This window comes from Cucumis sativus, chromosome 3 (assembly GCF_000004075.3).
Source record: "Cucumis sativus cultivar 9930 chromosome 3, Cucumber_9930_V3, whole genome shotgun sequence".
In the NCBI taxonomy this organism is placed as follows: Eukaryota; Viridiplantae; Streptophyta; class Magnoliopsida; order Cucurbitales; family Cucurbitaceae; genus Cucumis; species Cucumis sativus.
In genome coordinates this window covers 19,292,679-19,364,767 of record NC_026657.2, presented here as the reverse complement: position 1 = coordinate 19,364,767, position 72,089 = coordinate 19,292,679, and the positions used below count along the sequence as shown (strand labels likewise).

Sequence of the window (72,089 nt, the reverse complement as noted above, 5' to 3'; positions counted from 1 at the left end):
GTAGAGAAGCCCAGAAAACAAAGGAAGTGGGGACCTACTATTATGTTTGATGTGACTCGAGTTAGAAGTCAAGGTGAGAGGAAAGTAGTGGAATATAATCAAGATGGTGTACCCATTAGTGAAAATGGGGCGAAGCTAAACTCTTTTATCGGATCGTGTGTACATTACCACATCCCCATTCACTATCCATCATGGAATTATGTGCCTACTGAATTGAAGGACAAGATTTATACCATAGTTGAGGTAAAATTGCTTATAGTTTTTGTACAAGTTTATTTCGATTGACAATGTGACACTTACCGATATTCAATCTCAGGCTGCATTTATAATTGATAGTAGATCTAGAAAGAGCGTTCTTAAGACTGTAGGGACAACATTCCGTCAATTCAACCATTTGTTGACGAAGAAGCATATCTTGTCGTTTAGGAATGAACCTGAACTTTTGAGACAACCCCCAAATATGTATTCTTACATTATCCAAGGAAACGGGGAAGAATTTGTTAGATCCAGACTTTATCCACATTTTAAGGTATCAATGCATTTATTTAGATATTTAGATTGTAAATATTTTGTTCATAAACTTTATAAAAACCCAATACAATGTTATATTTGTGAGGACAAAAGGAAATTTCAACAAGAGAGAAGAAAAAAGAATAAGTGTAACCATCGTCTTTCAAGAAAAGGTTATGCTAATCTTCGAGAGGAATTGGTAAGAAGTAGTTTATGTTTGAATTAGTCTTAAAAGCTTCTTAAGCAATCTAATGCATTGTATATACTGAAATGCAGAAAAATAATCCTTTAGAAGAAGGTGATCTTGATCGAGAAAGCATGTGGAAAAAGGCTTGGGTAGATAAGAAGGGAGAATTTGAGAATGAAGAAGTTCGAGAAATTGTGAATCGTATAGTAAGACATTACAATTTTTCATTTTGTAATGTTTTTAAGTTTTATCAATTAAAGCTTTACTGCTTTTTTACATTTGTAGGATGAGATCTCAAGGATTTATGTTGATAAAGAGCCATCTCCAAATGATGTATTGGTACAAGCTTTGGGTATAGACGAGCGCAGTGGATGTGTACGTGGAGTTGGTGGGTCACCCCAACTGCGTACTTCCATACAACAAAACGCTCAATGAAATGAAGTGAGGACATTGAGAAACTTAGCTAATTCCTCATTGAGTACAAGTTTTCCTACTGCTTGCCCAAGTGCAAGCGAAATGGTAGGTTTACTTGGATGATCCAAGGTCAAACATAGGGAATTGATTCAAGATATTAGTTCTAAGAATTACTTATCATCTAGCCAATATAAAAGAATTGATTAAATAAAGTATAAAAGAATCAAAATAAGGATTGAAGCTACTTATATATGTCGAGAGAATCTATAAAGGGCAATGAATGGATGCGAGATGGAATTGCAGAATCACTTGTATGCGAGAAAAAGGTGAAGGAATGTCTACATTAGACGGTTAAGCAATGCGAGAGCTTTGATGCGATATAACTTGCCTAACCAACTCATGTTTAAGGCGAGCTTCTCTTGAAGTATTTAGACACCACACTTGCTCATCTTTGAGGATGCAAATGACAGTGCTCTATTAGGCAAGATATATCTAGAAGAATTCATTTATAATACTTATAGAACTTCACGATTAAGAACAGCAACCTCTTGGCGCCTAATGTTTACACTTGTTCACCTTTTGGAACACAAGTGATGGAAGTTATCTCACAAAGTGGAGTTTGTTTCCAAAGTACTCCTTTTTGTGTGCATTAGCCTTATCCTTTCTACTTGCCCTCTCGGATAGTAGGAGATATACAATGGCCAAGCGATGAACATAGCTCAACTAACACGACAAGAATTATAAGTTAAACTTTTTATCAACAACTTATCACAAATCTAACCACTAAGAACACATTGACAAGTGAGAAGTCAAGAAATGATGGATTGAAAACGTGTAAACATGTAACATATGTATAGAGAATCTAGGCCTCAGGCCATTGTACAATATGATCAACATAGGAAAGGAAAGAGAATGGAAAATATTACAAGTTAAGGGACAATGGGAGTATGGATTCTTTCCTACTCATGAGTCAAGCTCTCACTTTTGCAACTGATCGGTGAAGAAGAAGAAATCGTTTATAGACGACAAAAAGGCTATTCCTTTTTGCTACTCTCTAGGAATTGACCTACCCAAGCCTTTGGCCCAAACAGGCGTCCAGCTGGCCCATGCAAGCCCCTTAGTTGGCTCATGTAGGCTTCTCTTTCTCTTGGTAGGGATGAAGTTTTTTTTATAGGCACCTTTCGATGAGAAATTTTTGTTCCTCTAAGATTTTCAACACCAATTGTAGCTTTATGAAGTCACATCAACTCTGACTACCATTCTTGTCCTTTAGTGAGCCTTCCTCACGTGATGACATGGTTTCTCGCTTGGAGATGTTATTCGATAGGTGAGATCCCATCGTGTGGCCTTTGCGCGAGATGTCCTCTACGATTTATTCATTTCTTCCTATCCACTTATCCTGCATTTAGACATGGTAATCACATAAAACAGGCATGATACTTATGTAAGATGTATTTCTAAATACTTATGTATTTCTAAATACTTATGTATTTACAACATAAGTTACTCATTCTAATCATTTTCTTACTCACCTTTCAAGCCCAAAATACTTAAAGTTAAAAGATGAATTATATCTAATCTTTTCGACTAAATCAAAGGCAACTTAACATAAATTAAGACGAGCAACCTTTTGGTGTCTTCGAGGAATACATTGGCATTTTTTATATGTATATCAAGAATAAGTTCGACGATAAGATCGTATTGCTCAATCTTTTTGCAGCCTGTTTAGCTAAATCCAAGTTACCACGTGCCTAGTGACAACAGTCAACACTTTGCCTTTTCTCTCGAATAAGACAAAGCATTAATGGTCGCATTTAACTAAACAAGACAAATAACACAGACAACCAGATTCTTTAATATTAATTACGCCTTACAGAACTCATATAATCAATTAAACATAAATGAGATGGCATGGTAAGGAAACGAGAGAATGAAATTAGAAATGCATCATTATCATAATTAAAACTTTAGGCTTTTCAGCCGTAGAATAGTCATTACAATAACAAAGAAAGCATAAAATGTAATACACAAAAATGAGGCAAGCTGCAGAGTATGATTTCTCATACTCGTTGGCTCTAGTTTTATCCTTTTACACTGAGGGGAAGCGATATTAGGATCACTCTCTCTCTGTTCTAAGCTCTCACCTAAAATGAAGGAAAGTATGAAGGTTTAAAGCTTGCTCTCCAGTGATGAAAATTTCACATCCTTGTCTTTGAAGATGAAACTGCTATTTACAAACGAGATATGATGGGACATGACATAGTATGAGCTTCATTTAATTCTCAAATAAAGCTGCTACGCGTTGCAGACATCATGTTCGTCCTTCTAACATTTGTACCAACTATTTTTGTCGACTAGTGCTTTAAAACGTCTAGCTTCATTCTGTTGATTGCCTTCTTGGTCGCATTGTCTCCTCGCTTGATGTTTCGTCAACAGGTTACTCTTCTACTTGTTGTCCGAAAAGCCTAAATAAAGACATGCAAAAGGCGATAAACAAGGATACAACTCTTTTGTAATCATAACATGCAACCTAATCAATTTATCTATTTTTATGTGTTTTCTTCCTTTTTTATGCGTTAGGACTTCATTATTCTACCTAAAAGACTACAATAACTTGTATTTTCACAAGTTATCAAGCTCTTCCTTCAATTTCTTGGAAATAAGGAGTCAATCAAAGATCTAAAGGAAGCACATTCAGGTGACTATGGAGTACATCAATCGAGAGCAAAGTTCAATTTAAGTTGAGAAGAATGGGCCACTATTGGCCTAAAATGATCTAAGATTCAATGGAGTATGCAAAGAAGTATGAGGCTTATCAATACCATGCAAACTTCATAAACCAACCTCTAGAGCCTCTACATCCAACTGTGGCTTTTTGACCGTTCAAGACTTGGGGACTCAATCTAGTTGACCTCATTACACCAAAATTATCAGCATGACATTCTTATATCCTTGTAGCAACAGACTATTTCTCAAAGTGCTTTGAGGCCATTCCCTTGAGAGAGTCCAAGAAAAAAAAATGTAGCAAACTTTATTCGAACCCACATCATCCATCGATACGATATTCCTCATTGAATCATGACGAATAATGGAAGGCAATGCTCCAAAAGATATAGGCAAATTGTGTGAAAATTTCAAGTTCAAGCAATATAAGTCATCTATGTACAACGTAGCATCGAATGGTTAGCAGAAGCATGCAACAAAACGTTGTGCAATCTTCTAAAAACATTGTCTGAAAGTCAAGAGGGATTGGCAAGAAAAGATCAGTGAAGCATCATGAGCTTATTGAACAACTCATCGCACTTCTACAAGGGTACACCATATTCACTTGTTTATGGCGTAAAGGTTGTCATTCCCCTTAAAAAAGAAATTCTTTCACTAACAATCATAGTGCATGGTGATTTGCTAAAAGACAAAAGTGGTAGTTGGAGTTGATTTGACGTGGAATGGGTACTTTCTGTGCTGAAAATTGCACATTATAGGACAATTGTGCAGCAAAAAATGATTATTTTACCACAAAAATATGCCTATAAATATCTCCAACTTTACAATGTAAGAACTCTCTTCAAGGGGCTAGTGGAAAGGAAGTTTTATAACCCTTTCTCGTCTGTAGAAGCCTTCTTATCTTCACCTCTTCTCCGATCAACTTCTGAGTGAGAGCTTAAAGAGAGATTAGAGAGAGAAGCTCATAAAACATTCCCTCAACTTCTAAAAGAGCCAAGAAATGCATAGCAATGCATTCTGCAGCTCGACAACATACCTTACTTTCTATTTTTTTATCTTTTAATGTATTGTTTGAATGTTATTATTCTCATGGACTAGAGCCTGCATTAATCAATATAATACATATTTATTCACTGTCATTCTCTCATCTCTTTGCTATTTATCATCTTGTTGAAGTGTTATAAGTATTTTAAGTATATGTTATGTGCTTGATAAGGGATCTTTAATTATAAGACTAATCGTGTTTAACCTAAGCTTAATCTCAACACTTGATTCTCTTCAATAGAAGGAATTAAGAAATAGTCACCAACTATTCGAGAGAATAAGTAGCAAAGATCTCACTAAATACAGTTTGGAAATAAACTCCATTCTAGCGTTTTGCCTCCATCATTTGTGTCACTAAAGAAAAATATTTAGGCATCGAAAGAGTTCTTTCCTTATTTAGAGAGTAAATGTGATGCTTATAAGTAAGAAAACCTAGATATATATTGTGTGATTTATCTTCATCATTTGTGTCCTAAAGAGATAACAAATGTGGTGTTTAGGCATCAAAAGGTTGCTCGCCTAAATTAGAAGATGGTTAAGTGATATTTATCGCATCAAGGCATCTCGCATGGCTTAAATTACCAAGAATGCTAGACTTGCCTACACTTTTCTTTGATACAAGTAAATTCACATTCCATGACCATTCCATTCTATCTCATCTTCTAAAAATACCTAGTGTAAATAATAGAATTAGAATGCATTTACATTTATATAGTATAGACTTGTACAACTTGACTTAAAAGTAGATGTTATAGCTAAAATTGATAAAGAATTTCCTATGTTCGACCCTAGCTAACCCATAATACCTCTTGTTTCGCTTACACTTGGATAAGCAAGAGAAAAATTTGTACTTAACGCAGACTCATAAGAAGTAGCTACGTATGGTTAGAATGTGTACCTTTTATAGTATGATCCTCGCCTAGAGACAAAGTTAGGACCTTTTATCGTATAACCATGTTTCCTCATATAGCCTAGTGCAGATATCAAACCTTGAATGAGAAATCAATGAAATTATTATTAAACAGATGAGAGGCGCGGTAACTAAATCTCGTGTCCCATCTTGCATGCGAGTTATGAAGAGAAGAAAATCAAACCAAAAACACAAGCCAATGTTTGAAGGTACTCGTGTCCTCTAATACATGGTTGTCATCAAGTCACAAAGTCTTCACAAAACCTTTCGCTTCCTTTAGCTGAGTATCCTTCGTTGATTTGATTAAAATTGAGGAGTGAATTTGATTATGGTTCTCAACACCTTTGAAGTAACCATCCACAAGCTCCTTCAAAAGGATAATGTTGTTTCAGCTGGTCACGATTGCATTAAAGTTCTTATTCATCTTTGATTCAAGACTTCCTACTCGGTTATGGTAGTTTGTCATTGGAGATCAGAAATTAAGTTGTCCACACAAAAATGGGAAATCTCAAAAGTTGCGATTTGCTTCATTCCTTCCACCCGTTGAAGGGACCCTTGATGACAAGAGGACTAGTTGATACAGTAGTTGCACCTACAGATATCTTAGAGTTCTCATTATGAGTAACTGTAATGTCATGGTCTTCTGGGCTTGCCATCGACTTTGAGGTTCCTCCAATGTGTAAGACACAATCACCTAAAGGAGACTACAAAACAATGTTAACAATAAAAAAAACGAAAGTGTGAGTAAAGAGGTATGTCAAGTAATGTAAAAAAATAATTGATGAAAAGAAACCATTGGGGAAGTGATGTAAAAAAACTGTGCTATGTCGAAAACTTCATTAGGAAATTTTTCATCGTCAATAGATTGTTTTTCAGGCCTCTTGGATCTCTTCCAATGACGATCATCGTTGTTGCTTTGACTTTCTTCAATATACTTAAAAGGGCGCTTGCCAGTTATTAATGTATGGATCACCTTACCCACTTTATTAGTACTACTATAATGCCCTGATCGGATACAACCAACGTGATAAAGGCCATGCAATAAGGATAATGAGTGAATAGACTTCTGTTGACAAAACTTGTTTTATTAAAGGATCATGCAATGAAAAGACCTCTACACGAAGAGAGTTTCGCAGCGGAAAAATGGACATGTTGAGCTACTTTACCTAAACTCAGTTATATGACCTAGATGTTAGTAGGTCGGCGATTGATTGGACCCAACCACCCAATCTGAATTCAAAATAAGGGGTTGACGAAGGCACATGGCATTTTGAGATTGAACCACTTCCCGCCGTCAGCAAGAGAAATCATTCTAACATGGAAAAACTCGTCGAAGAGACATATAAATGGAGGAATACATGTCATTTGAAGCAGTTTTTACCTTGAATTTGTTAGGAAGGAACTGGAGAAGTATCCAAGGACTCAAGACGAGGAACAAGCTTATTTCTAACAAGGATTTCGATAAGTGTAAGGGAGACTTTTGACCAAGGAAGATAGGCTAGGAGCTAGTCAATGGTGTGTGAGTGGTTCTTCTTATTAAAAAGAATTTCCCAAATGTGTTGAAATCCTTAAACCTATTTCTATGAAAACCATGATGATGTGAAGTTCCTCTTACTTTCAAATTTTCCAAATGTGATATGTGAATGAACTGAAAAACAAGAATGAGGAAATAAACTACTTATATGGATTAGTGTGTGAACTTCCAATGGAAAGAAATGATTTGAAAGCCAATTCTTCTGAAGTTTATATGGTAAATATGTCATAACATGTGATATGTGACCTATGTTATTATGATGTTGGCATCATTTGGAAGATGGAAATGCTTATGTGATGTTAGAAAGTTAAAATGAGACTATCTATGGACCCTATGTGATACAACGCCTTATCCTTGTTGTGTAGTATAGGATAAGATGCTCTATTATTACTTTGTGATCTAGAATAGAATCTTATTCATGTCGTGTGATCTGAGTAGGATGTCTCATACTTGTCGTGTGATATGGTATGGGATTCCTATTTGCTTATTGTGTGATCTAGCATTGGAAGACGTGTTTTACGTGAGAGAAATGATGTTAGTAGCCAACGTTTTAAGATTTCTCCACATGGTTATAACTTGGCAAAAGAGTGTTGTAAACGCTTGAGCCAAGGAGATGGTACACAAAACATAATTGGATATGCAAGATGAATCTGTTAAATAAACATCTAGTGATATGTGAAAGACATATGACATGATAAACTTGAAATAGTTTACTTACACTTTACTATAACATCTGTTTTGGTAAATGATTGTGTGGCGATGAAGCAAACTTGATTTATTTAAAGTGCTTGATAAAAGATTCCACTCACTAGGTGTTTTTGTCTAACCTTTAAAATGTTTGTTTTTTATCCCTCCCCAAGGTAGCGAAGGACATCTTGTGTTGAACTTGTTGTTTTGATCCCCTATCGTGCCTTCTTTAATCACATCATTTTGACAGTGGTCACTGTTATAGCATGTAGAAGCTAGGTGAGAAAAGTCAAGTCGTTGTTTTGAGTCTGTATTTCATTTCTTTTGAAACACTTGTGTCCTAAGAACCAAATGTACATGTACACTTTCGATTTGTTTATCAATGAAGTTTTCTTGTTTCATTCAAGTTCAATTATGCATTTAAATTTTGTGCTATCTCGTAGGGAGATATGCGTTAAGTGACTAGGAAACACACCTTCACTAGGTCACATGAAGTGGCATTTGTAGCAGTGCGTGAAAACTTCGTCTATCAGGGAGTTTAGATTTTGCAGGAGAGGTCGGATCATCTGCCAAGCATTTTGTACCCTCCTCAGTTTTCCCCACATATTGTTCTTCAAATCTAGAGGAGCATATCCTCTTACTCCCACACCCAAAATCATTCTCAATTTTCTTGATAGTTCTGGGTTTTACATAAGGGGGAGTGGAGAGATCTATCAAATGTTGCACTCCTTGAAGGTAATCTTCATGTTTTTGCAAGCCCCTAAACCCCTGTAGTCCGAAGTAGCATGAGTGTGTAGGTTAAAGGCATGTGTAGGAAGATATACTTTGGAAGTGTGTTCTCGTGGGTGCAGATCATCCAATATATAATATCATACATTAGTGATAAAACTCAAGTTGCTGACTAAAGCGGCAAGGACTATAAGGTTCAATAACTATGGAGGATCCACCTCATTAGGATAGAAAGCAAGATCGAATGCTTATAAAGAATGAAGCATTCCAATGAATTAATTTTCCATCATCCTTTAAGAGTTCATCTTTATTCTTTGATTGAAGGCATGCATGCCATGACGCATATTTTCCGTTGTGAATATGTGTGCGAACCTCTAGATTATTATAGTTTTTGGCCCCATCTTCATAGGAAAAATCAACCATGATTGGACCTCTAAGACTCGTAGGGCCTTATAATGAGTGTTAAAGTAAAGTGCAAGTCATCCATGAACATAATGTAGGGGAAACATGCATTTGAATAACCAAGAGATGAAGTATAAATAATAATAATAAAGGTTATTCCTTTGAAGTGTGACAATTCTAGTTTATGTAAAGAAATAGGAAAAAATGGGCATAAAGTTAAAAATAGACAAATATTTAAAAAAGGGTAAAAAAAAAGAAGAGAACATAATTTATTCTTTTTTCATACCTTCCTTTGTCAATTTCTTTTCATGGTTGATGCTAAAAGAATGATCAAGATGTGACTTTATTTATAGGGGCAACAAATCCAAAATTCATTTTTAATAAAAAAAAATATCCAATTATCTTATGTTATCTTAAAAGATTTTTTTTAGGATAAATCTCAATTTCACACTTGAGATAATTAAAATCTCTAAATCGTTCAAAATTTAGATTTTATCTCCAGTTTTAAATTAAATTTGGTTACACCACAAATTTAATATCAAATTTCACCCCACAATTCAAATTTCAAGTTAAATTATCTTATATATATGACCTTTATTTTTATCTAAAATTTAAATTGGAGTTATAATTCCAACTTTTAACCGAAGATTGAGAACTCTTATTTATCAGAAATTTAAAATTGGTTATGTTTCAAATTTTTATGCATCCTCACAAACTAAATTTATGATAAAACCTTTAAATTGTCTCAAATTAAAGTTTGACTATATTTCAACCCTTATTCCAAATTTAAATAAAATTAATGTACTAAATTTATAATTTAATTATTTTGGTTATGTCAAATTAAGTCAAAAATCAAAAAAGAAATTGCTCGCATGTTCACTTCAACTTTATCTTTTTTTTAGATTCATCCACCTATATACGTGCATAAATCTCGAAAACGGAACATTTGTTGAATGAGAAATTTTGGACGAATCACAAATTGTCACGTCATTTACCAAATTAATGACGAAAAAATACAAATAATTGAATTTGAGGCTAATTAAAAGTGGACATGTGTCGCAAATTAAAATTGAAGACATAAATTGGCCAATTCTAATGGCACATGTTTTTATTACAAATTAATTTTGGTTAAAATAAATATTATTTATTTTGGCTAAGGTCCAATTAAACAAAAAAAAAAAAAAAAAGCTTCATTTAGTTTAAATGCTAAATATGATTCAAACACATGTGATTGAGCTGAGCCTAATCTATGGACCAATCAAGCCCAAGCTCATGGAACCCACCAGAGAACTAAATAAATAGAGGAGTTCTCTTAATTTGAGACATAATAAAATGAGTTGACAAGAAAAATGACAAATTAAGAGGCTTACTTTGGGAAAATAACAAATTTATTTTTAAATTGTTAGAATAACAAAACTGAAAAATCTGGAAAATAAATAAATGGAACAATGTCTCAAGTGTCCCTAACCAATTCAAAAACAGTTCTAAATGCAATTGTTTATCTAAAAACCAAATACCATGTAATTAAATAAGACATTCTTGTTGAATTTGTGCATGTTTAGCTATTCAAAGCCAAAAAGAATCCAGCTTCACTATCTTCCACTTTCATAGATTCCACCAAATCTTCAAAGTCTTCAATCATTTGCAGAAAAGATTGGAGCTTCAAGCTTCGTTCTCCTCGAAACCTTCAAAGTCTTCATACATTCAGTGCAAATCAAATAATTTTCTTCTTATCAACCATCTTCTTCATCAAATTGATTACAACCATCTTCTTCATCAGACCAATTATAGATTCTTTTTCTTTTCACGCAAAGGTGAGCTTCTTCAACGGATTTTCTTCTTCGCTCGTTTAAATTACAACAACAATATATCAACTTGAATTTTAGAAAAGATACAATGTATGTCACAAAACCCCAACAACAACAAAGTCACTAAAATCCGACGACTGACGGTGGCTGGAAGTTTTGGCATAATCGATGAACGAATGCATACGAAGGAGACCGGCGCGGCTGGGCATGCGACGCGCGAAGGAACAAGCGGCGCAAAGGCGCTTGGCTTCAGATGAAGTAAACATGCGACTAGCGGCGTGTAACGGAGGAGATGCTTCCTTGCGGCTTACTTCTTGATCAACATAATGGAGGAGATGGCTACAAAGATGGAGATCCTGACTGGACGAAGAACACTCGAACGGAGATGGAGGTGTCAGCGGCGGCTAGGGTTTGGTGAGAGTGAAGAAGATGATGATGAATAGTAATAATAATATTATTAAATTATTATTTTCCCTTAAATATTTTCCTTTTCTTTTTTTTCTTCTTTTCTAATTTAAATAAAACAAATCCTTTCTTCTCAATTAATTCCTTCCAAAAATAAAATATTTATTTTTTATAAATATTTTAGAATATAAATAATTCAAAAATGTTAAATTTATGTTTGCTATTATTTTGGAGATATAAAGATAATCTTAGCATGATTTTAGGGATGATAAAATTTTAAATTCAAATTATTATTAATCATAATTATTTTTATAAATTTTTAAATCAATTTTAATATTTTGACGGTTTCAAATCAAAATTTAAAATCAATTTTTAAATAACAATTATGGAAAATAGATAAAGTATATTAACAAGATAATTCTAAAACTTTGAAATTATGTTTGACATTATTTTAGGAAATCAATCAAGTACCACGATTATGGGGAAGATCAAAATTTTCTTAGAATAATCATATATACATTAAATGCATAATAGTTATAGGGGTAAGATACAATTTTAATTTTAACAACCACAACTAAATAAATTGTTAATTACTTGATTTGAAACCTACAAACAAGAAAATCTGGAATAAATTGCAGGCTTAAATCTAGGGGATGTTGATTCAATCAAACTCATTTCGAAAATAAATATTTTACACAACTGAATGATTTGCAAATACAATGTATTTGTGATTCTGGGTTACATTCCACCATTTTAACCTACACATGTACACTATATCTATCAGATAAGAATTTTCCTCTATACAAGTAAAATCGGCTAAAAAATATAAAAAAAATAAAATTCTTGTATTTATATTTGACATAATTTTAGGGAATGATCTAGAATTTAAATTCAAATTGTTATTAAAACTATATCATGTATTTTTTAATAAATTGTAAAAAATAACATGTTTAGTTAAGATTTACCAAATTTGAATGTTATTTACAAAATACAATGAATTTGTGTTATTTTCAATATCATGTCTCGTTTTTTTGACCTATTAAAATAAATTGTATTTGAAATATGTGAAATCAAGATGTAGTATTATTACCTACATCTTGATGACCAAATTTTTTATCTTTTTTTGTGTGTCACAAATCTGTTGATTGGAATATGTTTGTATAATAGATGACTATAAGATTTTAAAGATTGTGGATCACAATTATGATGTATTTGAGACTCTTGCTAGATGAAAATAAATGTAGATATTAACGTAATTTAAAAACACGTTTCAAAATAATTATTCCTACCATTGACACAATAAAACAATTTTTTTAAAAATAAAAATCAATCAATTAGCACGATTTTAAGGGAAAATAAAATTTTAAATTCATTTTGTTATGAGCAATACGTATTGGAGGTATTTAAATAAAAAATTTTAATTCAATAATTTTATAAATATTTTGGTATATAAATAATCTAAAAATGTTAAATTTATGTTTGCCATTATTTTAGGGATATCAATCCAATAACACGATTTTAGGAGAATTTAAAATCAATTTTTAAATGGTAGTAAACAATATCCATAGAAAATGTTCCTAATTTAAGGATAATTACATAACAAGATTGCATTGTTCGTTGTGTTACAATTTATTCTCTAAAATAATGCTTAACAATTTATTATTATTAATATGGTCAATCCAAATATGGAATAATTGCTATAAGCATAATTATAAGGAAGATACACTTTTTATATGAAGTTGTTATTATATAAAATGCATAATTTTATGTAAAATATATTATTTTAAATTCAAATTTTTGAATATTCCAAGGAAACCTACAATGAAGCGATAATCTGTTATAAATTTAAGGCATGAATCTAGAACTTAGTTAAATGAGATCAATAGATAAAATAAATATTTATTTAATATTATTATAAAATTGAATGATGTCCAAATACACCGTAATCATAACTATGTGTTATGTTTTATAGTTTTACGGTTCACAAATACATTGTAATTAAGAAAAACGATATCCATTCTATCAAAGGTAAAATCAATTGAAAAATTCTCAAAAAATATATACCTTTTACAATTTTGCTAAAAATCAAATTATTATTTAAATTTGCTATTTTTCAAACTTCACCCTATCATTTTGTCATTCTCACAAATTTCTCTAATAAAATTTGGGGTTAGACTAAAGAGAAAACTGTAAAAATGACAAAATAATTGATAACAAATTCGAAAATAGCAAATTTGTTTTAAAAAATTGATTTATAGCAAAACTGCCTGATATAGTCATTTTTTTATTTTATTTTTTAGCCGATTTTACCCCTATATAAAAAAAATCTTTTATCATAGATATGGTGTATTTGTATAGATGAAAATGATATATAATATAATCCAGAATCACATATACGGTGTATTTGCAAACAATCAATTTTATAAAAATATTAAATAAATATTTATTTTCAAGATTTATGCCTGCAATTCATAGCAGATTTTCGAATTTGTAGGCTTCAAATCAACTAATTAACAATTTATTTATATAATTCATAATATATATACTAGTAGTTATTTAATTTTTTTATGTCAATAAAATGATAAATAATATAATTTCTTCGTCGTACATTTCATATGGTTTGGTTAATATTTAGTAGCATTATATTATATCATACATAATACACATTTTTTATATTTATAATTCAATGTCTATAAATATTTATTTATTATTTGAATTTGAATGTTTAGTCGAAAGATATCCAAAATTTGAATTTAGAATGCTATCTTCCACTAAAATCGTACATTTGATATAACAACTTCATATTAAATTTGTTATTTCACCTATAATTATACATTTAACAATCATTTTCTTAAAATTTTTCATTTAACATAATAATAAATTGAAATTAAAATTTCCATAAAATGGTTCATTTAATGATCATTCCATAAAATGATTTTATAGTATAATTACGATGCATTTAACATTCATGTGATTATTTTAAGAAATTTTTTATCATCCATAAACATCGTTACGCAGGAAATGCATCATATTTGAATAGTGAACTCAAATCTCAAGATTCACATCATAACATGAATGTATAAGATTTGTTGAAATTTAACACAGTTAAATACAATATTCATTATATGAATAAGTTGGAATATGCAACTAACTACAATGTAAATCTAATTATACAAATAAAATGTATTTTAATTGATTTACAAGAATACCGGACACATTGTGACGCTCCAAAATTTAGGTTTTTTTCTTAACATAATTATCATATTAATAAGGGTAAAGATTCACATGAAGATAAAAAAAAAAAGAGACAAAATATCACGTATTCATGAATATAGAATTTGGAAACAATATTCAACTTTGCTAAATCTTAACTAAAAATGTTATTTTCATGTTGAGAAGATTGCACCAACATCTTCTAATAATATGGCTATAGTTTCTATTAGATTTTTGGATTATTGCTATTGAAATCAATTAATTAACAATTTATTGGTATAATTCATAATTGATATTTTTAATAACGATTTAGATTCAAATTTTAGATCATAATCTAAAATAATGACAAAGATAAATTCAACCATTTCATAATCTTTATATTTCAAACTATTTATGAAATTTTTATTAAATAATACATAATATCAAATATCTATTAATACATAGGTTTGAGATAGAATTTCTTATTATCTAATTTAATATGATTATATGGAGTAATGATAGAGTAAAAAAGTGAAATTGAGATAAAGAGAGACTTGATTTTATGATGAAATCTAGGGTTAATATCCAATATTTTTTTATTCGATTTCCATGGATTTACAAGTTCATGCAATAATAAAATTAGAAGGAAGCAAAGAAGATAGATTTTCGATGGAGAGAAATTAGAAGAATGAGAATAATTAAGCTGGTGGTGTATTAGTAGCGATAGCAAAGAAAGTGGGCATATGATTTCTAGCTATGATGACGACGGTGGCGATTGTTGAGGAAGGCGTATCGATATTCATGATTTTCAAATGTTCTTCGTAGAGAAAAGAGGAAGAGAAAGTAGGGCATTTCCAATAGGGAACAAGATAATAAAATTAATGAGGTGAGGATGAGAAGTAGAGTTAAGCCAAAGAGATAAGGTATCAGAGTATGACCATCAAGTTGTCCCTAGTTTTGTTCGATCTCGTAGCTTCTCTGTTTTGTTCTCCACCCGAGCCCATCCATTTTGCACGCCCAGATCTGAGTCGCTTTGCCCTCGTCCAAGGTAGACTTGAGTCGTCGAGTCACACTCAGTTTTCTTTGCACGTCGTCTTTTGGCTTGATTTGTGCATTGTCGTTTTCGGTGTTGCACAAATGTGATTCGGGAGAAAACTGGTAAAAAGATGAACATATGAATTTTTGAACTTTCTTTAATTTTTGCAAGCTTAATGACAAATTTTCTAATCTTTATGTTTTTTGGGGAAAAGTTTTATGTAGCATATGTTATTGTAATTACAATGTATTTAAGGTTTAGGTAAACAATTGTATTTTTCAGATTTTCATTTATTTATTTTAAAATTTTTATGTTTTGCTATTCTAAGAATTTAAAATTATTTTTGCTATTTTTGTAAAGTAAAACTAATAATTTTCTATTCTTCTTGACAACCCTAGACTAAATATATAGGCTCAATTACATGTTAGGCATAAGAATACCATTTATTAGCATATTGGGCTTCAAATTTACATAAAAGTCTAGTTCAAATGACCAAAAACTATCCATCATTATCATTAATATTATTTAAAAAAAATAAAAAATGAGAAGACACTATTAAGAAAATTACACAAAAGGGGATATCCGTTTTTCTTTTCAAACCACGTCCCAAAACCTTCCTTCTGCAAGCAACCTTCGCAAACTGCAAGCATATTGGAACGAAACTGACCATTGACTCGATTTCCATTTCTGTTTAAGAAAACTAGGGTTTCATCAAAGGACGATGAGCAAAATTTTCAACCATCCAATACTATTTCAATAAGTAATTTATGTTCGTTCTTCACTAAACTTCTTAGAGTATATTATGTATATTATAGAGCATTTGGTATGAAACTAAAATCGATATGTTTTCAAAACTTATTTTTGGGTTCCAAGATGATATCCATAACTACTTTTTTTTTTTTTTTTTTTTGTGAATTCAACATGCATGTGGTTTCACAATATTTTTTTTATGAATGGAAATAGTATATATGTTCAAATACTTTGGGATTTTCATATTTATGTACTAATGTATATCTACTCTTATTGTCCAAGTAGAAGATACTGTGTAGTTTAATCATGGTATTTAGGGTATATGTGTTAGTGTATTAAATTTTTTAACATATATTTTGTGGTATTTAGGAGATATAATTTGGTGTATATCTGATTTCATTATTGATATGGAGTTGATATCTTGTGTTCTGATTGGTTGAAATTGATATGGTTTGAACATTCATATTATTTGGTGTGTTTATAGTCCCCAACAATACTTCATTATATTCAAACTATGGTTGCGGCAGATGTTACTTTAATGATAACGTTGTGTTTTTTTTTTTTTTCCAGTTGGTGATATGGTTCATGAAAGGATTCATGGAGATCATTCTGATAGATGTAGGAGTTAAAGAGTATTGGGTTCTACTATGTAATCAAACAAAAATAATCCTATAGTAATCCATGATGCAGAGGTGATTATGTATTTGAATGACAATTATTTATCAAATATATAGGGTACCATATGCTTAAGTAAAACTTACTAATCATATATATTGGTATTATATGAAATAGTTCGACTTCGTTTCAATGTGTCATGGATTTTTACTTCAAAAGTGGAAGAAATCTTTGACATATCAATATTTTAAGAGACCCTCATGGATGTTTGTCGGCAATGAATTGGAAGCTCTAAAATTTAAAGTAATTAATTGTGAAGCGACCAACAAAATCAACAATGAGAGCAATGTGTTGGTCCACATTTGATGTTATTATGTGGTAACCTATTTCACATCGATATCATTTGTAATAGGCAAGTCCTTTTTCAAACATTCTATAAGACCTAAGCAAAGGTATATATCCAAATTATCTATATTAACAAAACTCTCTAACTTAGATATAAGATTATTGTGTAACTCTTGAAACGACGTTTGTTCATTGACTAAAATATCTAATACACTCTCAATAATATTGTTGTCAGAATTGTTGAAAAAACTATCACAGTATATAGAACATTGGTTATACTCTATCACAAATATATATATATATATATATATATAACTAACTACAATATACGTATATATAATATCCCCTAATATATAACAAGCAAACATGTAATCCAATCCTAAATTTATATACATTGTAAAATTATGAAAAAAAAATGTTTAGATATATGAATAACATTTAAAAGCTGAAAATCAACCAAAATTATTATTTATTGAAGTAAGAGAAAATCAATTAAAAAACCTCAATAATAATCATCATTTCAAAACAACACATATATACATATAATGAAAATTTGGCAGAATATATAACATGAAAAAATTATAAACTCACTAAATGAAGGAAATGAATGAGAAAAGAAGCCGGGTTGGACGGACAAAAGATAAGACAAAAAATGGATGGTGTTAAAGAAGTGGAGGGATCGTAGATATATTTGTTAATTAAATTCAATTAACAAATTAAAATTATATTACATAATTAATAGTTCAAATATTTCACTTTTAATATCAATAATAAATACTGTATGTTTATGGTAAATAAATAAAATGAATTTCGTATAAATTTTCTAATTTTAATTAATGATAAGGCCAAATTCATCTTAAAAATTAGCTAAATCTTATTTTTGTAAATAATTAAAAATTTAAGACATTTTATAAAATAATGTAGCTAGATTAGGTCGTTCCTCTAATTTTTTCATAAAAAATTTATTAAAAAAAAGTCTAAAATAATTCTCCCAAGAACCAGAAGACTCATTTACTCCTAAAGCTACGATCCTTTGAAGATTGAAATTTTTTTGAAGATACAAGTTTTCTTTCAAAACTTCAACTTCAAGAATATATCGTGCTTCAAAAGAAAATCAAAGGATTAAAGAATAGAGAACGAACCATATCACATCTTAATCAACATCAGCACAAGTTCAACTCCATGAAACATGTTTCTTCATAACCCTCGGATAAAAAATCATTTACAATAATTTTTTAAAAATTTAATATAGCTTAGTCTTTTGAAAATTTATTTATTTATTATCCTTTAGCTTTTAAAAATGGACAATAAATGTGATGAATAGGTGTCTCAAGTTTTAGTTTTGGGTTAAATAGACCCTAGGGTGAAATATAAAAGAATAAATATTATTTATTGATCTAATTGATATAACATTAAATTTTATGTATACTAATTAAGACTCTAAATTTTTTAATTTTGAGGTTGGAACATACATAAACAATAAATTAGAGATGATGCTAATACATAAAATATAGAAAAACTGTATCGAATGACAAAAATATTTAGAAAAAAACAACATATGACAAATATTTTTTCGTACTATAAATATAACAAAATTAGTGATATCATACGGTCATAAGACGGTAACCATACGGCTATGAAACGATAATAATAAGGATATCAGTGATTCATCACCCTTAAATTTACTTAAATTTATTATTTTTGTAAATTTAGAAAATATTATGATATGAACTTTATTATCATACTTTTCATTGTTGTTATTTTTACGTAATTAAATGTTTAAGACTTAATATTAGGCCTTTTTTTAGTGTAGATAAAAATATATTTAAAAGTTTAGAAAGTGAACTAATAATTTAGACTATAGATATTTAAAAAATTGATACTTATTAGAAAATCATAAATTAAGTTGCATAGATTTAAGGTAAGATTTAAGGTAAGAAATTCAATACTCCAACAGAAAAAGCAAATAAACAAATAGATGTTTAATCAAAGAAATTCCTTACTGTTTGTTTGTCCCGGAGGAAATTTTGTCAAAAGTCCAATCAAATTTCACATCAGTCAAAATTAAATATCATGGATTTCTGATTTTATAATAATTGTCCATAAAAAAAAAAAATCATTCAAATTTCTTATATATCTATCAACATAATAAAATATCATGCGATTCTTTATGATTTTTAAGGTTTACATTTAAGTGTAAATTTTGTAAAGTACAAATCATTGGTTTTTCCATAAAACCTTCATACACATATTTAATATCTATGTTTGATTTATAGAATTTCACTTTTTAAAACTTATATCGTATGAATTTTTTAATATCCATAAAGGGTGGAGTTTTTATGGCTGAGAGATAAATTAGTTTATAAATTATTGGTTACTGTTTTAACTAACTATTAAATATAAATACATTAGTTATACTAAATAATTTCAATTATAAATAAATACATTTTTATTTTTAATTATTAGTATTCTAATTAATTTATAGTAATTTAATTATTTATAGTAATTAGTTTAACTATGTTAGTTAAAATATAATTCTTTACTTTTTATTTTATTAACTAAGTAACTAATTAAAATAATAATAAATTAATTTAGGTTAATTTAATAGATATTGGGTTTAGTAATTATTTAGTTTTAATTTTACAAAAGATTGAATTGAACAAAAATATTTAATTTGAAGACATTAAATATTTGTACACATCTAAATACATTAATAATCTAACAATATATGCAATATAAAAAAATATATATATATATAATTTGAGGTTGAATTATATGCTTGTTGTTAGGAAGAAGATAAGTAGAGATGAAATTGTGAAATATGATAGTTATCCTTTAATAATGAGATAAAAGAAAAAAAAGGAGGCCGGCAGTTGAGGCAACACCTTTTTAATTTTTCTCTTATATTATTATTTGTGAAACGTAATATGTATTTGAGAAGCGGTTGAAACGTTGATTGCATGTTGGTATCACTTAGGTCGGCCAAGCAAGGAAAGAAAATTAGTTTTAGGGGTAAAATAATGATGATGATAATAATAGTAAGGGCGGATGAAGACGTTGACATGACAACGGTGATGTACGGAGGGAGGGTCCCAGATTAAGACCCCATCGGTTCGCGGGTTATGACCGCACTCTCACTGTAGCCGACACTCCTCACACCTCCGCACCTGCCCTGCACTTTCCACTGCCCCCACACAAAACCCTCCACCATTCCTTTTTTTCTTTTCCAAATTAATTACAATTCTTACTTCTTACCTTTTTCCTTTTTCCTTTTTCCTTTTTCTTTCTTCTCTTTTATTCATTATTAAATAGTTTTTCATTATATATCAACATCATATCTCAATTTTATGTACCAATCCAAATTTACTCACACACCAAAACCAGTTCCAGTTCTTTTTCTCTTTCTCTTCTTCTTTTCTACAAAAAATCACTTTCTTTTTTCTTTTAATTACGGTCAACAATAGCTTGGTACATTTCGTCTTTCCATGCTTCAAATGTACTCTTTTACTCATTTAAATCCTAAAGATAGAAGTAATACTTGCATGATGCATGCACATATTTCTACCATAAAAAAAATATATATTTAAACAAATCTAACAAAAATTTGTTACTTATAATCAACTTTGATTCAATAGTTTGATGGAATATAAATATAGATAAGTGTAGCATTAGATTCTCTTAAGGCTTAAGGGAGTGTTTGGTTCAACGAATTTTCTGAAGTTGATAGAAGTGGAATTGTGAACTCCGTTTCTTATTTGCTTCCAAAAGTTGATGAGTCTTGCTTTATTCAGCGATCTAACAATTCAAACTCTTCTTTTTATTCTAAACATTCCATATATTAGAGATGTTATTTTAAAACGAGAATAAGGAAAAATGAGAGCAGAGTAAGAGAAAATATACCATTTTAATTAGTGTAGTTTAAAATAGCATGTTGGTATTTAAAATAATAATAAAAAATAGTTATTGGGGATAAATTTGTAGTTTTTCTTTCACTTTTTATTCTTTCTAAATGTATAATTATTCTATGAAATGTTATTTAAATCCTATTCATTCGAGTATATATTATTTTGTAGGGTACTAGGCTTTGTGTCTCATTTTTTGACTGAACATTCGTTGGATTTTGGGCCTTCAGCCCGGCCCAAATTTACATTCATTACTCATGGGCTACTTTTCTCAATCTCATTTTATCATGGGCTAACCATAAATCATGATAGGATAGTAATTACAATGGATATCAACATTAAAAATAAATAATAATTAATAATTAAGTATATAGTAATTAGGAAAACTTTTTTAATTAATAAATTTTAATGGTCTAGTAGTGATACACATATTTTACAATATAATCTACAAGTGACAAACTTCTAATGTTGATAAAGTGCTACATTTGGATCCTTTTAAAATATTGTTATATATGCTAATATTTTAAATTTAATTATTATATTTACATCTATCACTTTCAAAATTTATATACATTTTCTACCCTAATTACTTAATTAAATTTATCGGAATTTATTAGATTAAAAGAAGGTCTTAAATACAACTTTCTTTTGAGTTACCATATTATATAAAAAAATCAAGTTCAAAAGCCCATATCACCCTAATTCATTTCTAACTATTTAAAACAAAAGAAATTCTAAAAGACAATTATGTGCATTAATTTAGTGTTTTTTTTTCAAAACCGTTTACTTTCAAAACGCATCCCAAAAAGTGTTATTATCACGTATTTATCCATTCAAAATATGTATGTGTTTATTTTCGAATAAAACAATATTTCTTACATCTTAATTTACGTCCTAAATGATAGTATTAAGTAATTATTATCTAATATAAGATATATAATCGAAAAACAACTAATTTATATATGTATATATATATATATATATGTATGTATGACAAAGTATGTAAAATATATATATCTTAATATAAAGGAGACTATAATTAAAATATGAAGTATATATTATATAACAACCTTACACTTATTCTAAATTCTTTATAATAAACCTTATATATATTTGAAATAAACTTCATACATATATACATAAAAATGAAGTATGGATGAAAACGAAGACTTGTAACCATGATTCTACAAAACACTTTTGCTATTTTGAAAACATTTTGAAAGAAAAGTAGTCGGCCACAATGTTGACAAGTGGTAAAAAGATTGGAAATACTTCCCGTCTCGTAAAACAATGGAATGATTTTTAACAAAATTTTATAAGCAACCAAATTTTCTTAAAACATTGCAACTATGGTAACAACGATAAAATTGATTTGGAAATTAAAAAATAATAATAATTTATCAAACAATTACGAAAAATTAGGAATTCAAACATCAAAGTTTTTTCTAATATGACTTTTTTTTCGCTTAACTCAAATTTAAATCTTTGGTGTACGAGACTCAACACCTATTCGATCTTCTAAAAAGTATCTTTAGGAGACTAAGCCATTAAACCTTATTTCTATGACTAATATGAACTTAGACAATCCTTGGATTGTAAATGTTTTTCTTCTATCTGGGGTAAAAAAACAATGTCCTATTTCTAGGATTTTTTTTTCTAAACCACTTTTATAACAACAAAAAAATTTACCTAATTTTTATGTAATAGATTCAACTTTAGTATACAAAACTAGGTGATTAAGCTAGACTAATAAAGATGAAATTTAAAAAAAAAAAAAAAAAATGAGTCACTTTCCTTTACATATTAAGCTTTTTCTACTTGTTTAGAGCATTCACATATTTGAATCCAAAGAAAAACTTATACATAAATAGTTAAAAATAAAATATTTTGATGTGTAGAATTTCATGATGAGATTAATAAAAGGGAACAAAATAATAAACAAATAAATAAATTGAACAAACTGAAATTAAGATGAACCAATCTTGATTGATTGGTTCTATCTGGATTGATGAACAAATAAATAACCTTTATGTGGATGTTGTTGAAATTTGTTGATGAACCAAATTCTCTAAGAGGGCTTCCATCTCTCCACTTGTTAAAGAAATGAAAAAAATTAGTTACAACTACTTTTTTTTAGAACATAATAAAAGTGTTGTAGCCTCAAGTAGAAAATATACCGAATAAATTCATGGAGATGTAGAATGAAAAATATGTTCATATCTTGAATCTACTTTCTAAATGAATGTTGAATAAAAGGATTTTTTACCCTTTAAGGAGTGGATGTAGGCTATGTGTTGAACCACTATAAACTTCATCTTGTTCACTTTTCTCATCTCTTCATCTTCTTTTTGAAACCCTCTTTTCTTCTTCCTTACTCTCTCGTTGAACCATGCAAGAGAAAAGAAATACAAAAAAACAAAAGTGACGACAACTTGCAAAGATATTGAAAAGGTGAGAGAAAAGTAAAGGGTAAAAAGGTAACTCAACATTTAATTTCTCCACAAATTACACTTGTCTCAAAGTTGCTTTTACAAAGAAAGTGAAACTTTTGTTTCTACTTTTTCCAATAACTGGTATCAGAGCCATTAGAAGAAAAGCAAGAAAATGACTACTACAAAGTATGAAATTGAAAATTTTGATGGGAATGGAGACTTTATCTTGTGGACAAAAAGAATTATTGCAATATTGGGTTTACAAAAAGCCTTGAAACCTTAAGAAGACCCAAAAGAACTCCCTACAACTTTAGCCAAGTCAGAAAGAGAAACAATGGAAGAGGTAGCTTACGGTACACTTATGGATATTATTGATAATGTGCTAAGACAAGTAATTGAAGAAACCACTGCTTTTGCTACTTGGGAGAAATTGAAGGCATTGTATTGAAAGACCTATCAAATAAGATGTTCATAAGGGAGAAGTTATTTTCATTTAAAATGAATCAAAACAAGAATCTTGATGAAAATTTAGATGAATTCAAGAAACTTACCAATGCTTTTAATCAAACTGAGGAAAAGTTGGGGGCAGAAAATGAAGCTGCTACTCTCATTAATTCGATCCATGACACCTACAAAGAAGTGAAGACAACTTTGAAGTATGGTAGAGAGACAATCATTACAACACTAAAAAACAAGGAACTGGAATTGAAGACAGAAAATAAGACTTCAAATGTAGCAGAGTCTTTATTCTCAAAGGGAAAAAGTTCTTTTAGAAAAATAGCAACAGAAATCAAATATCAAACAGAGATAAACCAGCACTGAAATGTTTCAGATGTCACAAAGAAGGAGATTTTAGAAGAAATTGTCCTGACAGGGGAAATAACTTCAGAAGAGATGAAAACATAAGACATAGACCTTACGCCAGAGAAGACTTCAATCGAAACAGGAATTATCAAAGAGAAGATCGAAGAAGAGGAAGAGAACATGGAAGTGATCACAAGCCTGTTGGTAATGAAGCTTTTCAATACATTGAGGTGTTAGCAACCACCAATAAAATAGGCACGAAAAATGAAACTGAGGAGGAAGATTGGGTCTTAGACTCAGGATGTACTTACCATATGACCTCTAAGAAAAAATGGTTTGTTAACTACAAATCACAAGAGAGAGACCCAATTTACATGGGAAATAATCAAGATTGTGAGATTATTGGTGTAGGCTCAATGTTGTTGAAGCTATCTGACAACAGAGAGAGGTTCTCCTTAAAAGGGTAAAACATGCTTCAAAGCTAAAGAGAAATCTTATCTCTTTAGGTATGCTTGATGATCTAGGGTGATTCATTTATATTGAAAGAGGACTCATGAAGGTGGAAAGACAAGGCAGAATAATTCTTACTTCAAGAAAGGTGGAAGACTTGTATACTGTGAAAAATGTGATCAAACCCAAGTATGCTGTAATTTCAGAAACTGAGAAAGGAAATGAACTAGAACTACGGCATTGAAGACTTTCACATATCAGTGAAAGAGGGCTTACTAAACTACAAAAACAAGGGTTGAGTCAAGCTAGAGGAGTAAAAAGACTTGGCTTCTGTGAACACTGCATCTTTGGCAAGTCTAATAGGTTGAAATTCTCTAAAGAAGAACATCATTCAAAAGCCACTCTTGACTATGTACATGGTGATCTTTGGGGACCAGCTAGAACTCATTCTTAGGGGGGATCAAGGTACTTTTTATCTCTTATAGATGATTTTTCAAGAAAAGTATGAACTTATCCTCTAAAATCTAAAGATCAAACTTTGCATGTTTTAAAAATTAGAAAGTTAAAGTAGAAACTCAAACTGAAAGAAATATTAAATACTTAAGAACTGGTAATGGTCTAGAATTTCTTAGTAATGATTTTAACTTTCTATGTAATGAGTTTGGTATATCAAGGCACAGAACAGTTGCTTACACCCCTCAACAGAATGGAGTTGCCGAGAGGATTAATAAAACATTGATGGAAAGAGTGAGATGCATGATTTCAGAGGCAAAAATCTCAGAAAATTTCTGGACTGAAGCTTTAGCTACTACCACCTACACAGTGAATAGAAGCCCATGTGTTTCTATAGATATGAAGACTCCTAAAGAAAGATGGATTGGAGCTGCCTCTAAGCTCTCTGATCTAAAACCTTTTGGGTGTACAACATATGTCTACATCAAACAAAGCAAGATTGAACCTAGAGCTCTTAAATGTATGTTTATTGGCTACCCTGATGGTGTCAAAGGTTACAAGCTCTGGGATTTTTCTAAAGAAAGAAGCCTAATAAGTAGAGATGTTGTTTTCAAGAAGAATGAAACCTATATGGAGTCTATCAAAGTAATACCTTCTGCTGAACAGAATTTGAATGAACCTTCTACCAGCCACCAAGTAAAGATTCATTCAAATTTGAAAGACTCAAACCCTAGCAACAGTGATCAACTTTCAACAGAAGCTCTACCTAGCTTCCATTCTCTAGAAGCAGTAGAAGAAGAAAATATAGAAGACTTGACAAATATAGCTTAACAAGAGATAGAGGGAGAAGAACCATTAGGCCTCCTTTTAGATTTGCAAGAGCAGACTGCATAGCTAACTCCTCTACAAAGACTATAGAAGATGAGTCTTCAAATCTAAACGATCGTGTAGGAAAGAATAGTCAAATCTAAATGATCGTGTACAAAGAATAATAAAAAAATCGTTTAGATTTGGCTAGCCAAATTTAAACGATCAAATCTAAACGATCGTATTCCAAATATAAACGATCATTCTCCAAATATAAACGATCGTATACCTAAAGATCTTGAAAAAAATTCATCAAGATTTGGCTACCCAAATTTAAACGGTCCAATCTAAACGATCCTCTACCAAAAAATTATGATAAAAATGGTTTAGATTTTACTACCCAAATTTAAATGATCAAATCTAAACGATCATGTACCAAAACAATCTTTAAAAAAAATCTTTTAGATTTGACTCCAAATCTAAATGATCGTGTAGGAAAGAATAACTGAATCTAAATTATCGTTTCTCAAATATATTACGCGCACTAGATGCCAATTAATCTAAGACATTTTTTGTATATTCTATTGTAGGCCTATGGACTTTTTTCTTTTTTGAAAATGTTCTATAACGTATAAATATTTTACCGCTTTGTTATATTTTTAAAAAGACCCCATGTAATATTGTGTTTTCATTTTAAATAATATTACTTGATCCTATTTTACAAAACAATGAAAGAAATAGCCATTTGAATCGTCTATAGTGTTGTTTTAAATAATTTCTTACTTGAAAATTTATGAATGAATTGAATTTTCATTTTACATTAAATTAAGTAACAAAAAAGAGAGAAAATAAAAGGTTTTTTTTTAAAAAAAAAAATAGAACAAAGAGCAAAAATAACAAGTAGAACAATTTTCAAAAAGGAAAAAGCTCACAAGCCTACAACATAAAATAACAAAAATACTCTCACAATTAATCGGTCACACACACGTACGTGAAAAAACGATTTTGTACCCAGTCTAAACGATCTTGTATCCCTTGTACCAAGTTTAAACGATCCTTGTACCAAGTCTAAACGATCCTTGTACCAAGTCTAAATGATCCTTGTTCTAAGTCTAAACGATCTTGTACCTTTGTATACTTAGTCTAAACGATCTTGTACTTTTGTATACCTAGTCTAAACAATCTTGTACCATTGTACCCAGACTAAATGAGATCTTGTACCCTTGCACCTAGTCTAAACGATCTTATACCACCAAATCTAAACGATCTTGTACCGAAACTAAATGATCTATTGTGTATTTGGAATAAACAAAACTGATCGTTAAGATATTTTGCTACACGATTGTTTAGATCTTATGCCAATATCATTTAGATCTTTGACTAAGAAGATAAAAAAGAAAATGAGAGATGAAGAAGAAGGAAGAAATTTTGTAAGAGAAAATGAAGAAATTGAAAACAAGAAGTGGAAATATGAAGAAGGAGAAGTAATGATATAAATAAATTAATAATATGAAGAAGATAAGAATAAATCACAAAGAAAAAGAACTGAAAAATCATCCTACAATAATCAAAATTCAATAAGGGCAAAAATAAAATTCATGAAAAAGTCGTTGGCTTCATGAACTTTTCTTAAATTGTTATACAGACCGTAAACATATTTAACACTTTTGTTATATTTATGTAAATTTACCAAACATTTATATAATAATAATAATAATAATAATAATAATAATAATAATTTCTTATTTCTTAAAAAATATTTTAACTATAAAATAAAATAATAAAAAAGTTAAATATGAAAGAGAATCTATCTATGGTATTCTTTAATTCTAGGAATATATTTGAAATGAAATACTACATAAAATAAGTATCATATATATAATAAAAACAAGATAGGGATGAAAACAAATATTTATAATCTCACACTCATACATTCACTACAACAAAAATGAATATTCTAAGACTCTTCAATATTAATATAATTGGAGCATTAGAGAAAAAACAATAGCAAAATGCTGATTTAACGTGCTTTTTACTAGAAAAGACAATTTTTTTAATAATTAAACAAATTTAAGTTGAAATTTGAAAAACTCTAAAAGAAAAATTGAACAAATTTGTGAGAATTATTAGTTATATGCTGTAGTTTATTGCACTCATATGTCTATTGTATTGATATGTATTATTTTCTCACCATTAAATTTAACGTTGTTTAATCCAATTAGGAGTTTTAGTCCAAGTGTGAGTTTGTTGAAATTTATGTCCAAAAATTCATAGTTTGTAATTCAAAATAATATTTTATTCAATAAATTTGTTATTGAGATTTTTGTAGTAAAATTGAATATTATATAACATTAAATTCAATAAACTAAAGTCTCAAAGCTATCTTTAGTAAACTTGAACTTTATGTAGAGACATAAATTGAAGGGACAAAAGCCCATAACAGCGGAAGATTTTACAAAATCATTCCTTAAATCAATTTGGAAATCCCAAAATATTAATACATTGGCAAAATAAGTAAGAAACTATTTTTCTTATTAAGACTTAAAAACTAAGCAAGCTTTCTAATTACACATTAGAGAAACAAAAACTTACTTGTTTATGTCTCTAAATCTACAAAGTAAGTCTCCAAATTGGGACACCACCCATCGGAGACCTTCATATCCTCTGGGATGAGATTGGTTTGTGAGAATCAATTGGGATGAGAAAAATGTTTACAGATAAACTTTTTTTTTTTTTTATTGCATAGAGCAAAAGTATTGGTTATTTATTTTTGATTAATTCACTAAAAAAAAGTTGTTTTCTTGTAGATATTTATAACCTTCATTTCTTCTTGGGTAGGAAAGTGAGTTGGGGAGAATTATGATAGTGTGTTAATTTAAAAAATATTAAATTAATAGAAATTTCAAATATACTAATTAATTAATCATTAATCAATTAGTTAATAATTAATTAAATCATATATAATTAATATTTCATTTAGATCTTATTCAATCAATATCTCTCAAATATCTTATAGTTTTATATTAATTAAATTAAATTAAATAAAATAAACTATTAATTAATTAATAGCTAAATTAAATATCTTATATTTAACTTAAATTAAATATGAATCATATTTCAATATTTTCTCTCATAATCAATAATTTTACTATGAATCCATTTCACATTAAATTAATATTTAAATTTATTCAAATATTTTATCTCTCATAAATTAATTTTGAAGCATATCCAAAATTAAATTTATATAATAAAATTTAATAAACTTTATATTATAATGTATAACTATACATTAAACTAATTCCCAAAATGATTTTGAACATTTCAAATTACTACCAATATAAATAAATCTCATTATCCTTTACAAGTTAGGAAGGGGACCTAATAAACCTACGTATCAAAAGCTACAACGATCTAAGATTAATTGGCAAAATGCATTATCCACATTAATCAATATTCATTAAGTGTGTGTATACTCTACTAAAGACTCACAGCTAAACTCTTCTCACTGTAGATATATTTCTGTATCCACGGATATAGACTAATAACATTAAGTTAGTCCTTCTGTGCCGATGGTTTATGTTGTTATTGAACTTCGTTGCTCTATCTATGGCGAATTGTTAGGTTGAAGTGTTAATCTTTCTTCTTATTATTTATTTGGATAGGTTTTGTTAAATCTCACATAATAGCTTCTCTATTTTCGTTGTAAATTTACTCTTTTCTTTTGGCCAAGGGATTCAAACCTCTAATTTTTTTTATTGAGGATATAAAATGAATCTTGTATATATTGAAATTTTTACTTGTACGATGGAGAAATGTGGAACTTTGTATATCACATGTTTTCTAGTTAATAGCTCAATCGCTTTATTAAGATTCTATTTATAGGTCATAGCAAAGAGAATATGTACAATTTAGTTTAATAACTTGGTGTAGAATTGAGATATTTTGCGTTGATTTTTTTTAACTTGTATTTATTGAAAATTTACTTGTACGATGGATATTCTGCGACTATGGAAATGAATTCTATTGATGATTTTTATAATCAATAATATTAGCAACCATAACTAATTTAGTCTTTTATTTGTGTGGTTCTTTGATAGTAACATCTTTTATTTAAAGGTATCAACCTGATGACTAATGTTCATTAACCTAGAACTTTTTTCTTAACTTTATTCTTCATCAGTGATCGCTTTATTGATGCCTCTCAAAATCCAATGAATGCTTTGCTAAAGGTAACAACTTCTTTAACATCTAGTATTATTATCAATTTTTAATATCTTTAAGGAAATTTTCAATTGTCGCACCGATTCTTTCCTTCCTTTTAGCTTGATGAATACCAGGACATTATTGCATCATGAGAATGGACTCATCAAGTGAGAATTTGATAAGTATATGCAATCCTGTTTTGATCCACATACAAAAGATCGTGTATTATAGTTTACTTATTTGTGTGTTATTTTCGTTAGTTCGGTAGGTATATTGTCCAATAAAGTATAATTCAACCATTTGTAGAACACTCTGACTACCATGTGGAGCGTCTTGGTATAAGATATCTTTTTATTTTGGCTTATATTGAGTAACAACCTTGTATTCGTTTTATCAATGAATTGATAATAGCTTGTAGAAATACAAGTTATTATGGTCTTTTAAATAGAATAATGAGACCAAAATGCATATGAAATGTGTTAAAATGCATAACAATTCATAAATATTTAGAAATACAATTTACATAAGCATCTATGCTTGTTTCACCCTGTTTTGAGTGTCTTAATGCAGGTTATGAACAAAAGAAGAAGTTAGTGAATCGCAAAGGAACTCGTATGAAGACTACGTGAGAAGACCTTTATCAATAGACCAGAAGAGGTTCGCTAGAAAACAAAAGTGGTAGATGAAGTTTATATGACTTGACAACAGACAGCTTTCGGCGCTGACAGACTCAGAAGATTAGATTTTCGGTCTAAATCTATCTATAAAAAGGACTCCATCACCATCAAGAAAAATGGAGGCCCAAATAGGCCATAAGATGCTTGCATAAGTCAAAACAATGTCAAACCCTAGTCGAGCAAAAGAATAGCCTTTCCACCATCTGTAAAGCACTTCTTTCTCTTCTTCTATCTCCCACAACTTGTAATGTTATTTATATTCTTTCCATTTTTGTATTTCTTTACATTGTATTTGTTCATATTGTACAGTGGCCGATGGTTGGGGTGTGCGCTTGTTCCTTTCTTTTCAGAACAACATACATGTTTTACTTGGGACTTAGTCTTCGGAATCTAACATCTGTGTAATGCATCTATAATACTTCACTAAGTAGGTTCACTGCACTTACAGTGCTCGCTAGATCTTTTTGTATCATATGGTTCATTCTATGTGATATGTCATGGGCGATGATCATAACATAAGAAGCCTAAGTCATCATTGAATCCAAGTTTTCCCATTGCTTGTCGATGTGCAAGCGAAATAGTAGGTTTACCTGGGTGATCCAGGGTCGAACACGGGGAATTGTTCAAGATATTAGTTCTAGGGTCTTACTCATCTGTAGGTATCATGATGATGGGATTAAAAGAATAATGAAATGACTAATGTTACTTATTTGCACCTAGAGATTCATGCACATCAGGGTAAAACATGACAGGATGGAAGGTTGAGTGAACTAACTTGCGAAAAGAAGGTGGTGAAGAAAGGTCTCTGCTATTAGGCGAATAAGCTACATGACTACCCCAATGCAATATAACTCACCAAACTATCTTATGATTAAGACATGCTCCTCTCAGAGTCATTAAACATCACACTTGGTCTCCTTTTGAGATCCAAATGACTAAGGCTAGCTAGATGGTTTATATCTAGTAATACTTATTTATTCTACTTAGAGGGCTTTGCATTTAAGAACAACAACCTCTTAGTGTCTCAGTCCACACTTGTTTACCTCTCAGGATATAAATGACGAAAGTCTCCTCACAAAGTTGATAGAACTCTTCCTTGCGTGTGTTAATCACGTCCTTGCTATTTACCCTCTCGGGAAGTTGGCGATGTACACTGACCAATTGTAGAGTGTAGCTTAGCTAACACATTAAGCAATATGAATAAATTGCTTATTGAGAACAACTCATAAACCTAAACTACAAATAACAATAAGATAGATGAACAGTAGAGGCATGGATGAATTGAAAAGCGTATAAACATGTAATATATAAAGAATGTAGCCCTTCGACCATTGTACAATATGAAAAACATATATTACATAGAAAGCGAAAATAGAAGGAAAGAAAGTGAATTGAAATACAAATTAGAGGGAACGAAAGATGGTTCTTCTCCTCTCAAAATCTAAGCATTTTGCTCTACACTCTGATCAGAAAAAATGAAGAGGTGCTATGCATCTCATGGCTAGGCTAGTCCGTACCATCGGCTCTCTAAGTTTGGAACTTGCGCCCATTTCAACTTCTTTTGTGTGTGTGTGGCGGTTCGTTCAAACGTCGCTCTCCTTTCTTTGGGAAGATGAAGTGTTTTTTATAGGCAACTTTATGTGGGAAACATATGTTTCTTTTGAAGGGATAAAAGCTCATGACAGCAGAAGATTTTACAGAACCATTTCTCAATTTATTTTTGGGAATCCCAAAATACCAGTATATTTGTAAAAATAATATAGAAACTAATTTTCTTATTAAGACTTAAAGGCTAAGCATTCTTTCTATTTTCGTTTTGCAAAAAGCAAAATCATTGACTTTTTTTTCTTGATTAATTCGTTGAAAAAAATTGTTTTCTTCTAGATATTTATAACTCTCTTTCCTTCTTTGATTAAGAAAAGGACTATGAGAAAATCATGATTCTATTAATTTAAAAAATATTAAATTAAAAGAAATTTCAAATCTACTAATTAATTAAACCATATTTAATTCATATTTCATTTAAATCTTATTTAATGAATCTCTCCAATATCTAATAGATTTATATTAATTAAATTAAATTAAATTAAATTAAACTATTAATTAAGTCTTCAATTAATTAATAGCTAAATTAAATATATTAAATTTAAATTAAATTAAATTTGAATCATATTCAAATATAAGTTTATCTTATAACCAATATATTTTAATATGAATCTAATTCACATGAAATTAATATTCGAATTCATTCAAATGTTTTCTCTCATAAATTAATTTTGAATCATGTCCAAATTAAATTTATATAATAAAGTTTGATAAACTTTATATTATAATGTATCACAATAGAATAAATTAATTTCCAAATTAATTTTGAACATTTCAAATTACAACCAATATTAATAAATCTCATTACTCTTTACAAGTGAGGAAGGGGACCTAATGGCTAAACTCATTAACCACATTGATCAATATTTGTTAATTGTGTGTACACTCCACTAAAGACTCACAGTTGAACTCTTCTCACTGTACATATATTTTTGTGTCCACAGATATAGACCAATAACAGTAAGTTAGTCCTTCACGAGTGTTCGTAACACCAGCTAGGTCAGTTTACCATTTTACCCTTAGGTTACTTCTAATCCTTAAATATCAGTGCTCTTCTAATGAACAATCTGTTTATGATCCTACCAATAAACAGAAACCTCTCTCGTGCCATAGAGAGGGTAGGGCCATTTGTTCAAGACCTGGAGACACCATTTAAGAAACACTCATCTACTTACCCTAAAGTAGTGAAAGAGTGAATTTCATCTTGTGTAATTATGTTCCCAGCTCTCCACTCTATTTTGTCCCCAAAATGATAAGCTTATTGAGTCGACGATCTGGTCATCCTAGTGAAATCGAAACCTAACTAGTTAACAAAGTTACATAGGATACCCTCACTCGCAGGTCAACAACACGAACGCGTTGGATTATTGCGTTTGTATCAAATACAAAGTGAGTCGTATCCATAGTGTTACCAGGTTAAGGTATCCAACCTTATCCATGTACTATATACCGTTTAAGTTGATCTCGAACATTTATCCTTGTATATCTCTACATACTGTTCAAGACTCATTAAACAACTTAGGATGTTAGTTTATTGGATTTGGGTTATTAAGACAAAACTAATAATATAATCAATAATAATTATTACAATAATAACACTTTATTGATAATGGTCAATAGATTATATTTACAATCTATGAGTTTTAAGACATAAATTCCAACATTATTCATATTGTACAGTGGTTGGAGGCCTATATTCTTTGTACATATATTGCATGTTTATACCTTTTCAATAAACCATTTCTTAACTTTTCATTTATCTTCGTGTTATTAAATGAGAGGAGTTGTGATAAGTTCAACTTGTAAACCTTATCGCATTAGTTGAGCTATGTTCATCACTTGGCCAGTCTAAATCACCAACTACCCGAGAGGACAAGTAGCAAGGATAAGACTAATGTGCGTGAGGAGAAGTTTGTTGAAAAATTTCTCCTTAGCGAGGTAGCTTCCAACATTTGTAACCCGAAAGGTGAACAAGTGCAGACAATGGGCCCCAAGAGGTTGTCTTCCTTAAATGAGAAGTCCTATGAGTATTATGAGTCACATTTTCTAGGTATAACTTACCTAAGTAAGTATAGTCATTTGTATTTCGAAAGGTAAACAAATGTGGTGTTTAAACACTTCAAAAGAAGATCGTCTTAACCATGTGCTGATTATGCAATTATAGCGCGTTAAGGCTATAGCAACACTTAAACATCTAATAATACATAGAATTTCCTTCACTTATTATTTGCATACAAGCTAGTCCAACTCATTCTCTCTTATCTTAATTTATGTGTGGTGTTTAAGCCTCGAGTTGTAAATAAGTAGTTGTAGTTAGCATACATTCTTTCAAGTTAATTATTATAAAGTCTAAACGATAAGTGGAATCTAGAACTAACATCTATAACAATTCCCTGTGTTCGACCCTAGATCACTTAGGTAAACCTATTGTTCGATTGCATTTGGGCGAGTAGTAGTAAAACTTGTACTCAACAAGGACTTATAAATTATGCAATGAAGAAGTACATAGGAGCAATGCAAATGCAATGATCATGACTCATGACTCATCGTACAAGAGTTAAAGCAAGCAATACTGAAAGTCATGATGAGTGTAGTATGTGCAATGACCTAACTTAGTGAAATCTTGCACTTGCGTTATACGCACACAAATTTAGTAAGTCCAAACTAAATTCCCAACCAGTGAACTGTGTCCTACGTATAGATCAAGTGTATTAAGTTGGATATGTACTATCGAAAGAGTGGTGGGTAGTCATGTAAAGTATGTATAAGACTTATTTGTATATTGTTATATTAGATGGACTACACTATAGGTTCATTGATGTCATATCACTTAGGGTAAGCAGATACTATTGAGAGGAGAACGATATCCTTCGACTTCATGTTGTCCCTTAAGCTGAGAGTAGGTGGCTTGAGAGGGAGTGTGACAAGTGACATGTGAGGCCCTGATCGCGTATCACCAACACGATAAAGACCTTATGACATGGATACTGAACGAAGAGATTTTTGGCCAAGGAATATGTTCTGTGAAAGGAGTATGTATGACGTCCTAACACAAAGAAAGAAAGTCTGGGTGAGGAGAATCAATGTAGACAAGTCATTTGGATAAGAGTGTAGTGCATCCCAAGAGGAATTGCGTAGAAAGGGGAAAAGTGATGCAAAGAGAAATGCCTGTCAATTATATCGCATAGATATAAGTGATGTGATAAAAACAAATAGCTAGAAAGAAGCCTATATTGGATGATATGGTAACGCAATAAGAATAGCTGATGAGAAAGGCAATGAACTGAGCGAGGCATCATTAGGATACCGCCAGAAGTATCTATGCCCAAGAGATTGAGGCAAGGAAGTAAACATCTTGTCAAGTGACATGACAACTCGTTGTGGGAAAAGAAACGACAGTAGCTTCTTCGAAAAGAGAATGAAGACAGTCAGCCATTTAAGGGTTTGGCTTCCCAATGAGATAAGGTGTGCCTCTCAAGTGAAAGTCAAATCGCCACTGACGAATAAACTACATGTCGAGTTTGGATTGGTAGCATAACGCAGTGCGTGCTAACACAAAACGTGTAAAATGTAGAAGTGGCCCTTGGATGTGAAAGGTCTCTATAAATAGGCCGAAAGCCAAAAGAAAAGGGAAGTTTTTCCAAAAAGAAAAAGTGTAGAATTTTTTTATGAGGGAAGAAAAAGAAAGTTTTGAATGTTGAACGGTCGGTTGTAGGAACCGCATAATAAGAAGTGAAGTCAAAAGCCGAGAAGGAAGGAGTCAAGGCTAAGTATAATGAGTCATTGCTACACTTAAACACGAAGCTCTATAAGTCTTATAAGTGAACCCTTCTAGATATACCTTGTTTGGCTGCATTTAGTCATTTGGATCCTGAAAGAAGAGCAAGTGTGACATTTAAAGACTCTGAGAGGAGCTTGCCTTAATCATAAGCTAGTTAAATAAGTCATATAGCATCAAGACTTTCATATACCTTAATCGCCTGGTAGCACTAGACATTCCTTCACCCTTCTCTTACATAGAAGTTAGTTCATTCTTGCACTACATTCTCATAACCACCTTCATTAAGTTATCTTTATAGAATTCTCTAGTGTACATAAGTAGATATAGTTTAAACGTACACTCTTTCATAATGTATAGTTTATTTTTTTATACCGCTTAATGGAACAGTAGACTCTAGAACTAAGCTTTGATATCAATTCTCTGTGTTCGACCCTAGATCATCCAGAAAAAGCTATTGTTTTGCTTACACTTGGACAAGCAATAGGAAAATTTATATACAACGAGGACTTAGAAGTACATGATGAAGAGATCTTTATTGAGCAGTCTGCATGCAATGATCTTGATCAATGATACATTATGTAGAATGAAACATCAACATAAACAACAACACTATTTTTCAAGTCTTTAAATCTTTGTTGCTTAGAAGTAGATATGCATACACGACACTGCATTTTACCATATTCCTTACGTTGAAATGAAGTTAACTAGTGGATCTGGTAAAGCAGTCTTTGTTGCTTAGAAGTAGGTATTCATATGCTCTTGTCCCAACTTTTTCGACCATAAGAATTATCTTTTGACTTCCATTATAACTATATTTATTGTCACAAGAGATGATAATATTTGAAGAGGCAGTAACTTAGTAATGAGATTAACATTCTCGAAACACATAAACATAAGTATATGTAGTTTTTGGATTATTTAAATTGGTAATTTTTGCAAAAACTATAATAATTGATGTAGTAGGCAATAAATATGAGAACAATTCATATATATTAGGTTAGGGTACTTATTTGAATGACTCGATCCCATAAAGTTTTTAGCAATTGCAACATAGTATTGACAAGACGAGATGAACTAGATCTTGACTATACATAGTATTTGCATGATAACTAGTTTAATGAAGATTTAAGTTACTTTTAATATGTGTGTCAAAGTATGAATTTTAGGTGTTTATGAGTAATAATGTTAATCTAAACTAATAAAAGTAATGTTAAATGTTGGGGTGAAAATAATATTTTTTTATAGTTTTGAAGAATGAATTTTAATTATGTTTTGAATTTTAGATTTTGTATGTCCACTTAGTTTTGTTTTATTTTTAGAAATAATGCTAGATTTTGGGTGATTGAATTGATTAGATTATTAGTTTTTTTTTTGTTTAGTTATTTGATTATTATCAAGAAGAAAGGTGATAGAGCATATTAGTAAGGATTAAGGTAGGGGGACATAATTATTTAGGTGATTCATCCAATCCCCATCTTCAATAGTAAAACTTAATGAAGGTTTATTTAAGATTGGAGTCAAGAATTAATGGGCCAATCACAGACGGATTAAAGCATCTTCACTAGCGTTGGGAAGAGGGTATAGTCCACCGACAGAATGCAGCTGTAGCCCAATGCCCATGGTGATGACAAAGCCTCTTCCACTTACCGCGTAAACCAACCGAAATTACCTGTCTTTCTCTCCTCCATTTTCCTTCCATCTCCGGCCATATATGAACTAAGCAATACCCATTTTCTGTTTCTTCTTTTCCCATTTGATTTCTCAATCCCTTCCTCTAATGGGGTCTCTCCCTTCATCTTCAGACATTTCCCTTTCTTCCTCACTTTTCCCTGAAAAATCCCCAAATCAGACCTCTATCAACGAATCTACACTCCTCAATCTCTTCAAGTCCCAACAAAATCACCTCAATTTCTTCTTCCAAAATCTAGATCTCTCCCAGACACTCAAATTCACTGCTACCCTTCTCAATTCCCCTGGAACCATCTTCTTCTCCGGCGTCGGCAAGTCCGGTTTCGTCGCTCGCAAGATCTCACAAACCCTAGTTTCCCTTGGCATTCGCTCTGCATTTCTTTCCCCTCTCGATGCGCTTCATGGGGATATTGGCATTTTGAATTCTGGCGATGTTCTTGTGATGTTTAGCAAATCTGGTAACACGGAAGAGCTTCTTCGTCTTGTTCCTTGTGCTAGGGCTAAGGGTGCATTTCTCATCGCTGTGACTTCTGTCGAAGGCAATGTGCTTGGTGGGGTTTGTGATATGAATGTGCATTTGCCTCTTGAGCGTGAGCTATGCCCTTTTGATTTGGCCCCAGTTACCTCTACTGCGATCCAGATGGTTTTTGGAGATACAGTGGCTATTGCACTTATGGGTGCGAGGAATTTGACAAAAGAGGAATATGCTACCAATCATCCAGCTGGGAGGATCGGCAAGAGCCTCATTTTCAGGGTTACTTCTGCTTTTACTTGATTCACTTCATCTTTAGCTTTTTTTCTTTATTTCAACATTTCTACCATATTCACTGTTATTTAATGGGATCTTCAGATAGGTTGAAAGGTCTTGTGGCGACTGAGAATTAGCTAGAGTTATTGTCACTTGGCCTTTTGATAACCATTTTCTTGTTTGATTTGCTAGACTGGAGCGCTTTTTTCTGTTTGTTGGGCTTGTTTTAATTGAACAGTAGGTTGCAATTGTTACCAGAGGTGAAAGTTACCTCTCCTTCAACTTCCTCATATTTGGTAGAACAAGCAGAAATTCATTCAAGTTGCTGGAAATGTCTATTTAATTTGGAACCTTATTTTATTCGTGTGAGATTCTAGGAATAAGCTTTGGTTATACCAAAAACTGTGACATAGAGTTATCTACCTGTAATTCAGAAAGGAATGGTGTTTCTTTGCAGATCAACTAGCAAACCTTTCCTTGTAACTATAAATTTTCGAGTCGTGTCATTTACTATACATGCCAAATGATAGTACAAGGAGCAGATCATTGGTTAAAACAAGCATCAAATTCTTATTTTGTCCCCTTTTTCCCCTCTCTCACCCTGTTTCCTTCACTATCTGCTCATCCTTTTAACCTTGTTGGTTTCTGTTAGGCCTTTCTCCACTAAATGTGGGGCATTTCTTTCATCCTGTTGGATCTTGACTGTTTCTACTACATTTCCGTTGAGAAACATGTTTGGTGATTGTTAGTATATCATGATTTCTTCTTTTATACCCGTATTTATGTCTTTCATACTGGCAAGTCCTCCTTCTCTAAACTGAATTATTGGGTATAGAAAGAAAATAGCATAAATCACTCTGTGAGTCTGCCACACACTCGCCGTGATGGTTTTTCTTCTGAAAGGTAGAAAATAGGAAGACATTAAAAACCATCAGTATTATGCTATTCATTCGAGACTTCTTTGGATACGTTGACCAGTTATTTTTATTGTTCATTATGAACGTGGCCTTCACAATTTTTTTAATAAAAAGGATATTGGTTATGAAAATGAAATGGAATTGAGTTGATTAGTTGTCTTATTACAGAAAGAGGTCCAAAATGAGAAATATTCTGTTCTCGAGCCATAATCAAAATACAGAATTTGATATTTGTTGCTATGTGGTTTTGACTGGGTTTAGGTAAAGGATGTGATGAAGAAGCAGAATGAGCTTCCTGTCTGCAAAGAAGGAGACCTAATAATGGATCAATTGGTTGAGCTTACAAGCAAAGGATGTGGATGCCTACTTGTCATAGATGACGAATATCGATTGATTGGGACATTTACAGATGGTGATTTGAGGCGCACTCTCAAAGCTAGTGGTGAAGCCATCTTCAAGCTCACTGTAGGCGAAATGTGCAACAGGTATGAATCCTTAAGTCCCACTGATTTTAGCTGACTTCATGAGAGTAGAACTGCACAATAGAAGACCTTGCTTTTTGTTGAACACAACCATCTCGGTAGAAACTATAAAAACTGTTACACAGGATGCAATTGCTCCCAATCAGGCAATATTTGTCAGACAGGATGCAATTTCTTTTTGATGTTATACATTTGAAGGATATTAGAAAATGCCTATTTATTCAGAATCCGATGTAGTTAAGACTTGAGATATTGATTATGATGGTAAACCATATGACAGGAAACCAAGAACAATCGATCCTGAGGCAATGGCAGTTGATGCGATGAAAAAAATGGAAGCACCTCCATCTCCTGTGCAATTTCTTCCCGTGATTAATCAGCAAACTATCTTGATTGGCATTGTCACATTACATGGTCTAGTTTCTGCAGGACTTTGATTCGCATATCACATACTTCTTTGTCTGTTTTTAGATATTTCCATTATTTTTCAATTCTTTGTATTACTGTAGAACATCTGTAGTGATTACACAAGTGTAAGAAAACTTGATATCTAGAGGATAAATCATTATATATTCTTAAATCTGTCTTGATAGGGCATCTAAGAATTGAGATATTCTATATCTTTGACTTGCGTTCTTGATTTATATCCTTGACTAAGAGGTTTGAAGTTCGAATCCCTCACTTTTAAATATTGTTGAACTAAAATTAAAAAAAAGAAGTATATATTCAACCGTAAAGTATCTCACTACATACATGCAAATGAAATATAGGTTTGATTATACGCAGAAAGGGAAAAGCGAAAATGAACAAAAGAAAATGACGTACAACCAATGTAAAATGGGTCCGGTCAGGCGCCACGACTTGGATAGAATGGTTTTTTAGTGAGTAATTTCTAGGCCTGTCAACTATGGAAACCTACCACCAAGACGATCTAGGAATGGAAAGGAAAAAGGTAGATACTTACGATCTTGATTGGTCCTGATTATAAATGAATTGAAACTATGGTTGTATTATGCCATGTCATCTCATTACGGAAACATCAAATAATAAATGATTCTAAAACAAGAATTTTTGGCTAAGTCTAAGAGACTTTTGGGGGATTCAAGGAAGGAATAGTTCTTTCTTACTCTAGATCAAGCAAGTGATCTTAGGAACTTTTAACATTATTTCTCCTTCCTCTATTTTTCCCCCTTGAATTATTATGATTCAAATGAATCTCCTTAAGCTTTAGGGGGCACACAGACCCTGTTTATAATCACATGCACAAAATGCAACATTTCTATATTTGTGGTATCAAAAACCACAAATTTATTACATCCACAAACAATATGCACTTAAACTAAAATATATTTATTACAGATTTGACTAATTTTCTATACAAGACCAAAGAAGAAAAAGAAGAAAAAGAAGAAAAAAATGAAATCTAAGTGTGTTGTTGAAAACACACAACAAAATATCCCAATAACTCTCCTAAATGCAAATACATCATACAAGTATATAAACTATACATCAACAAACAAACCTATATTGAAATGTGCAATGTAGCAGATACAGTCATCTGCCTTAGCATAGTACACACAAACTTTTAGAGAAAAACCAAGCTGCTATCAACGTCGTCGAATGCCATTTGATCCAAGTTCGATCCCACGCCATCTTGAAATGTATGTTCTTCTAAATCCATGTCCCACAAAGCCCCATAATCAGATTCATTATTTTTGGGGCAGAAAATTTGATCAGTTTTGGGATTATTATTATTGTTGTTGTCATCTTTGTCTCGAGGAAGTTGAAGGAGATGGAGAAAAGAACAACTGCCTGTGTGGCTATGGGGAGCCATTGAGGGCGATAATGATGTGATATCAATATCAACATTGTAGCCACAAGGCATCGTTGTGGTCTGGCTCGGGTCACTTGGAAGGGGAGATGGAGCTCGGATGATGACGGATGGAACACGCTCGAAGTTTCCAAACGTAAAATGTTGATTGATCAGTTTGGTGTTGTACTCTTCTTGCTTCCCCTTCTGAAACACTCTACACAAAACCCAATCCTCCTGTACCCACATAAAGTTTATTCATTTTCTTGTTAAATCAATGCATAAAAGCTATATAATGAAGTGAAGAACATGTAAAAATCTGACTGTTCATATTGTTAAAAAAGAAAAAAGAAAAAAAGTTAAAAAGAGCTTTAAGTACAAAATTGAAAAGTTATACTTGAATGGAATTCTTAAAAAGAGAGATGATAATTAATTTTCTTTTCTTTTTCTTTATTAAAAAAGTATGGTTCAAGTAGTGATTATATTTGGAGTGTAACTGCTTTATAATGGAATACACAAAATTAAACTCACTGACATTAAAATGAAAAGGAAAAGTTTCAAACTTGGAAGGAAAAGAAAATGACAATATTAAGAAATAAAGACTAAGAAATTAAATTTTTATGTGTGAATGGATGTAACACAAAAGCAGAAAATGTATTGAATAAAACCAATTATAACTGAAAAAAATAAAAAGAGAGATAATTCCAAATTATCTTTACTTTTTATTTGTATCATTACTTTAAATAATAACATTCATAGTTATTTTGATTCTAAGTTTCTCTTTTACAAAAACAAAACAAAGCACGTTATAATAATAGTATCTTCTAATTTTAAATAAGAACAAAAATTTTAAAAATATATATTTATATTATTATATATTCTCTACTAATGCAACTATTTATAAACCAATAAAGGTTCATCAAATTGAGATCTCTCTTCTATTCTCTATGTAAGTGAATATGACCAAAGTGGAAAAAGACACCAACTTTTGTGTTGTTATCCTTTAAGGGCACATGAATATAAATATTTTCAAATTGAAGGACTAAAAAAATAACCATATTTTATTTTATTGTGTGTATGTGCTCACACCATAGGATTTGTGTCTAAATGGCCTAAACAATGGATAATTAAAATTTAAAAGAAAAATATGAAAAATTCAACCTTTGGGGGCCTATGAGGGGCCTCGAGGCGAAATTCATGCATAATCCATCCCGTTTTGATTCCATTTGGAGCTCTATTTTTATAAAACACCAAAGTTTTTCTCATTCCTACGATATCCCCTGTCGATGGATCCACCACCGTCCGATCCTTTCCTGTCGCTTTCCAATATCCACATGTCGTTGCACGATTGGTCCGAAAGCCTGTCGCGTATTTTCGATCTCTGAAACTGAAGAAATACCACTCATTGCTGTTCAACTTCGCCACCTCTTAAATTTCAAAGAGAAGAAATTGATTAGTTAAATTAATCTTTCGTTTTCATTAGCCATATATGATTGAACTCATTCCATTTAAGTTGTGAATAATTTATGGAAGAGAAAGGAAACTAAGGAGGGGGAAGGGGAAAGAGAATAAGAAAATGACACCTATGATTTGATATTATTGATTGTTAGTATGTTTCGCTGCTAATTAAATCAAATAATTAATTAAAAAAAAGTCATTTTTTCATATTAAATTACAATAATTATCATTGTGTTTTAAAGAAAGACTCAAATGTATTTTTGTTTATGATTAGCAATGTAATGATTTACATTAGTTGGTGATCATAAACAACAAAATTAGATCGGATTGGATGAGAAAGAGAAATGTATGAATCCAAATACTAGAAATTATATAATTGATATGATTGAAAGAAAATTAAAAATATAATAGATATAGATACTTTGCATGAAAGAAAGATTTGATATATATAATTGGTGCAGAGAAGTAGAAGAAAGAAAAGTAATTAATTAAAGAAATGAAGTCAAAGAAGAATGATAGAAGTATCGAAAGCTGAAATGATTGAGATTTTGGAGAATATATTTCTCAGCTTTGGAGAGAGTAACAATAATTAATGAGACTTGTTCTATAAGTTGAAGCTACCTCAATTAGTACTCACCCAAGCTTATATATTATATTTCCTTGTATTTTGATACAAAAAAATTCTCAATTTTGATCCCTTATTTTCTCTTTCTTTGTATCTAATTATTTAATTACATTGACATTTTTTAATTAATGTAGAATTCGATCTTTTAAAAAGAAATGGTGAAAGACAAGGTTTTCACATGAATGTATGCATGTTTGTATGAGACCACAGAGAGAGAGAGAGAGAGAGAGAGAGAGGGAGAGGGAGAGGGAGAAAGAAATTAAAGATCCTTAGAATATTTAATGTGGAAGAGAGATAATTAAAGAGAGCAAACCCAAACTCGATCCTCCTCTGCCTTAATTAAAACACTTAACATCAAGGTTTAGCCAATTTATCACAAAATTAAATTACAAAAAACAGACGAACAAGAAACACCAAACAGACGAGGTAATACCAATTAAAACACAAAAAATTAGATCGATTTTTGCTCAATAATATATAAAAACCACTTTGTAAGGCAGAACTCTCATATATTTTCTGTTTTAATTTGTAAATTTTACACAAAAGAATCAAAAGCCTTTTCTTCTTTCTTTTCTTTTTTCAACTTTTTCTTCTTCTTCTTCTTCTTCTTCTTCTTGTAAGTACAAGTTCTCACCAACCATGCAAAAAGTTCAGCTTTTTAATAAACATTAATCAAACCTACATTATTAATAGCTAATTAAGATATGTGTGCATGAAGAACTTGTAGAAACTCATTATTATTATAAAAAAAATATATATTAAAACAAATATCAAAAGTGGATTATAAAAAGTAATTATTGAACAAATAACCCAAAAAAAAAAAAAAAAAAAAAAAAACCACTCTAAAGTCATCACTTTCTTTTCATGTCTTCTCTTCAAAAGTAAGATGATCCCAAGAATAATATATTCATATTATTTTGAATCAATAACTTATATAAAGGTAAAGTTTTTGAACATTACATTATAAAAAAAAAAAAGCAAGAAATATAAATATAAAAACGTACCAGGAAGCTGCCATGGCTCACATGTATGCAAATCGATCTCCACAAGAGTACCCTTAAGAACTTGTTCATTCATAATCTTTTTGTAAAGATAATGACAAACCAATTCTTCATCACTTGGATAAAATCGAAACCCTGGTGGAAGTGAGGCTCCAATATCTTTAAGCCCCATTAATATTTACAGTTATATATATTATTATTATTATTTCTACCTCAATAAGAAATAATAATAATAATAATAATGCAAATTAAGTTCTGGGTATTCAAACTTTTGGGGTATGAATAAAATGTTGATGGGAAATGAAAAAAAAAAAAGAACTAAGAGGAAAGGGTTCTAATTTTTCTTAGTTTGGGAAAAGAAATGGTTGTGTAATAAGGAATAAGGATTTGGTTGTATTCATATATATAGTTGAGGTAGGGATATGACAAAAGCTTTTTTTAAAAAAAGAAAAAGAAAATAATTTCTATAAGTTGATATAAGCTTTTGGGCAGACCATGCTTATGCATAGGGAGTTAGTTATATAATGGTAAAGTTTTCAAGGAAAATCTCAAGTTGCAAGAAAACTTGAACAAGGGATGATGAGTATAAAGTTAATATTATTATTTAAAACAAAAAAAAAAAAAAGTAATTGACACATCTAAAATATGTACAAAAGGTCAAAAAAGTTTTATAAGGAAACCATCCAAAACAACCCTTTTCCATTTACAGTTATTAATATTTCGGTAAATTTTGTATTACAAACCCTAAATTTTAAATGAGTTTACTTGAATACTACGTAACATAATGATTTCAAGGTTTTCAAGTTTTAATTAGTGCTAATCACATAAACTACGCAATGGGGGTGGCTGACATTAATTAAATTTTACATTCAATGGTTATTATGAAAACCCCTTACGTTCCTAATTTTTTCATAACAACAACACCAATTGAAGTTTAGATCAATTAATTAACATGTTAAACATGTATTTTTTGATGTACTAAATAAATAAATAAATATATATATATATATATTCGAGAGGTTAGATTTTTTTTTGAAATATATATATATATATATATATATATTTAGAATGTGTTTAACAATTATTGATTCTTTCTCTCTCTCATATTAAAATGAGTTGTGAATGTTTGTAGTTTGACTGAATATTTCAAGAAAAGAATAAGAAGAAAAAGGGTCCTATATTTTAATAATATGGGATTAGGTTCTTTATAAACTAAAAGTAAAATTAACAATCTTTTGAATTTCTAGTCTTGTAGTTTGGTAGATACTTAGATGAGCCAATAATATACTAATTATATGATCTTTAAAGTAACATTGCTATTACACTCCAAAAACAAATACCTTAACATAAGTTAGGAGATGATGTGATAGTTTTAATAAAACAGAGTGTTCAAATATTTTAATCTACTACGTAGCAAATAAAGTAGCGTATACGTACGTTGAAATTTTCGAGAGATAAGTATGAATATTGTACGTATATATTATAAAAGATATCCATTTATTATGAAGTATGCACTAAACAGTTCCACCATTTTAAAGCAAATACCAATTAAAATAATGAGTAAATTGTAATATGTATATAAAGGACTACCTAAGCCAACCTGCCCTAATCTCGTAGGTGAAGATAAATTTAATTATAATGTCTAACATTCATACGTAAGTTTAAGTTTAAGTAATGTAACTTGTTTTAATTTCATAACCAAAGAAAAAATGTACTAAAAATTTATGTTTTTCCAAATTGAATACTAAGGTGATTGATACTCTAATTGAGAGGTAATTGAGAGGTTTAGATATAGTTACTTTTTGGCCCTATCCATAGACAAATTTCATACTCTTGACGCATATACTTTAACCATTTTGTCTTAAACTACAAAAAATTTATGGACAGTCAACTTGGATAAGAAAAGACTATTTTATTAAGATGGGAAAAGCATTTGAATCAATTAAATACTCTTTCATCATACATCTATTAAAATTCTATTAATTCCAATCACAAGACACCTTGACACATATATCATTGTACCAAATGTGTGAGATTGTGGACCAACCAAAAAATATACAACAAAAATGGGGCCTATGCTAATGATCATGTATAATAGGATTGTATTGCATGATGAACTCCATCCTTCAAGGATTTAACACATCACAAAATAAGAGAATGTCAATAATTTTTTAAATGTGGACAAAACTATGCACATCACAAAGTGTACAATAATTTAAAAACTATAATAATATGTAAAGGAAAATAATTATTGGTAGATAATAATGATTGGACAAGCGTCAATAGAAAAATCATGGTTTTTGTAATCATACCCTCACAAAAATTATATAAAAAGCCATAGCGCATATACTTAAAAAGATATACATATATGTACATATAGGTAGAAAAGAATTACAACCCTCTCTATTCCAATATTTTTTCTTTGGAAAGTTCAAAGTTATTTAGCCCAAACATATTTTAATCGCATAGGTCGAATTAAAAAAAAAAAATCAAACTTATAATGTCTTAATTATTATTAACGTCTTTTAAAAAACTACCCAGTTAAGGTTATTATAATGATATTTTCAAACTTTTAATTATGAAAAATAAGCCTCCAAACTTGTAGATGGATTAAAATTAGATTCTTAAATTGTGTAGAAATTATAAAGATTGCGTATAAACCGGTATAAGAGATTAATTAATTTATGATTTTTGGGTCCAATCTCTACAACTATGGTACGTTTGAGCATTCAATTTTAATACTCATATAAGTGTTGAAGAGCTCGATTTTATTTATAATTAAAAATTGTGGATGGTTCTTTGGTTTGAAATGCTAATTAGTGTTTCTTCTCGTCCTTATTAAGCAATATATATTTGGATATATTAAGACATGTGTTTAATTAGGGTTGAGTCATGTTTAGATTGGAAGTAAAAGTAAGTATAAGAAAGGTTGATTGAAGAGTAAATAAATAGAAAAAAGAAAAAACGGGGGGGAAGAGATGGAAACATAATTAAAATGAGGATATGATTTAATGGATGAGGAGAGGATTAGTTATGAAAATGATGTAATTTAATAATTGTAGGCACAGAAACACACAAAAATCCCTAATTTGAGGAGAAAGATCCAGCAAAGCATGCTAAGAAGAAGAAGAAGAATATATGGTATATGCAATATGCATGTGAGATGGCAAAATGTACACTAAGGAACAAGTAAAGAGGGGAAAGAATATGACGTATGAAAAAGCTTATTATAAAATATAAACCACAAAATAAATACAAAATGATATAATGAATTGTAGGGTTAGGGTTGTTTTCCAAAGAGGGAATTTTGTTAGGTAATGTAGATGAAGGATGATGAAATATATTTATATTATATGTTGGAGAATGAGTAACGGCTTCATATTCTCCCTTCTTTCAATCCAATAATTCCTCCAAACTACTTCTAAAATTACCTTCTTTTTTTCTCTTTCTTTTTCATTTTAATTTCAACTTTTTATTGTTCCACAAGCTACGGCTTGTTTTTTCTTTTATTTACTATTATTGATTCATACATGCATGCCAAATATAATTAATCTTCCCTTAATTATGAATTAAGGGATTTTTGTGGGTTTTAACATGCTAATCTCATCGTTAAAAAAGAAAAAGAAAAAAAAAAGGACAATTAATCATTTAGATTCATGCTACTAAGCTCAATTCTTGAATTTGGATCTAAAAAATAGTGATGGTGAGATTTGGTAAACTATAAATACACTAAATGTTAATAATAATACAATCGAGTGAATCGTTTTGATTTTTCTTTTCTATTTTTAAATAAAACCAACATTTTTTTTTTTAATACTAATTGCTTCTTTTTGAAAATAAACTCGTTTTTTTCTCCACAACTTAATTTTATTAAGAAACAAATAATTTCATCTACGTGGCGCAAAACAATAATTTATTGTTATTGTTGGAGAGACTGTTGCATAAAATATCTTTTAGATTAATGATTATCCTAAGATCATTTGCACATTTAAGTTACTCCATTTAACAAATATATTTCTTTTTAGAATATATGTAGTTTACTACATGTCAAACGTATCACTTTTTTTTAGTTAGAAACGTATCCTTCATCTCAGAAGGAAGCTAATGCATTTAATTAACTGAAAACTTCTTCCTTTTTTTACTCATAATTATCATGTATTACATGTAGATAAATAAAATGTTAGAAGCCCCACCTTCTATCTATTTAATGAGGTATCCGAAAACTCAAACAAGTATCTACTGATCCAAAAAAAAACTTGGAACAACCTAATACGAGAATATTGTGAATATAAAAAAGCAAAATTATATCTCGAAAGGATACATTAGGATCTCCCACCAAAAAAAACGAACATATTGTCTTAACTTTTATAAAATGTGAGTTATTCCTCTCTTCTTCATTTTTTTTTTACATTTATGATATGAGACAATTAATTATCTCATATTTTACCAATATCCACCTACTTAACACAACTTTATGTAGTTGATTAATGAAAAAATTCATTAAAAAAAAAAGTTATAAAACAATAAATGTTTGATGCAATATTTAGAAGTAGTCTAAATTATTTTTAAACTCTTTTATTAGGTAGGTAGATCAATTACCAATTATTTAATTTAACTAAAATAAAGGGTTGAATTTCAAATAATCATTTCTTACTTGCATCACCGGGTCCATATATATATATATATATATTTGATATGTTTGCTTTCTTGTATTAAATTAAATTTTGTTGAAATTCTTGAGATATCCACACTTGATTTGTAGTATAATATCAAGTGTTTAGACTATTATACGTAGATAGGTAAATTCATTATATGTATTTATAAACTACAAAGAAGTCCTTACATTATAAAAATGACACTTGAACGTTGATGAAAACTTTCATCTAAATATTATTTACAACCGTAATAAATCATAACTTATATATACAAACATAACTACTAAAGTTTGTTAGTTTCATGAACATTTAAATACCAAGGGTGCTTTTAAATAATTACATATTTTTGTGATGATGAACAATTTTAAATAATTAGAGAAGTAAATAAATGAGTTGATTAACACAAGGGAATTATTTATTTTAATGGAAAAGATTTAGTTTAGTAAAGAAATAATGAATGGAATTAACAAGTAACTCCAATGTGTTAAAAAAGAAAAAGAAATCATAATGAATGTAAGAGGCCAAGGGGGTCATAGTAAATTAGATAGTAGACTATATAGGAAAATAAATTTAGAATTAGGATTGGTGGAAAGGTAAAGCGGCCGGGAGGGTAGCTAAGTAAGAGTGACAAAGCGTAGCTTAGGTATGGATATATATATATATGAGTAGAAAGATAGTTGAGGTGAAAGAGAGGAAGCATGTGCATGCCTGTGTTGAATATCATAATAAATAAATACGAATATCTAAGAAGATTGATTAAAAGTAGTTTGTAATTGGCATTCATGTGCAACTTATTATTCTAATTCACTAAAAAAAAAAAGAAAAAACGAAAAAGCAAAAAGAGCATTTTGTTTCCAAACAAATTTCAACAAACTTTGCCATGAAATTAGCAACTTTTTCTGTATTTTAAAACAACACTTTTGTCCAAAACCTATCTTTTTTCACTTTTTGAAAAACACTTCCATATCTTAATCTTAAATCTTTTTCATTTTTCCCTTTTTCATTTTCTTTCCTTCCTACGTCCGCTTCTATTCAAATTTCAATTTTATACACGTCTTTTTTTAAAAAAATATATATCAATATTTACTAACAATTCTTCTCTTAAATAAGGAAATCATAACATTTTATTTAAATTAATTTATAATGGATTTATGTCTTTACTTCCGAACTATATTATAAACCTACACAAACCCTCTTTATATTTATATTTATATAAAATAAAATATATAACTAATTTAATTTATTCAAACTAAACTCAAGTTGTTTCCTAATCTAATCTAATCATACTCAAAATGATAAAATTGGTGAAAATATTTTTAAAATATCAATGGCTATCACTACATTTTAATATATTTATATAGGAGTTTGGCTTTTTTTTTTTTTATATTTGAAAAAATCTATCCTTATCCTATATATTTTACCTCTAATTAAATTTCTAAAACATTAAATAATTCATCATGAATTAACGGTAATTGTACGGTTAATGATGAGAATTAATGCTGTTTTTATCTTAAAAACTCATCCTTTTTAAGGATTGGCTTCAACCACAAGATTTCATCATATTGGAATAACATTGTTTTCAAACAAAAGCTAACGTATGACATTCAACTATATAATTATATAAAGGAAAAAGATTCAATATTTTAGATCCTAAATTTGTAGGGTCGCTGTATGATTTTAGACCATAAACATACCATTTCATCATATTGGACCTACCCCAAATTCAACTAAATAATGTTGCAATCTTTACCCCTATGTTCCGTTTTGCTCATTTTTTTACTATTCTTTTTTTTTTTCCTACCAAAATTAAAGTAAAAACCTTAACATGAACATATCAATTTCATAAAAATAAAGTTATCAAAAATAAATAATTTCATCTAAAGCACAAGTTAACCAAGTAATAATATTTTTTTCAAAATCTTCTATCAATCCATTCCATGTGATACATATCTTATACATTTTTTTAAGGATATTTAGAGCAATAAGTTAATAAAATGTTAACATTGCAATACATATAGATATTGTGTTTTAAGTTTGAAGTGCAGATGAAAAAGATTTTAGAGATAAAAGTGGATAGAATATTAATATTAGGCAAGTTCATTATGGGAAAATTAAAATGGATGGGATATTAGTTTTTTGCCCCAAAAATAAATATATGAATGAAAATCACGTAAAAGTAAAACCAATTTGGAAAATCACTTGACCCCTCATTTTCACATATATGATTTTATGTGTCATTTTCAAAGTTAATCATTTATATATTTTCTTTTTATTTTTCCTCTATTCAGATAATACCCCTTCAAAAGATTCGGTGGGTAGCTTGCAGACATAGGAAATTGTTTTCTACAAGTAAACTCTATCAGAAATATATATATATATATATATATATATATATATATATATATATATATATATATATTTATATATGAAAATAAATATTCATCCATTTTTATTTATTTTATTTTAATCTTAAGCACTCATTGCCACGTAGGCTAGGGTTTAATGTTACAGCTTCATCAAAAACTGTGAATAAGATGGATCAAAATGTGGACTGTATTCTTATTTCATCGCCTTCATTAAATCTTCATCACTCCCACTTTTTAGTGAATATGAATAACTTATTTTAATATATAATATATATGCATCGTATTTATATATCTATAGATTGTTATTTTAGTTAGTTTGGGAGTGATGTGACTTGTGCTCTTCCTTCAAAACCATTGTTGTTTAGGCTGTGTTTTTAGAAAAATTATCAATTCTAATACGAATTCATGCCAATCACTATGCATATATGTTTTTAGTTCCTTAAATCATTTTTCAAACCTAATTCGTACTCTTTTTTTTTTGCTGTTATAGTGTTTAATGTTTTTAGTTGGGATATAGTAAAAAGAGTTAACTTATTTACAAATACAAAACATATCAATTTTGATAGACTTCTATACCTTAAAAGTGATAAATGTTTATAGATGTCTATTTAGGTTTATCACTAATATAAAAATTTGATATATTTGTAAATAATGTAAATGTTTTGTTGTTTAAATTAACGGGTTGTTTTTAAATATATCAAAATATTTGTAAAATATAGTTAAATTTTAGAGTTAATTATTTAAAATAATTTCACTAAAACAATTTCCATTTTTGATTTTGTTTTCGTAAATATATAAATAATAATATTTTGAAAATAGTCCACAAAAAAAAAAAAAAAAAACAGAGAAACCCAAAAAAAGTGTTAATTAAATTGCATGATTCTTCCGTAAATTGCACATTCCATAAATATTTGATGAGAAGTTAAGTTATAGAAGAGAAGAAAAGTCAAAAGTTACGTCAAATTCATGGAATTTCGAAAGAATAATCAGATATTCTTCTTCACGTCTAATTTACCAATTTTAAATTTGTAGGAAAATTATGTCACGGGTCAACCTAACTACAAATTTTCATCCCCCATAACACAATTTTATACTTTTTATATTGGGTTAACTTACGTATATATAACCAAACTCAAAATATTTACCATATATCTATATGAGTTTGAGTTTATATTTTTACAAATTTGAATTTTCTCGTCTTCTCTTTTGTCATTATTTTTTCTTTCGTTATCTCTCATCTTTGACGTTATTTTTCTTATAAAGATAATACTTTTTTTCTTTTTCTTTTTTATCATCAAGTATTGTATCAAGATCGTTTAGATGTGGTACAAGATCGTTCAGACTGAATTCAAGAATAAAAGATCGTTTTTTGTGCGTGTGTGGCCGATCAATCAAGAGATACTTTTGTTATTTTACGTTGTGAGTTTGTGAGATTTTTTTCTTTTTTAAAATCGTTCTATACGATGTAAATATTTTTGCATATTTTATTTTTTTTAAAAATCATTTATATTTTAACCTTATGTGTGTGCATTATTAAGAGGGAAAAATTAAGTTAATAAAAAAAATTATAACTTCGTGTTATAATATCATTTTGGTCCTTATATTTTGAAGTTTGTTTAACTCTCATTTAATTCGTATAATTTGAATCTGCGTACAAAAAAAACAAATGGACCGAATTTTAAATTTTAGAAAAAGTATACTTTTAGTCATGAACTTTATAAGATATATATGTTTAGTCTCTAAATTTAAATATATATAAATATATTAGACATAAATGTTTTTAAAAATAGATAAAACCTATTAGTGATAGATTTTATTATTGGTAAACTTCTATTATTAATTAATGACATGATCTTCAAATATTGGTAAATTATTAGTGTATGTTATATAACTTATAGACTTTATAAAAATTGAATTTAAAGTTTATCATTACATTGTAAAATAGTTTGAGTTTATTTTACAATAGGATGAAATTAGAAAGAATTGAAGCAAAGCTGTATAGATTAAAATATATGTATATAGGATGTTGGTTTATAAACAAATGAAAATTAAAAAAAGAAAATAATTGATTAATTAAGCAAAAATGGGAAGCTTATTTAGTGACATCCGCCGCCGAATCAAATGAAGAGATTATTATTGAGGAGACTTCACATCAAATATTAAAACCCATAGGTTATTATTATTGTTATTGTGATTGTTATTTATTTATTAAGTTGGTGGAGTTTTAGTTCTCCACATCAATTAATTAATACTTGAAATCACCCCTAGCTAGTAATCTTCACCAAACTTTAGGAGCCTAATATTTGGACCCTTAATTTCCTCTTCATTATTTACATTAATTTTACCCTAACCATTAATTTTGAAACCTATATTTTACCTTCCAATTAAAACTTGTACTACAAAACTATACCTTTCACATATTCTAAAGAAAATGTTTTTGTTTCTTCGTCTTCCACCCCACAAACTGTAGTCTCTTTCTCATGAAATGCTTATGATATCCAGCTTGTTTGTATTCGGTGCTGCCATCTTTCTCCAACTCACATTATTCTTCCATCACATCTTCAATAATCACTGTTATGTTGAATCTAATAACAATTAATAGTGAAATATAATCAATACTTTAATATTGGCATATACTTCTTGCACACCCTAATGTTCCATCTCCTTATCTTTTTAAGAGGAGGCAATAAGAGTGTTAGAGATGATCAGATGTAGGGGCGTTACAAACAAATTAGAGAAAGGGAGGAAGATCAATATATTTTAGTTATAAAATTTTCCATGTCATCCCAAAACTATTAATTAAAAGTCATCCTTTCTTAGTTGAATAAATTTATTAGTGGAGACCAAAAAGAGTATTATTAAAACTTGTAAGAGGTAGAGTTAACCTCAGCCTAGCTTAGATATAATTTCTATATTCTCAAATTCACTCCTTAATGTTTGAGGTTAAGTTTTTTGAAAAAGGCCCCACATCTCTTTCTCATTCACAAAGGTCACGCAAAAAGCACAAACAACATCTAAAACAACTAAAATAACAAGTAAAAGGAAAAGAAACAATACAGACACACTGTGCTACATGACAAATAACAGATCCTTGAGATGCCAGAAACTCTTTGAGAAAACAAACACAACGCAAAGAAACCAAGTTTTAAAATAATTTTCTTCCTTAGACACTCATCTAGTAATGAGTCATCACCAAACGTTTCATGCAAAACAATCATTAGCTTGAACCTATTCACATCTCTCAAGGCGAACACATGCTCAATGTATCTAGATTTGAACACTGAAACATACTAAACACTCCTAGTTACTGGTGTAGGCATGCAAACTCAAACTCCCAGTGCCTAAGTGCACAACACTCAGTTGACTCCCATCTTGGATGTGGACAAAACTCACACACTCGACTGCAACAATCTGTATAAGCATCTCACACCAAAGAGTTTGCCTAAGTGAACACATACTTAGTTCTAGACTTGCCATACCTTTTTATGTGCACATAGAGATAGCTTCACTATCTTAATGCTAGGCAAACACATAGGAAATCTTCCTCACGTGATGATGTGGTTCCTCTCGTCTGAAGGTGATGTTAATCGCCAAATGAGTTTTCATCGCATAGGCCTTGCGCGAGATGTCCCATTTGATTCACTAGTTTCTTCCTTTCTACTCATCCTGCGTTTAGACATGACAATCGCGTAAAACATGCATAATGCTTATGTAGGATGTATTTCTAAATACTTATGTATTTTACCACATAAGTTATGTGTTTTGATCCTTTTCTTATACATTTTGATCTCATTATTTTAATAAAAGAAACTATAATAACAGGTATTTATACACGTTATCAAGCCTAAGTGATCATTAAGTTAGCTCTACGTGAGGCACTATAGTAGGAGTGTTGCAGATCAGTACTAAGTTGGAAACTTGCTTAAATTTTCAATGTTAGTGAATTATTTTTCTTGGGCATTATATAACGTAGGTATCAATTATATCACCAATCACATGGTTTGCTCCATGATGAGCTTTACCTAGTTGTCTAATTCTTTTGGAGACATGCATTAGAGACTGTTGTCGATAATTTGAATAACATTCAATTTAAAAGTGTTTCAGAAACATCGTATGAGTTTGGAAAAAGTGTAAAGTTAGCTTAAATTGCTTCAAATTGGGGATGTGTTGGTGCAAAACCTTACAAATTGAAAAGTCGACCAAAACTATGCCTATTTGTAGGTTACCCAAAAGAAACAAAATATGGTTTATTCTACGATCCACAAGAGAAGAGAGTGTATGTATCAAAAATGTTACATTCGTAGAGGAAGACCACATTATTAGAAACCATCAATCTTGTAGTAAACTGGTATTGAATGAGATTTTTAAAGATGCTACAGATAAATCAACAAAAGTTGTGATAAAACTAATATTTCTACTAAAGTAGTTAATGGAAGTAGTACTTCTAATCAATCACATTCTTCTTAAGAGTTGAGGGCACCTCGACATAGTGAGAGGGTTATCCATCAACCTGATCATTACATAGGTTTAATAGAAACACAACTTTTCATACTTGGTGATGAGTTCGGGAATCAATTGACCTTTAAATAGGTAATGAGTGATGTTGACAGAGAACAATGGATAAAAATTATGGACCTTAAAATGGAGTCAATTTACTTCAATTCAGTCTGGGAACTTGTAATCAACCATATAAGTTAAAACCTATTGGTTGCAACTGGATCTACAAGAGAAAACGAGATGTAACTTGTAAGGTACAGACCTTTAAAGTTAAACTTGTGGTACCCAAAGAGAGAGAAGTAGACTATGAAGAAATCTTCTGTCCTATTGCTATGCTAAAGTCTATTACAATACTTTTATTAATTATCACATTTTATGACTATAAGATATAACAAAAGAATTTCAAGACTACATTCTTGAGGGGTTGTTTGCCCCTCGTACTATGAAAGAGTGGAGTGAGCTATTTTAGCAAACTCTCATGTTTGGCCCAAGGGTTATTATAACCCTAGAATTAGGATTAGGATTATTATACTCATTCTCCTATTTTTCGTATGTCACAATTTCTCACTTCCTCCTTTCTCCTCTATCACCATTCATCACTCTCATTTTTCCTATATCACTATTCCTTACTCCTCCGAAGGGTTATTATATATTTTACAAATTTTAATTATGCCACAAGAAATATCATCTAATGAATTTTGTTCATATATAAATTTGAATACTTAGTTTAATTAAAAAATTAGATAAAAAATCTTGTAACATTAAAAAAATTAAAAAATTGTAATATCATTTATGTTTGTTGACCTTTTCTTTGTCCAATTTTCTATGTTGGCACTAATTAGGCGCTCGATCACAGAAGTCAAAATCCCAGTTTAAAGCTAAATTTATTAAATGAACATCTTAATTAATCAAATTTGATAAAATCAATTGAATGCACAATATATATGTATGCAAAAAATGAGTAGTGAGAAACCAATATTATAATAGTCTCCACCCCAAACATAAACTATAATATAGTTTGCACCCCAAAAAAGAATTGTGCAAAACTCATATTATAATAGTGATTTCCAGCCCAAACATATATTATAATAACACAAACTATAATAGTTTGATCCCAAACACATATTATAATAACCCAGACTAAGTACTATGCATAGCAAACGCAGACTATTATAATTCTCAAATGCAGGCTATTATATTCCCAAGACTATAATAACTCACTTCTTGCCCCAAACGACCCTAAATGGTTATCTTGACAAAAATATTTATGTCTCAACCAAAGGGGTTTGTAGAATAATGCCAAGAATAAAAGATTTATAAGTTGAACAAACTCATTTATGGGTTGAAACAATCTTCTAGATCCTGTAATATAAGATTTGACAATACGATAAGATCTTATCGCTTTGTCCATAATATTGACAAATCTTGTGTCTACAAGAAGATTGTTAACGCAACTGTGGCATTCTTAGTGTTGTATGTTGATGACATCCTACTCATTAGAAACTATATAGGATACTTGACTAACACTAAAAAGTGGTTAGCTACACAGTTTCAAATGAAAGATTTGAGAGAAGCACAATACTTTCTTGAGATCCAAATATTCGAAATCATTGGAACAGAACACTAGCTAGCCATGTCTTAAACAACTTATATTGACAAAATGTTGTCTAGTAATTATAAGATGCAGAACTCCAAAAGAGGGGTTTTGTCTTTTCGACATGGAATTCATTTACCATAGGAACAATTTTCTAAGACACCTCGAGAAGGTTAGGATACGAGACACATTCATTACGCATTAGCAGTTGGTAGCCTGATGTATGTTGTGTTATACACGACCTAACATATGCTAGTCATAGGGATAGTCAACAGGTATTAGTCTAATCCTAGGATATAATCATTGGACCATCGTTAAGAATATCCTCAAGTATTTTTAGAGAACGAGGGACTATGTGCTTGTATATGGGGGTGGAAATCTGATCCTTACAGAATACACTGAATCTGATTTTCAATCTAGTAAAGTTTGGTGTTCTCTTTGTATAGAGGAGCAATAGTCTAGCAAAATATCAAACAAAGTTACATTGTTGACTCCACAATGGAAGTTGAATATGTGTAGTTGCCTACAAAGCAGCAAGGCATCAAAAGAAGCAGTAAAATCGAAGTTCTTAATAGATTTGGAAGTTGTTCCAAATATGCATCTTCTTGTCACTCTTTATTGTGAAAATAATTCAATTGTAAATTCCAAAGAGTTCAAAAGCCATAAATGTGGAAAACATACTAAGCGAAAATATCATCTCACTAGGAGATAGTACACCAAGTGGGTGGAAATTTCTCATGCCGCCTCAATGAACAATGTTGCCCCCTCTCCCCCCCCCCCCCCCCCCCCCCCCCCCCAAAAAAAAAAAAAAAACCATTTCACGTTCAAGCCTTTCTCTTTATTGATAGTTTGCTCTCTTCTGGATTCATATTAATAAGTCCTACCCTATTCGTTTTTCTCTTGCTTTTTCAGTTTCCACACGGAAAACTAGCTATTCTATTTTCGTATTTGACTCTTCTATCAATGTCTTTCCACACAATCACTTTTCTGCCTATGACGGACTAGGGATGCTTATTTTGGCAAACATAAAGAGAACTTGCCTAAAGTTCTCGACCCTATGGTTCAAATCTATCCAAGACTGTGGTAGTTACTCAGATAGTCTCTACAGATAACCTTGCTCATCCATTTACAAAGGTCATCACGACTAAAGTGTTTGGTGGTCATCTAGTGTATCCTACGACTAATACACACTTGATACACACATGACGCACTTGATACATTTGATACACATGATACACTACTAATCATATACATTCGATATACTCGATACACTTCATACACTAATTAAGAAGTGTCATATCAAAATGAAAATAAAAATATGTGACACTTAAAATATCAATATTCTAAAATTTTCACCCACCATAATTTTCAGTATTATTATTTGATACCGGTTAATTGTGGCCCATTCCATCAAACATTCATAAACTTAGTCAATTTATTTTCATTGCTCTTAAAACCAATGCTAATTAATTATGTAATGAATCTATACCTTAATTCGGTCGCATACCAGGTTGTGTAGATGAAGTTAAAAAGTGACCAAAGTTTAATTTAAACAGTTGAAAGATATTATGATACACATTTGATATATTTGAAAATGCCCTAATTATAATTAATTCATATCTTTTATGTTTAAAAAAGGATGGTGTTGGGCTTTTTTTTAATGTAATTAATGAAAATGAAAAAAAGATAATTAGCCAACAATCATATTCTTATCCAATCAACGAAAGATGTTGAGTTTGTTTAAGTTCAACAACACAGGGAAGTGATGAGGATTTGAGTGTTTGAGAATGATATTTTAATTGTTTGGATAATTTATACGTTTAGATTGGCTTTAAAAAGATATCTTAAAACTTGAAGAAACTTGTTTGGATAAAATGGAAGTCTCTTTAAGTTTCAACTTGGGCTTCAACATATAAACGGTCGGGGTATCATGATGAGATATAGGTGTGTGTGTGTCTATGTATATATATTTTTTGTGTTGTCTCACAGTTCACTTAAAAATATATACTAAAAGAGAGAGGAAGGGAAAATTAATTAGAAGAAGAAGAAGAAGAAGCAATTAGATATTGGGGGGGAGGAAAGAAAAATAATACAACAGTCGCCAGTGTCACCACCAACAACCATACACCTCGATGGCTACTGTTGATGGTGAAGGAAGAAGATGAAAGAAGGAAAGGGAAAGGGAAAGGGAAAGGGAAGGATGAGAGATAAAGAAGAATTAAAGAAATTAAAATTAAAAATTTAACATTTTTTAATAGAATAAAATATATGTGCCCATCAACTTTCCATTAATAATTAACAAAGAGAGAGAAATTTAAAAACTAATAGAGAATTCGTGAATGTTATCGACTCTGTTTGAAAACTTAGAAATGTTGCAACCTAGCTAAATCAAATTTGGAAGACCAAAAATATATTTAAATTCTTGTAGCATTTCATAGATATAATTCAATAAAACATTTGGAGGTGATTGAGATTTGAACTCTCTCCAAATTAAAATACGTCTCATATGTATAAAAGAGGAAGAATTATAAAAACAAAAGAGTGTAGAGAGAAGTGTTCCTATTAAAAAAAGGTAATATATGAGATATGGTAATTAAAAAATAAATAGGATTTGGGGCAGATGAATGCAGCCAAATGAAAAATGTCTTCCCATATATAATTAATTAAGGAATGTTTTTTAACTTCAGTTTTTGGATGTTTCCATTTCTTCCCAGCAGGAAATTTGAAAAGTATACAAAACTAATAAAATTATAAAATGATTAATAAAAAAAAAAAAGAATGAATATATATATATATATATATATGGTAGGATAGATAAATAAATTGCTACAAATTTGCTTGATTAATTAATTGTAATAATAATTCAGAGTATTAGTAATATCAACATCACTAAACTCTCATTGGCTCTCTTAATTGTATGTGTATAGTAATTAATATTTGCAAAATTGGAACAATCTTTGTTTCTTTATCATCATTTAATTTCCCTATATTCCTAAAACCAAACAAAATGAGGAAAAAAAAAAGAAGAACACTTAATTTCAAAAAGCAACCTCAAAATGAGTTTCCACCAAAATAGAGTATGATCTATCCTTTTCTTTTTTCATATATATAATTTAATCATTGGTGTTATCTCTTCTAAATTAGGTTCATATGAACTAATACCACATGTAATTATCAATTTAAAATACTTTCTAATAAGAAAGTTGTTTTCCTAAGTCTACATGCACCTGATGATTTTTTTTAGAAGTTGTAATTTATATATGAAAACATCTTTTTTTTTTTTTTAATGTTCAAGGTTGTGTCAAAATTAGAATCGTGAGCTTTTATAGATATTGATATAAGCTTAGTTATATCATTTTTCGTTATATTATATTTGGATAAACATTGTATTATTTTGTCAACCGCTAAACTCTAAACTTTCATAAATGACTTAATTTAAATCTTCGATGAGATTTTTCTTAAATATATCCATGCACTAATTCTTATCGTTCATTTTACTAATATCCAAAGTATTTGGAAGAAGTGTGTATACGTGTAAGGCTTGATCAATGGACAATTTTCACGTATAATCTTAACAAAGATTCTAGATTGATTGTGATACATAATTTAGAAGTAATTTGGTTAAAATAATTATAAGTTTTACAAAATATTTTTCGAACAAAATATAAATAATGGTGTGAATTTTGTACATGCTAACCAAAGTTTAGAGTTTAAATTGATAGAGTATTAAAGTTTCAATTGATATCATCCAAAACGGTAAAATTTGATATTTTCTTAAGTAGATAGACATTTTTTTTTCTTATAACAAGTATACTCAGTATATTCTCTGAATACCTAAACAACATAAAAGATTTATATATGTTCAAAGTTCACAAGAAAAGAAAAAAAATAGTAATATATTAGTTGTTTTCTTAACGTCAAGATCTGAATAGAAAAATGTTAGGAAAAGACTCCCACTTCTACACTGCACAAAATCAGCATAGAAATGATTGAGAAATTTAAAAAGAAAAAACCAATAAAAATTGAAAATACGTGAAAAATTCTAACTCGTAGAAAAAAACCATGAATAATAAATAAATCTATTATATGAAAATTTACCACCATCACAAAAAATAATTAATTTTTACTAACCCCAATTACAAGGACACTCTGTCAAGCTTTTGACTGATACATCCTTTTTTTTCACTTTCTAATTAGAGAATACAAAAGTAATTTAATTAAAATTAAAGTTTAAATTGTTTCTAATAGACCATTGAAAACCAAAGGCATAGGTTCCTTAGACTATGACTTTTCTTACCCTGTAGAAAAAACTCATGATTTTCCTCAATTTTTCTTAATGCATGACAACTAAACTTTTAATATTCTTCCAAAAATCTAACAAAAAAAAAAGGTTTGACTATCGGATAACCACAACAATAAATTTGTTTAGAGAGAGAAAAACATGGCCTTAAAAGAAAGAAAAACTAATCATAATCTCAAAAAATAACTAGAAGGTCTTAGATTCAATTCATGAAGAACACAACGAATGATACTCAAATATTGTAGGACCAGACAAATAAAATTGATGGAATAAATTTATAAAAAACGTCTAATCTAAGTATTGCATTTGCTTATTTTGCGGTAGAGTCGACCTCGACAAAGTAGGAAATGAGAGTGGAAGTTAAAGAGAATTGATTGGTAAATTAAAGGGAAATGAAGATAGTTAGAGATGTTCATGGATAGGACGGGGAGGTGGATGTGATGTTCTTTGTCCTCCTCCCCACCCCCCCATTTATTCTTCATCATCCTTCCAAAATTTTCCCTTTAATTATGTGGGAATCAGGGTGGTGATTCCAAAAACAATTGTGAACCTCAAGTTTTCTCCCAATTATTATTTAGAGTTTAATTTCCTTTTTCTTTTTTTGAAAATTCAATTACATTAATGACTTTTTCAAACCAAACTTTGAGTATTAAATAGTTGGTTTTCCACCATCAATGCTCATTTAGATAGACGTGGACCAATCTGTTATGTTCCCAAGCCGAACTGGGTGATGGAGCTAGTTGGATTTCATTTATTTATTTTGAAATTGCCTCTAAAATTTACCAAACGTTAATTAGATGTATTGGGTCCAAAACTACTGTTAATAAATTGAATGAATATATAATGAAGCAGATATGATATAATATATATAGTATAGTACAATAATGATATAAAGATATTAAGTTAAGTAGGTGAAGAAGGGAAGGGTAGGAGATTGTTTAATTAAGAATAATAAGATGGTTTAGTTAGAAAAGGACTTGACAGTTGGAATTATATTCCTTACGCAATTAATCATATTATCAGTAACAGTTTTAAATGGGTTCCATATGACTCTTTTCATTTTTTCTTTTTCACACCTCAATCCCAATCTTTTCTTTATCGTTTTTATACCACTTTTAAACTTCCCACTTCAACCAATACATAATAAATATTATCAATTTACCTTTAACTTATGCTATACAAATTGTTTTTTATTACTATGGAAAACACACTGCAATATAATATAATAAATTATTATGCTTCAATCAAGAGAATGGACATATGAAATTTTGGAAGTTGTGCATGAATTTAGAATAATTATTTACAATAATTGTTGGCATAATCCAAGTTTTTCCTGTGTTATCAAAGTTAAAATGTCTTCTCAATAAATAAATACTACTTTTTCTTTACCAAATAATTATAACTTTCTTTATATAAAAATAATTATAAGTCCTGTAAGTTTCATTAACAAAGTTAATATTATAAGTGTTATGCTTCTAATTTTTAAATAGGTTTTAAGCTCTCATTCGAAATGGATTGGATACGTTATAATAATTCATTCAATGTTAAAACACGTATTTTTTAAAAGTAAAAAAATGTCCCCATCCAATGACAACCACCACCACAGACAACTTTGATGGTCACACCGAGTGACCAATTTCAATAATCATTATCTATGATGCCCGATTTCAACAATGACTACTTGTAACCAACTCTAACCATCGTTTATGTGACCAACTTTGGCCATCACTGCGCTATCACTTCAGCTACTAGTTTGTAGAGTTTAATAGTCTACGAAATTCTACCTTAATTGAAATAGTTTGAGTGTTAGCAAATCAAACTAACATAAATAAAAAAAATTAAAAGGGTCACATTTATACATTTTAGTTCAATTCATGAAATACAACACCTTTGTTTAGTGCTGTAATTAGCACTTCCTTGAAAAGTATGTTTGATCAACCTTTCATGTACCCTTCATGTTGAACTTATATTATTATATTTGATGTTCATTTTCATTAATATCAAAGTCTGTATTAGCATAGTTAGTGCTTATGTGGCACATGTTGGCATACTTGGCAGTACAATATGGCAAAACTTCCGTGGTTAGGATGTGTCAATTAATTGGATAAACTTGCAGTGTTATACTCACTGAAATTGAGCTGAGTTTTAGGGGTTTCTTTTCTAACTTAGGGGACAAGCAAAGTGATTAAGAAATTAAGGATTTAGGCTCCAGAGGACGATTTCAAAAATACTAAACTAATAAAATCAATTTTCGAGGAAACCATGAACTCTAACGAATGATATACCTTCAAATTTAATACCTCTTCAAAAATTTAACAACTTTTTATTGAATACTTTTTAACTCATGTTTGGAGATTAGATAGACACAACTCTGAAAAATAACGAAATAAAAAACTATGTAACTTTTCACTCATTGATCTTTTGTTTTTTTCGTTAAAGAACTATGTAGTTTTTCATGTATTGATCTCTCGTTTTTTAGTGAATGACTTTGATGTAAATTTTAATGCAAAACACATTTTTATTTGTTCTCCCATCATCATCAAGGTGACAAAAGTTTGTACTAACGAATTTCAACACAATTTGAGAACTTTGAAAGTTCCTGGCAATAAAAGTCTCTCCAAAAGAAAAGAATTTAATTAAGAAAACAAGAAAAGAAATTAGATTCTATAGAGTTTCGCATTAATTCCAAAAAGAAAAAAGAAGAGAAAGATATCGAAGCAACCATTGATGAAACCATATGCAAATCTTACACAATCCAACACATGTGTCACTCTATTGTCTACACGTATATAAAAAATTATATATAGAATTTCAAATAGCTTTCCAATTAAGACGAAAAATTTAACCCATTTTAATACCTCAATGATTATTGGATTTTGTTCCTAATTTTGCAATTAAATATTGGATTGGGATCAAATTAACATAATATATAAAGGGATAGGCTCAAAAGTGACACCTATGTCTGAATAGTGGAAGCTTTAATTTCGCATTATTTTCTTTTTGTTTAGGTTTAATTGGGAAATAGAGTGATTATTAAGATATTTTCAGCACATAGTTTTTGACAAAATAATAAAGTGCTGTTTTAGACTGTACATTTTTTTTAGAAAAACTATATTGTATGTTTAGTTTAAAATAGAGCATGTTCACATATATGAACCTAAAAATAACATAAATTAAAGTTTCTATATGGTGCTTCAATTGGCTCCTTTTCTAAATCACTTTTTCTTTTTCTTTTCTTTTTCTTTTTCTTTTTCTTTTCTTTTCTTTTTCTTTTTTAATCCTAACCACATTTGTTTCATAATTGTTTTTCTAAAGTACCTTTTGAATTGTAATTAAAAGAACAAGAAAAGAAAATTATGTTAATTAAATTACTTTTTGGGAAAACAAAAACTCTAGGTGATTTGGACTCGTGTATATCAAATCATATCTTTAGGAAATTAAAGAAGTATGATCATGTTAGAGTGTGCTTTTGTGATTGAAGAAAAGGGCTACAGAGTTCTGGTCTTCTTCAATGGATGCCATGTTCTTCCTCCTTTTCTAAAAACAATGTCTATAACAAAGATATAATACTTCCATCAATCGTTTCAAGGAAGATTCATTTCGTATTCTATTTTCCTTTTTCTACATTTCCTTTTTCAAAAATCATTTTATTTGACAGACGAACCCACCATAATTTGACAAAGTTTTGTTTAGAAGACAATAATTCGACAAACACGGTTTATCGCATGTGACAATATACCTTTGTTCTCCAACTTTAGCCTGCTTTATATTTTGATTGAAAATTTTAACTTTTGTTTATCTATTTAAGACACATCTCAATCATGCTAACTTAAGCATAGCTTAAGAAATTAATTAAGTTATACATTCAACTAACGAATTAAGTTATAAATTCAACTAAGGTTAAAAGTTTGAAACTCAATTCACCAAGTATAACTTGTAACTCTAAATGGTACTTTAGAGACCAAAACCATCAAAATAGTTGATGATGATATATCTGTTTCATAAGCTAATTTTATATCTGCATCCAGTTAATTATTCCTTAAGTGGGGCAGAAGAGTCAAGCACCTAACCGTTCAGCTATATTTTTGCAAGCAATATGGCAAACTTAGGCCCAAACTCCTAGCTCCTATAACCCATTTGAACATACTTTTTCAATGTTCAAATTCAAATACCCTGGAACAAAAACCATATTCCCAGGCCAAGAGAAGCACATGATCATCTCTAAAATATTATAGTTCTTCAAATCAATGGATCATAAAATGAACCTTGCATACCTTCATAGTCTAGAGATGAATTCCGGTGCATATGCGTCTTGAATCACAAACGTCGATGGAACTTGAATGTCAAAACCAAGGAAATTGGAGACTACCACCTTATGGCTTAGACTCAATTAATTGTCAATGAATCAGGTTAAATACATAAACAATGCCAACAACTTTAGAAAGGATCAGCAGACATTGGTGCTTGACAACTGCAATGTTTGTACAAAAGGAGGAGAAAAGTATGAAAAAAGGCACATTATCTTGCACTAAAACCAGATCTTCAAAGTACATAAAAGTTTGCTTTCAGTAAAATAAAGTTTAATACAAACATAAAGCCACTGACAAGCTTAAAGAAAGGTTCAACAGTGAATTGTGCTTTACAGCTCAATTACAAGCCATAGAAAGAAAAGGCAAACTATCTATCAAAGTTTAACCAAGTCACGATCTAACTATTGATGGGGGTTTGGGAAACAAACACTTGAGAACTGCCATAGAGTTGTGATTTGAGAGTGCGTTGAGTTCAGTACTTTGGAGGTGGCTGCTGTGTAGGAAGCAAGCCAAATCGCTTCTTAAGAAGAACTCTTTGCCTCGAATATTTGTCATCAGGGGAGAAACGAGCTGCAGTCAGAAAATGTAAAACAGGTTAACAGAAATCCCCAAAACTGCTAAAACCATGACCACATTGAAGAGGCAGCCTATCAGGCAATATCTTTATTAATTCAATTAATATAGATAGAGAACAAACGATGGTATCTCTAAAGAGATAAGTGACCAATGATATTATCCTCTTCTACAATGATAAATGTTGTATATCAACGGTGCATTTCCATTCTCACGAATGTATAATTCCAATCTTCACAATAGCCTCAGCCACAGTGAAAATTACAACTGAAATAGACCATGTATAATGTTCAACCAATTCCCTTGTTATAAGAAAAAACGACATTAGAACATGGTCTTTCTCCCTAACAGGAACATTGATATTGCTAATTATGCAAGTCAGTGAAAGGAAGTGGGGCACAACTAGCCAAATAATGCAAAAAAAAAAATTACCTGGATGAGCAGATTGCGTGGCCAAACCTAGAGGAGATTCCTTCTGTACAAGGTAAGGACAAATACGAAACAGACAAGTTAGCATAAAATTGTCTGCACAAAAGAAGTTACAAGCAGTTAAGGGCAATTAGCAATGGCTTATCAAGCTAGTTTTTCTCTTTTGTTTTGTTTTTGATACTCAGTTTATCAAGCAAGTGAAGACGTATGTGCAGGACCTATTTTAGTTGTATTTTATAGACACTTGGTCTAAACAAGATCCAAGGTGTCAGAACAAGATTGATAGACTATACTGTCAGAACAAGATCCAAAGTTCACTTCCAAACTTTGGAAAAGTATGGAAAAGGCTCTAGACACAAGACTTGATTTCAGTATCTTGTTCCACCCGCAGATGGGTCAGTCAGAAAGGACAGTTCAAATAGTGTAGGATATGCTTCAAGTTTAAGCTTTGGACTTCCAGGGCAGCTGGGAGAAACATTTTCCATCTAATACGGTTTAGTATCTTGTTCCACCCGCAGATGGGTCAGTCAGAAAGGACAGTTCAAATAGTGTACGATATGCTTCAAGTTTAAGTTTTGGACTTCCAGGGCAGCTGGGACAAACATTTTCCATCTAACACGATTTAGTTATAATAATATCTATCAAGCAACTATCGGAATGGCCCCTTTCATTGCACCCTACGGATAAGCGTAGGTCACCAACCAATTAGACTGAAGTGGGAGAGAGCTCGATTTTGGGACCTGAGTCAGTGCAAATATCTAATGAGGTCTTGACTCAGTTAAGTAGAAAAGGAAGACAGCTTAAAGTCAGCAGTCAGAAGAAAATAACTAAATTTTAAAAGTTGAATATATGGTATAGTCTTGTCGTTGAAAGGAATCTTGAGCTTTGGGAAGAAAGGGAAGCTCAGCCTAAGACTTTTTGGAACTTTTGAGAATTTGGAATAGGTGGGTATACTGGCATATCGCTTAGCCTTACTGCCTGTCTTAGATTCAATCCATAATACTTTCCGTACCTCCATACTTCGGAAGTATATTGCAAATGTCTCCCAAGTTAAGCCATACACCATTGCAAGTGAAAGAAGATTTGAACTATGAGGAGGTTTCTGTCCAGGTTATCAACGCAAGGATCTGGTTTACGTAATAAGACTAACTGTCTAGAGAAAGTTTTAGGTTACAGTCCAAGTTATAAATCGCTAGGAAATTACACATTAGTATTTTTGTACTCATCTTTATTTATAAAATTTTATCAAATGGAAGTGCAAGCAATAGTTCTTGCAGTGACTAATGGATTGGTGTCTTCTGGGGGGATTCAAGAAGATCTGCTGGTTCATAATTGTATGATTTTAGTTTTCATTAAAGTAGCTTTTACTTTAGATTAAGCTTCTGTGCTTAGTATTTGGGTTAATTCATACCACTGCCTAGTCCTTTACATTTTGGTGATGGACTTGGCTTTGAATTTTAAGCCTTATTATTCGATCAAGTAAAAATTAGTTACCTTTGGTTTCCAGTTTTTTTTATATCCGTGAGTTTTCGGGTCATCTTACACACACACAGACAAATTTAAGGGGCAACCCACCTGACCCTTCAATATTTTGGTGTCAAATAAACTCATAGGAAATTCCTAGGAGCGGCCATAATGGATTGAATCCTTGACCTTAAGTTATAATCACTTCCATGACATTCAATAAAACATTCGAATTGACAGGTTGTTACATTTTTCCCAAGAAATGGCAGGTGATAATGAAAGAGCATCCTTGGTAAATGTGAAACTTACCAATCAAATTAGCAGAGAAAGAATGGCATCGAAAGCCTAAAATCTAAAACTCCTTCTTCTTGGTCAAGGAACGGGCGAAGGGAATTCTAAACTACTATCGTGATATGGTAAAGTAAAGACGGGAGGATTAGAAGTTATTGGAACAAAGCTCAAAGCCTTAACAGAAACTTACTGTAAAATTGAGACACTCTAAGCAAAGGTATCCTATAGATTTAATCAATCATTTCATGGGTACATAAATTAATTGCAACTACACAGATTACTTGCACTTAATAACGGTAGGCTAATTTTCTAAGGAAGGTCAGCACAAATAGAACTAGTCCAGTCTCCAAAACTTATGATCATTAACTCGGCAATCTTTAACTATCTTAAAAATCAAGGACCCCATATAACACTGCTTATCTGATACGCAGCAGACGCTGTCAAAAATAGTACAACCCCAATACTAAACGATATGATATCCATTAACTTCAACACAAAGAGCAAAAGAAGAAACAAGAAATAAAAACCTTTGTGGTGTAGACTTTATCACCATTTTCGTTTATGTAAAACTGAAGATACATCGTCGATAGGCACCCAACCTGTAAAAAAAAGGGGGAGGAGGGGGGTTATTGATATTGATTATACAAATTAGATTAGAGAAAAGGTGAGGAACCAGTGACTGACGAAATGAACAGAGGTGCAACAAAAGGCGAACGGCGGCGAGACCAAGAACGAACGACCGGGGGCGCGCCAATGAACGGGAGGTAGGGACGAAGGGCGGCTGTTGAAATGAAGAATGAAAACCTAGAATTGTATATATACTAAACCGGTTCAGTATAGTTAAACCGAAAATTTAGTTACTAATCCTGTTAGCTGACCAAACCGGGTGGTTTCTTAAAATTGAATTTATGGTTTGTCTGAGAAAAGGTTGAGTTATGGAGGGTTAGAGTTATGATAAACCGTGTTATGATAAAGCTAGGATTATGATACGATGTGTTTTGGAAAAAGATTATGGAGAAAGTGTTATGATAAGATGTGTTTGGGAGAAAGGCTATGATAGTGTTATAATAAGATATGTTTGGGAAAAGGGTTATATGTGTATTGTTATGAAATTTTTTATTTTTTATTTTTTATTTTTTATTTTTTATATTTATATTTATATTATAGATCCAACACACAAATTTCTATACTTAATTTACTCAATCATCTTAGTTTTTGTAAAATAAATTGTCTAAACTTCTTTAAATACGACGCTCATTCTCAACATTTTTTTTAGTAATCCTTACTTGCGGATAAGTTTTTTTATATAAAAAAAATCATATTCTAAATCTAATACATACATTTTGTATATTTAATTTATCAAATTGTCATAGTTTTCGTAAAATAATTTGCCTTAATTTCTTTAAATACAATGTTTATTTTAACCTTTTGTGCAATATTTTTTTAAAAAAACCATATTCTATCTAGATCAATCACACAAATTTCATATATTTAATTTACCAAATCGTTCTAGTTTTCGTAAAAAAAATTCCTTAATTTTTTTAAATACGACGTTCATTTTCAATCTTTTTTAAGTAGTCGTTAGGTGCGAATAATTTTCTTTTTTAATTCATATTCTAAATTCAATAACAAAATTTTCATTCATTTAATTTACCAAATTGTCCTAGATTTTGTCAAATAAGTTGCCTTGATTTATTTACGTTACGTTTCAATAAATTGGTTTTTATGAATGTGACACGTGACCTATAAACATGTAAATAAGTGCAAATAACCATCGAAATTACGAAGTCTTGAAAATAGAAAATAACAATCATGACTTTTACCAACTCTAGTTTTGTTTTCTGGTGGGAAATTACAATGAATCTTGTTTTAGTTTTCTCTTCAATTTATTTTAGACTACTTTTAAAATATCAACATTAATTTTTATTATTTTTAACAGTCGTTTATATACTTTCAAAATATTTATTTTAGTCTTTCTGCAATAATGATTAGGTAAAAAATCATGAATCTATCATCTCTATAACAAAATATTTGTTATGTTAATTTAACAAAACTTAATTTAATAATCAAAATAACATTATGAAAGTGACGAAATATAGACAAACCACCTCTAGGTTTGTTGAAACTACGGCCCTCACTAATTTTAAATTTAATCAAATAGTCTTTATATTTTGCTAATTGTTGTAATTAATTTATGGTAATTTGTTAAAATTGTACCATTTTTTTTTTATTGAATTGATATTCCTTAGATATTTAAGCTAATTAACAAAATACAATCAAGTTGAGATTGATATCAAAATCTTAATTTTGAATTCTAACGTAGAGTTGATTGAAGGTAATTAAATTAAAATTTTAATTGTGTAATTTAAAATAAATTATCTAATTCAAGAGTAAAGGAAGAAATTAAAATTTTAATAATGTATATAGAAACTACAAATGAGGAAAAAAATAGTATTTAAAACAAATAAATTAAT

General features: G+C 30.2%; 3 protein-coding genes across 4 annotated transcripts; 1 reads left to right on the top strand and 2 right to left on the bottom strand.

Moving 5' to 3' along the window:
* Window positions 1-37,975: 37,975 nt before the first annotated feature.
* Window positions 37,976-40,862, top strand: LOC101221581 (probable arabinose 5-phosphate isomerase). Its single transcript, XM_004151940.3, has 3 exons — window positions 37,976-38,849; window positions 40,022-40,245; window positions 40,523-40,862. Exons 1-3 carry the CDS (start codon window positions 38,184-38,186, stop codon window positions 40,677-40,679), a joined length of 1,047 nt encoding a protein of 348 aa, XP_004151988.1. The 5' UTR covers window positions 37,976-38,183; the 3' UTR covers window positions 40,680-40,862.
* Window positions 40,863-41,457: 595 nt separating this feature from the next.
* On the bottom strand, window positions 41,458-45,575 carry LOC101219041 (protein CUP-SHAPED COTYLEDON 3). The gene is made up of 3 exons (XM_004152006.3): window positions 45,140-45,575; window positions 43,214-43,479; window positions 41,458-42,289 (listed from the first exon to the last, which is right to left on the bottom strand). Exons 1-3 carry the CDS (start codon window positions 45,306-45,308, stop codon window positions 41,828-41,830), a joined length of 897 nt encoding a protein of 298 aa, XP_004152054.1. The 5' UTR covers window positions 45,309-45,575; the 3' UTR covers window positions 41,458-41,827.
* Window positions 45,576-67,050: 21,475 nt separating this feature from the next.
* Window positions 67,051-70,454, bottom strand: LOC101221807 (H/ACA ribonucleoprotein complex subunit 3-like protein). 2 transcript variants are annotated; one of them, XM_011653136.2, is made up of 4 exons: window positions 70,300-70,454; window positions 70,143-70,214; window positions 67,864-67,906; window positions 67,051-67,428 (listed from the first exon to the last, which is right to left on the bottom strand). In XM_011653136.2, exons 2-4 carry the CDS (start codon window positions 70,194-70,196, stop codon window positions 67,331-67,333), a joined length of 195 nt encoding a protein of 64 aa, XP_011651438.1. In that variant the 5' UTR covers window positions 70,197-70,214; window positions 70,300-70,454; the 3' UTR covers window positions 67,051-67,330. The 2 variants fall into 2 exon arrangements, with proteins under 2 accessions (XP_011651438.1, XP_031738537.1); XM_031882677.1 differs by having other exon boundaries at window positions 70,289-70,399.
* Between the last annotated feature and the right edge of the window lie 1,635 nt (window positions 70,455-72,089).

What these genes read in the sequence shown, in the direction of transcription:
- LOC101219041 (XM_004152006.3), bottom strand. Translation starts at nt 45,308, where the DNA reads ATGGGGCTTAAAGATATTGGAGCCTCACTTCCACCAGGGTTTCGATTT. An exon ending in TGAGCCATGGCAGCTTCCTG is followed by an intron (nt 43,480 to 45,139) that starts GTACGTTTTTAT and finishes TTGAAATTTAAG; the next exon opens with AGGTGGCGAAGTTGAACAGC. An exon ending in CCCCTCATAGGCCCCCAAAG is followed by an intron (nt 42,290 to 43,213) that starts GTTGAATTTTTC and finishes ATGTGGGTACAG; the next exon opens with GAGGATTGGGTTTTGTGTAG.
- LOC101221581 (XM_004151940.3), top strand. Translation starts at nt 38,184, where the DNA reads ATGGGGTCTCTCCCTTCATCTTCAGACATTTCCCTTTCTTCCTCACTT. An exon ending in GCAAGAGCCTCATTTTCAGG is followed by an intron (nt 38,850 to 40,021) that starts GTTACTTCTGCT and finishes GACTGGGTTTAG; the next exon opens with GTAAAGGATGTGATGAAGAA. An exon ending in GTAGGCGAAATGTGCAACAG is followed by an intron (nt 40,246 to 40,522) that starts GTATGAATCCTT and finishes ACCATATGACAG; the next exon opens with GAAACCAAGAACAATCGATC.
- LOC101221807 (XM_011653136.2), bottom strand. Translation starts at nt 70,196, where the DNA reads ATGTATCTTCAGTTTTACATAAACGAAAATGGTGATAAAGTCTACACC. An exon ending in ATAAAGTCTACACCACAAAG is followed by an intron (nt 67,907 to 70,142) that starts GTTTTTATTTCT and finishes TACCTTGTACAG; the next exon opens with AAGGAATCTCCTCTAGGTTT. An exon ending in CACGCAATCTGCTCATCCAG is followed by an intron (nt 67,429 to 67,863) that starts GTAATTTTTTTT and finishes TTCTGACTGCAG; the next exon opens with CTCGTTTCTCCCCTGATGAC.